At 39.7% G+C, this 62,750-nt stretch overlaps 2 protein-coding genes and 1 non-coding gene across 4 annotated transcripts; all 3 read right to left on the bottom strand.

Annotated features, from left to right (window-relative positions):
* Nucleotides 1-10,264: 10,264 nt before the first annotated feature.
* On the bottom strand, nucleotides 10,265-10,400 carry LOC123829629. Its single transcript, XR_006787632.1, has one exon. It is a non-coding gene; the product is annotated as a small nucleolar RNA SNORA67 (small nucleolar RNA).
* A 3,928-nt stretch (nucleotides 10,401-14,328) lies between these two features.
* On the bottom strand, nucleotides 14,329-17,427 carry CNTF (ciliary neurotrophic factor). The gene is made up of 2 exons (XM_045855291.1): nucleotides 16,586-17,427; nucleotides 14,329-14,960 (listed from the first exon to the last, which is right to left on the bottom strand). Exons 1-2 carry the CDS (start codon nucleotides 16,697-16,699, stop codon nucleotides 14,571-14,573), a joined length of 504 nt encoding a protein of 167 aa, XP_045711247.1. The 5' UTR covers nucleotides 16,700-17,427; the 3' UTR covers nucleotides 14,329-14,570.
* Nucleotides 17,428-18,202: 775 nt separating this feature from the next.
* ZFP91 (ZFP91 zinc finger protein, atypical E3 ubiquitin ligase) lies at nucleotides 18,203-60,342 on the bottom strand. Of its 2 annotated transcripts, none has more exons than XM_045854951.1 (11): nucleotides 59,868-60,342; nucleotides 56,504-56,529; nucleotides 30,735-30,947; nucleotides 30,456-30,492; nucleotides 29,703-29,801; nucleotides 29,102-29,236; nucleotides 27,172-27,222; nucleotides 26,708-26,786; nucleotides 25,743-25,857; nucleotides 22,345-22,444; nucleotides 18,203-21,998 (listed from the first exon to the last, which is right to left on the bottom strand). In XM_045854951.1, exons 1-11 carry the CDS (start codon nucleotides 60,212-60,214, stop codon nucleotides 21,488-21,490), a joined length of 1,713 nt encoding a protein of 570 aa, XP_045710907.1. In that variant the 5' UTR covers nucleotides 60,215-60,342; the 3' UTR covers nucleotides 18,203-21,487. The 2 variants fall into 2 exon arrangements, with proteins under 2 accessions (XP_045710907.1, XP_045710906.1); XM_045854950.1 differs by having other exon boundaries at nucleotides 29,703-29,804.
* Between the last annotated feature and the right edge of the window lie 2,408 nt (nucleotides 60,343-62,750).

Below are 62,750 nucleotides of genomic sequence, written 5' to 3' on the forward strand. Positions count from 1 at the left end.
CGTGGACAATGGTGTGGGGGTTGCCTGAGGGAGTGGATAGGGGCTGGGTGGAAGGACACCAAGTGGGGGGAAATTGGGGCAACTATAATAGCATAAACAATAAAATATTTTAAAAAAATAAATTACCCTTGGAAAAGATTATTCCATTTACATCTTTGAAACACAAGTTTAGTTAGGAACTGAGAATACATACACCTATTTTACCAGAGAGGAAACTGAAGCTCAGGGAGTTTCAATAGCTTTTACAGGAAACTGAAGCTGAGCACAGCAGCAGAGCTACAGGCTTGGCCCTGAGTCATATATTGGCCCCTGGTATTTCTTGTGCCTCAGTTTGGTCCTCTATAAAATGGAGTTGGCATGTTAAACTCCTAGGTTACTTGAGAAGATTACAGGAGCTAATGAATGCACAGTGCTTTGAAACAAGCTGCGCTTCCTAAATTTGAAATCTATCATGCTAACACATGTCTGATTTGCCTCTGTACTTAGAGTGAGACCCCAGAGTCAAATCAGGCAGAGCCGGGCCAAAGTCCCTGAACAGTTGCTTACCAGTCCTGTGTTCCTGGGGAAATTGTTTCACCTTTCTGAGAACTAATTCCATCTACAAAATGGTAATCATGTGACTGGTGTCATAAATTGTTACAAGGATTAAAGGAGATAATACAAGGAAACTCCTTAGTGCGGTGCCTGGCACGTCACAGTGAGCTGTCCTGATGTGGAGGGAGGTCTGGCGGTCAGGTGTGGAGGTGAGCAACAGCCAGGTGCAGGGCGCACAAAGGCGTGTGGGCAGGGCTCACAGCTGAGTGAGTGGGTCAGACACTCACAAGATATAAATGACTCATTGTGAAATGTGATACAGCGCCAAGCAAAACATTATGGGAAAATGAAAGTGGGACAGAAATTCTAACTGGGCACTGGGAAGGCTTCTGCAATGGACAGGACTCCTCTCAGCCAGGCACATTTTCAGATTTGTTCAGTTCTGGCCTGGGACGATCCTTTCAACGGTAACTAAAGGCCCGACTCTGATGGTCTTGGTTCACTTCCTGAAATAAGGCCCCCAAACTGCAAACACTGAGCTCCTCCCACCAAGATGGGTGAGGTGGTGATTGGGGCATAATGAAGGTTTTGACACAAGACAAAAAAAAGAAGGGGTCAGAATGAACTGTCCTACAGTCCAAATCTGAACTCCTGTTGAGACCAAAGGAGGCACTATTAATAATTAGATAGGACATGTTAACTGGAACATGTCACTCCACTTGTACAGGTGACTCGTTTGCCATGGGGCTGGCCCACCTTGTCACCCTGCTCTCCATTAGCCTCTCCCTGTGACACACACCCACTGTGCTGTGCACACTGGTTTGCCATGCCACGTCCATTCCTGGCTGTGCTTTTTCCTGTTAAAATCTTACTCATTAATCTAGACTGGATTAGAATGTCCCTTCTACTGAGAACACCTTTTTATTGGCTCTGTCCCTCCTGACCCTCACAGACTCCTTCTGTCTCCAGGAAGAATGCATGTCTTTTTCCTCTTCAACTCTTAGCAACATGTGACTAGGAGAGTCTTACTTTGTATGAGTTCTTTACCCAATTGGACTGCCAGCTCTTCACATCAGGAGGGATGGTGTCATGCTCATCACCGAGACTTCCAGAGCTCAGCATCAGGCAGAGCACCTGATAGGGACTGCCCAAGAAGTCTTGTGGGGTGCCAGGTGATAAGACCCAGCTACCAAATTCTTTTAGGCTATCTGCCCCTCTTGGATTCTTAAGGTATTATTATCATTTCATTAAAATACCAGTTTTAAGTCCTGTTTTGCCCATTATAAGAGCCTGAGTAAATAAAAAAGATGAATAATACTCAGTTTTCATTGTCTCAAAATATTTTAGGCAGGCAAGCACACAGATAAAAATAAAAGGGGTGGGAAATGAGGAGGTGGTGGAATGGTGTAAGCATCCAGTCCACGCGTTGCTTTTAGAACTGTGAGGAGCAGGGTGGAGAGGCTGCTGAAATTTCATCCCGGCTGATGACAGAACGGGGACTGCTGGTTGACTGTCAGGGCATTCTTCTTTGTGACATTGCCCAGTGTCTTCTCCTGGAACAGGCTTCTCTTAGACAACTGGGCTGTTGCTCTCTTGTGGACCCTGTAAGTGACGTAAAACAAAAAGATCTTTCTCCTTATTTTGACTTCCAGAAAGCTTAGACCCACATTTTGGCCCTTTCTACAACATGTTTGTTGTTAAACTCAATCTCAGTTCCAACTTTTCTGCCTTTATAGTCTCTGTTGATTAACTCATTTTCCAAATGTTTACATTATATGATTTACACAAAACACCATCAATATCTTTTTTAAAATGAAGAGAAATGAATACAGAGCTAAGCAGTCCTGGCAGGTGACTTACAAGGAAGCACCTGGTCCACCTCCGAACCCTGCCTCCAGCGCCCAGTCCTCCACTATCTCCTACCTCAAGGCTTAGGCTTGGTCCCAACCCATCTTGTCTACCGATTGTTCTCTGTACTCCAGTGAGGAAAATTGCTGTAACCCAGATGATCTCTGGTGATCTCAAGGAGTTCCTGAACATTTCATGATGAAAATTACTTTTCATTGTTTAATTGCTTAATTGTGTTTTTTTCTTTTTGCAAAGCAGGTTGGGGTTTGTAAATAAAAGTGGGATGTGTGTATGTTATTAAAAAATGTGTTGCAGCATCAAAAGAGTGGGAACCACTACATTGTAGGCAAACAGATCAGCAAGGTTGGGAGCTCAAAAACCAGACTAGGATTCAAGGAGTCTCTGTTGAGCTTCATGGTTTGGGGAGTCCCATGTGGGGAGGGTAGAAGCTAAGGAAGGTAAAGCATTTAAATCATTTAAATCATTCATTCATTCTTAAGAAGGCTGACCCTTTACTAAGTGCTGAAGATAAATAAATAAATAAATAAAGCACTTAAGGATAAAATATAGGAAAAAATCTTTGTGACCTTGAGTTAGGCAAAGATTTTTAGATATGACACAAAAAGCACAATCCATTAAAAAAAGCCAAGTTAATAAATTAGACCTGAAGGAAACCAGACCATACCATTCTAAAACATGCTCTTTGACATTAAAGTTATTTTGAGCTAAAAGCAATTAAGAAGCAACACACACACACGCACACAAATCCTCCTCCTTTTCAGCCTAAAGGCAGGCTATAAATTATTTTCACTAAAGATAGACTCATCAACCCAGATATGCACCAGAAAATCAGAAACAAAATCACAAACGAACATTATGTCTTCAGTTTACCTACCCGTTGTTGGAAGCCCTCGGAAGGCTAAGCTTGCCTTTGTCCCATCATTTCTCCACAAATCTATTCTTTGTGGAAGATGCTATGTTGCTCTTTTGACCTGTTTTTAGTTCAGGTTTCTCCTGCATAATGTGTGCATCATGCTTTAATAAACTGTTTTCCTCTTGTTCATCTGTCTTTTTGTTAGAGTTCCAGCTGAAAACCTAAGATGAGCAGAGCTAACTTTGGCATCCCTTACAATTTCACCAAAATTTAAAAGAGAAGGACTCAAGGCTCTGAAGCATAGTGTTCATATAAATATGGGGTCAGCAAACATGGCTTAGGGGTAGGGCACCTGCTTTTGTAAATAAAGTTTTATGGGAACACAGCCACACTCATTTGTTTGCATACTGTCTGTAAGTGCTTCCCTGTTGCAATGGCAGAGTCTACAACAGATTTTGTAGCACACAAGTCAAAATATATTTACTATCTGGACCTTTAAGAAATAGTTTGTTAACCCTTATATTAAGCACAGACTGCCCAACAGAAGTCAAGATGTAATCATTCGTTTAATACCATGGTAACTAAATAAAGACTGAGACAGCCAGACATACCATCCCAGCCATGGTCCGGTTCCCTCCAGCCTAGAGCAGCTTGCTCCTACAATCCTGGTCCCTTCCAGTTTCCCCCAGTGTGCCGTGCAAACGTTACCATTTCTGTGAAAAAGGTTGGGAAGCATTGGTCTAAAGCAATAAGCATTCTTCCACAACATAACACCTTCCCGTCCCTTTACCACTGTCCCTCCTCTCACTCGGGTTACATTTGGTGAGTATCTACATCATACCAGGGAAGACACAGCCCTTGCCCCAGGAAGCCCACACATTAGCAGGAGAGAGTTAATATGCGCAAAATGTGCTAAGTCATTTAATCATGACATGAAGAAGTAGGGCTTATACGCCCAAATACCTCAATTTGAATACCAGTCCTGCCAGTTTTGAGCTCTGCAAGGTTGGGTGAGTCATTTAATCTTTCTGAGCTTCAGTTCTCTCTTCTCTTAAGTGTAAATGATCAGAACATCAACTGCAGTGGGGGAGGGGGTTGAGGATTCAGTGAGCTGCTATATGCAGAGCATCTAGTTCAGTGTCAGAACTCAAAGCTGTTTTTGTTCTCAATAGCAGCAGTAGTGATCGTAGTCAGTAGTTAGAAGCCATTGTGATAGTAGACGATGGCTTGGCCAAAAAGTCCATTAAATAAAAGACACATTTTCCATTTTCACCAATTAATTATTGGTTTGGATATTTTGAGTATGTCAGTTATCTCCTGGGTGATATAATGTTCATTGTTCTCAATTAATGTTCTGATTTGATCACTATCAACTTTCATTGGTCTACTTAGCCGTGGAGCACCGTCCTGCAAGAAATCTCCAGCACAAAACGTCGTAAGCCACTTCCGACATGTTCGCTCAGTCACAGCGCCTTCTTCCATGCACTGCACAAATCTTTGTGTGTGTGTTTCAGTTGTCTTTCTTGAAATAATAAAGCATAATATGCCAAAATGTTGCATATTTTCTTCCATCTTCAATATTAAAATGGCTACATAAAAATTCACCAATTTTGATCATTTTTTTTAAAAAATGGAAGCTCAGCCCTGGCTGGCGTAGCTCAGTGGATTGAGCGTGGGCTGGGAACCAAAGTGTCCCAGGTTCGATTCCCAGCCAGGGTACATGCCTGGGTTGCAGGCCATAACCCCCAGCAACCGCACATTGATGTTTCTCTCTCTCTCTCTCTCCCTCCCTTCCCTCTCTAAAAATAAATAAATAAAATCTTTAAAAAAAAGGAATAGTTTAAAAAAAATGGAAGCTCGTATGACAATGCAATCTAACAGAATTGTTTCAAATGGAGTTAAAAACAACCAAGAACTGCTAGAGCCATCTTATGGGAAAAAAAAAAACCCTAACTTTCTGGCCAACCAAACATAAGGTATAAGTCCAGCAAAGAGGAGAGGGCAGTGATATAGGTGTATTGATCAGGGATGTGTTCACAAAGGTGACATATGACCTGAATTTTTTAAAAAGATTTACTTACATATTTATTTTTTAGAGAAAGGTGAAGGGAGGGAGAAAGAGGCGGAAACATCGATGTGTGGTTGCCTCCCACCCACCCCCTACTGGGGACCTGGCCCACAACCCAGGCATGTGCCCTGGCTGGGACTCCAACCCCAGACCCTTTGGTTCACAGGCCGGCACTCAATCCACTGAGCCACACCAGCCACAGAATATTCATTCAGATCTAGGCATATTTAAATTAACATTTGTGGGAAGGATAATTAAGATTTGTGTTTGACCTTGGCAAGGAGCCTTGCAGCCAGAGCAGCAGTTTATGCTAACAAAACAAAACAAACAAAATAAAACTTTGGTTTTTTCCCTCTTTGGTCTAAGGAATTGAGGATGGGGAAGCTTGGTGGGTTTGGAACTGCTTCCAGAGCTGCATTTCTGGTTTTGCAAACATTTGTAAGACAAAGGAAATTGCCCCAGCTCCCCAGAGAATTGGGTTGTGAGATAAGTGACCTCGTAAGTCAATCTACCCGTCCAACCACATCTTAATTTGCTTCTTTCTCTTTGGATTCACAGTTTTATTTGAATTTTGAGGAGGCTTTAGAAAATTTCTATCAGGCTTTGAATTTTCAGTTTCTAGCTTTGCCAGATTCCTGATCAAAAAGTTAACAAATCCTTTCAAATACCTTGTCAGATTTTAGCTGTGAGAAGCAGTAACTATTTCAGGCAGTGCTAAATAATTCCACGGACTCAAGAGAATGCCTAAGTCATTATTTTTCTGAATCATTTCATCTGAGAGCCCAAAGGAAGCGCTCACAGCCTGCCCACCCTGGTGAAACAGAGGGTCCTCATGACTTTGATTAAATTTAGTTTTTAATTCTAGCTCTGGAAACCCTCTCTTTCACTCTCTACAGCCCTCGGAGAACTGGCCTTTCCCCCTGATAATCAGCAACCCCGGAGGCACAAAAGCCAGTGGCCTGTACCTCAGTAATGGTCCCATGGTCAGGACTCCTGGCAGGCTAGAGGTAACATGTGACCTAAGTTATGTTTCATTTCCTGAGCCCTAAGGTGGAACGACCCTCTGCCTACTTCCCAGTGGAGGGACACTGAAACAGACCTTAGAACTGTCCTCAAGGCCCGAAGAAATGATTCACTACCTCTACTCATCTCTGACCAATCAGCTCCCAACAACTCCCAAACCCCTAACCCACGATGTCTTATGATTTTTACCCTATATAATCTATAATCTACATTGCATGGGGGAGTTCAAGCTTGAGCATTAGCTTCCTGTTCTCCTGAATGATGTCATTCACAAATAAATAACCAATATTTCTCCACAGCAATTCTCGGTGTCTAGTGTTGGGTTCTGCTAGTGCTGGGTGGATGAACTCTTTTTGTTTGATAACAGCCGGGCAGGCAAAAAGTCAGGCCAAGCCTTAGGGCACAGGCAAAGCTATCCGTGGGAGAGAAAGTGTAAATAACTCATTGGTCTTACAGTCTTTTGTTTTAGGTACTTCACACACACACACACACACACACACACACACACACATATTATTTTGTTGTTTTGTTTTGTTTTGCTTTTTTGTTTTTTTTGTTAGCTTATTACAGGAGATTCTTGCTTTGCAGGAAATTTTCTGCTCAGGTGATGAAAATTTCTTTTGGGATTCTTTCAGAGCTCTTTTGAAAGTTACTTTGTCTTTTAGAAGCTTATGCAAATCAAAGAATGAATTCCATCACTCCTGTGGTTTAGAATTCCCTAAGGGTGGGGGACTGGCGGTGGACTTAAGACAAAGTTTTACTTCAATGGCCATTAGAATTTTAAATTATTTTGGCTAACCTGGTCCATTTAATTCAAAAGGCAGAAGAGGGGGAATCAAAATGCTTGTACCTGTAACTGGCTAGAGTTCCTGAGGAAGGAGCTTGTGGGGACTTTCAGAGGGTGAAGATCCCAGGTTAAAAGATCGATTCTCCTGAAAGGTGTCACAGCCGGGCAAACAAGACAAAAGAAGTGTCCGTCAGGAACCCTAGGTAGTTTGTTTACCTGCAAGCTAAGTTAGTTTGCGGAAGAGGGTTGGGGTGGGCCTGAAAAACAGGTTTATAGGATTTATGACTATGTCCGCCCTTATGAAATTGTTTTCTTATTTGGCTGAGGAAGTTTCAGAATAAGAAGTGACTTCAGATTCTTCTTTAATTTAGAATTGGCTTTACCTAGTTTCAAAGTTGTTTCTTGAGGGGAGGCTATCTTTGAACCATTGGCTTTTTAGGGCCCTCTAAATGAGAAGTGTTTTCCAACTGTGCATGCAAATATATTAATTTCAGAATCTCAAAAGATACCCCGAGCAGCCACTGTCATTCCAAATTGCCCTCCTTAGCAGAAAAGTCCATCAAGACAAAAATTCTTAGCAGAGGGTAGCCTGTAAATCCCTCTGGCACTGTAGAATGGGGTCGCTCCTCCACAAACAGACTTAGAAAGAGAGCACCCTGTTGCAAAAACTGGTGTCAGAGGACCCAAGAATTAAAGCTCTGAACCGCAGCCGAAGGAGGCAGGCTTGGAGCCAATGGAACTGACCACTGGAACACTGCAGCAGTCAAGCCGTTCCCTTGGTGGAACCCAGTGGCAGCCCCAGAGAGAAAGGGCAGTGTTCTTCAGATGCCACAACACTTCAGATGCCACACAAACAGTGTCAACTGTATGTATCAAAAAAACTTGAGAAGACTTTGGTGGCTTTGGCTAGAAATTAGTGATAAAGATTTATGCAAGGGTCTTACAGTTTGCAAACTTGGAACACAGCTAGGCAAAAACGCAGAAGTTTTCTGAAGAAGAAAAGTTAAAGGTACTTAGGGTAAAAAGTGCCTTCTTGAGAATAACCAGTCCTGCTTTCTTAGTCCCAGGATTGGTCCAGAATGGTAATCCATCAGATGTTGGGCAGTCTGGACAATGGATGCCAGAAGTCTGGATACATGAGTCCTTTAGGAGGTATTCAGGGAGTTATCTGCAGGACTGAAAAATTCAAAAAGTTTAAGTACCCAACCTAGTCAGAACAGGAATCAGTCTTCCCTCATGCCTCAGCCTTCATAATGTTAATAATTCTAGCATCTTGATTAAAGTGAAGTTCAGGTTATCTAAGTTGCTGTGCCCAGAGCTCCCGAAGGCCAACTGGAGGTAAGGGTGCTAGAGAGCACTGGATGAAGAGTAAAAAGAACGTAAACAGAGCTACTCGAAGTTTCCCGAGATGAAGCTGGTCTAACAGAGAAGCGGGGCGATGCAGTGGGGAGGGAACGCCCCAGACTAGTTGTTCTTATTCTTCTATTTTTCAGCTGGGACACTGGGGCAGATTACCGAAGATATCTGGCTCCCCTGTGCTATGTTTTCTTCTTTTCTTTTCCTTTTGTGTGTGTGTGTGTATGTGCACTGTTTAATTATCGGATTGAAATAAATGAAATACGAGTTCCTTCCTGGATTAACAGGAGGGTGCTGCTGTATAGTGGGATGGGTGTATGTCCCAAAACGGGCTTTAACACGTCCTGGGTGGTGCCTTGGTTTGCATGTTTCCTTGGCCCTCTGGGGAGCCTGGCAGGCTGCAGCAGAACACGTCCGACCCGCCTACTGTGAAGGCCGTCTTCTGGGTGTAGTGAACAGCTTGAGTCTCAACCCTCCTGGGAGGCGCCTGATTCCTCAAGGTTGTGTGTGAGACTGGGTCAGCCTCTAGCGGCCAGAGGCCCACAGACGTAGAAGGGCAAAGTCTAGGCTGCGACCAGATACATCCTGGGAAGTGCCTGGCATTTCTCTGAGATACTTACAGAACTCCTCAGAAAAAGTGATTTGTCCCAAAGTTTGGAAACTTAATAGGGTTTGCCACAGAGGAAGACTTGGTACAAGTCTGTACTGACTTGATCAGCCCCCGCCCCGAATGTGAATTTCAGTAGATGATCTCAATTATTTGGTGTCTTGTGCAGTGGGGTGGAATGGAGAACTCCGGTCCTCTCATATAGCACCCGAGGAGGGGACTTGGGCCAGTTAATGTGCATTCTCACTTCCCTTACTTGTGAAAGAGACATTGTATCTCAGAGGATTAGACAACATAAAATAGTATGGAGATGCCTGACCTACATGAATGCAGTATTCCATCCCCTAGTACCTTAAACATGTGGATAAAAATACACGCTTCTGGCAATTTTTCATATTTACCCCGTGTGACTTCCCACAACTCAGATTTTACCCTCAGACCAGAAATGAGCTAGTCAGGGTTCTTCTGTCTTTCAAAGGCTAGACTGGGGTTCAAATACTTGAATTAAACCATAATAGAGGAAATCTTCCCCAGCGGCAAGCCAGCTGATGGGTGTCTAGGGGCAGGCAATCTCCCTTCTCTAGGCTGACAGGCCCGGGAGATTTCCCCAGGGGCCTGGCATCGCCGAGATGCACCGAGCATGCCGGACTAAGCCGGGCCTGGATGGGAAGATTACATTTCACCCCATGCTGGAATCGCTTGAAATTCCCCTTGTTCATCCAAAGATACAAAAATAAAAGCAGCAATTCGTGGTCTTGCTGAGGTGAGATCTTTATTGTGGGCCACTCTCGCATCTTTTGTTTTCTATCTGTGCAAGACATATTGAGCCAAGTAACGTTAAGAATCACATGCATGTCCCCGGCTGGCGTAGCTCAGTGGATTGAGTGCGGGCTGCAAACCAAAGTGTCGCAGGTTTGATTCCCAGTCAGGGCACATGCCTGGGTTGCAGGTCACGGCCCCCAGCAACTGCACATTGATGTTTCTCTCTCTTTCTTCCTCCCTTCCCTCTCTAAAAATAAGTAAATTTTTTTAAAAAATCACATGCATGTCGATTTTATCTTGCACCCTACACATTTCACCTACTAAATTTCATACATATACACACACATATGTGTATATATATTACACACACACACACACACACACACACACACACATACACATTCATCATGTAGGAAAGCAAAGGAAAGTACTCCATTACGTTCTCCCCCGAATACCCATGGCGTGCTGGATTTTATTCCAAGCTGCCACTTTCCTGAAGAGGGACATTCTTAAGCCCCTTGGAGAAGGAATCATCTTGGTTTTACTCTATCTGTAGACCTTAGATCAGCGATTATCAACCGTTTTCATCTCATGGCACACATAAACTAATTACTAAAATCCCGCAGCATACCCCAAAATATATTTTTTGCCAATCTGACAAAAAATAGGTATAATTTTGATTCATTGACACTGATGGCTGTTGTTTTGGCTGCTGTCATTTTTTTATTTGACAATCTAAGGGAAAAGAGGCCAGTGCCCCTGACGAAACAGTCAGGTGCTGCATGGTTTAAAAGTTCTTGTGGCGCACCGGTTGAAGACCGCTGCCTTGGGGCTTTCTAGGAGGAAATTTTCATCCCTTTCATGTTTTGAACGTGCCCACATTCAGAGGGCTCCTTCTTGGGTCTGCTGCTTCAAACGGAGGTGGGAGGAGGCAGGGAGCCCAGCCATTCTTTTCAACGTCTGGCCTAAACCCTGCCGGCCACACACAGGTGTACGTGTGCACAGTAAATCGGTTGAAGTGGTGTCCGCATTGGTTTTTTTCGTTTTCTCTTTACCAATCCCTTTCTCATCACAATGGAAGCTCCCCTCCAACCCCATGCTCAGCTACTTCACGAGGTGAGGGTTCACAAAAGGCATCCTGAACTTTTCAGATAGGTCTCCTCTCACCCCCTCCTGGTGTGACCAGCGGTCACCACAATGAGTCATCCATTGGGCTGTAATCCACAGCAGCCTGAAATAACAGCAATACCAGGGCTATGACTTAACATTTTCCATTTTTATTAAAACTCTCACTTCCGTCAAGCCTATCTTAAAGCTAATTTTATTCCATGCTTGGCCTTCGAGTTTGTGCTAATTTGCAAATCTTTTCCAAATCGCTCTCTTAAATCAATGCAAGAAGAACTGATCAACTCTCACACATTCAACTCCTTGGCAGATTCAGGAAAACAGACTCTTTTTCCCCACAGAAAGAGGGTGTTGGGAGAAAAAGGGATAGAAGGAATCCTCTTTACAAAGTAAGAGTGAGGGGCAAAGTAAATTTATGCATTTATTATAGACACACATATATAATGTAGTTGTGTTTATATAGTTTATATGTATATGAAAATGATTCCCTAGAGAACTTACCCATACACAGGTGTAAGAAACAAAAGAACTACAATTTAAAGATAAAAAATCTCTTCTGGATTGAGGTTGATTAAAAATATATATCCTCCCAGTATATATATGTACCTACAGCACTGGCCTAATGTCAATCCCGTCTTCATTCTGTGTCATGCGTTTTAGATAAGCATGATGCAATGTCTACACAGAGAGCCGTCCATGTTTATGTCTCTATTATTATAACTAAGTGCTCATTTCCCCCTTCCTTTATCTTTTTCTGAGGAGTCTCCCCACACTTCTTTTAAGACATATTACAAGTTTCTTGAAGAACCTGATGCACACAGCTCAGCACAGTGCTGGGCATACACTAACTTATTTCCCAGTCAGTGGTTAGTACTTGTATCCTCTCTGGACCCTCTGCCACTTTAAATGTGCCTCTTATGCATAAACATCCCTTCACACGCAACTAGGCAGCGCTGGCGCCATGCCCCACTGGTCTCTGAAACTTCTGCAGGTGTCTGTGCTGCAACATCTGAATATAAAAACAAAGCATCTGGAGAGGGACCATGGCTTTTAAGATTTAGCAAGTTTGTAATCAGTTATGTATTCTCCATTAAGAAATTTTAGTCATCTTTCTCCATTAAACAAAGAGCCTGAACACTATAAAGAATGCCACATTAATAAACGGAACTTTATTAACTAAAAGTGCTGCTCTTAAACAGATGAAACAATTTAAATAAAAGCTTGAATTAAATAAGCCTGTGTATGCACTCACGGGGGGAACTATGCGCCCACACCAAAATCACAAATGAAATAAAGCCAAACCTTAGGAGCAGCTGGTTTTCTAGGGGTATCATTGCCTTACTCTTTACCCAGGCAACTCATTCCTGTTTCTCTCAGGATTCCTGTTGACTTGGTATTCATCCAGCCACCAGGACACAGCTCACCCCTCCTCCAGAAAGAAGTGCTCTCTGGTCCTCATAGCGCTCCTCCAACTCTGTAACATTTAAAACTGTGCCTGTTATTTCCAGCCTAGTGTGGTCTCATATGCATACAACCTTGTTTCCATACTAGAGAGCTGGGCCTTGCTTCCTCTGTGTTGTCCTAACTTCTACCCAGTCTTCTCTTAATATTGACTTCATGGAGTTTTGGATGTGACCCGCGTGGGAGAGGTCACAAGCTAAGCCACCCATCCCATCTCATGTAACCTGGGGGCTAGCTCCGACTCGTGGCTCATTGAGGAATACAAAAGCCTCAAATAAGTAAACAAAATTGATCTGGGGCCCCCAGTCCAAGGTCTTGAGTCTTAACTAACTGGTGGTATGAAATGATACACCTGAGAACTTCCGGATGCACATTTGTACTAGTTAATAACTGCAAGTGAACTTTTCTGTCAATGCTCTCATTTGTTGGCTGGCGCTTTACATGCCGTTTCTCAAGAACATTAAGCACCGAGCTCTGCCCCTAGTCGTGAAGCATGGAGGCTTTACTGCGTATCGTTTTAGCGCCGGTGGCTTCCTCACTGGGAACAGAGCGGGCCCACTCTCTCCTCATGACTAAGTCCGGAGAATGTGTGTGAGCGAGTTCTGTGACCTTTTCACCTGAGCCGTATTCCATCCACCGTTCGTGAGCGCCTGGGCTACAGGGGCTGTGTCACAGCACGGCTGATTACAACACATACATGGTAACCCCGTATGGGCTCTGCCCAGCCCCAAACTCAGGGACATTAGTGGACACTTTGAAGCACAATGTACCACTGCACACCCACCGCTTCCTGAGTTGAGCAGTTTGGTGGGCCTCATCTTTTCCACAAGCTGACTCTTAAGATCTCCATGGCTCTCTTCCTTGCCAAGCGTCAACAACAAACACTACTTCTGACCCCTAAAACGTTGCCCTGCAGGACATGTGCAGTAGTCCTCCTTTATCCGTGGGGGACACAGTCCAAGACCCCCAGAGGTTGCCTGAAACTGCAGATGGTACATAACCCTGCAAGTAACAATCACTAAGAATAAAACAGTTATGACAACATACTCTAATAAATGTCATACTGCTAGCTGAAAGGGCGAAGTGACCAATGGGTGGGTAGTGGATACAGCACAGCTACTCTGGACAAAGGATACCTGTCCTGGGTGGGATGGAGCAGGACTGCCTGAGATTTCATTCCAGTACTCAGGATAGTAAGCAATTTAAAACTTACCAATTGCTTATTTCTAGCACTTTTCCTTTACTATTTTTGTGCCATGGTTGACCACGGGCAACTGAAAACGGTGGAACGTGAAACCGCGGATAAGCGAGACCACTGTCAGGTTTTCTTCCTCCTCGGCGCCAGGGACAGACTGCAGGGTCCATTCCCCAGCCCCCTGCGGCAAGGAGCTGCGGTGGGGGATTCTCGGGCAGGCCTCCGGAGTAGAGGGCACCTAGGCTGTAAAACAAGAACGGCCTGGGTTCACACCCAGTGTGCCATTTGCTAGGTGGGTAATCTTGAACAAGTTATGTTTCTGTGAGCCTGTCATGTCATCTGCCAAATGGAAATAGCGCCACCTTCCGTGAACAGGGTTGTGAAAATTGTAACAGACACAAAGGCCCTGGCGTACTGCTCCAACATGGTAGATAATCAACGTTAGTTACTGTTTTTAATTACCCAAGAGTTTAAACTGAATAGAGTCCATGGTTTTTAATTCCCTGTTATAGTCCTCTCAGAAGAAACTTCCGGGACTAGAGTTAAAAACATACTTATCCCGTGAGGCTGTTAAGTGTCTGCAGAGGTTACTTAGAGGGTAGAAAACGTACAAGCACTGAGGCAGAACAGTGTTGCCCCTGCCCCCACCCCCTTACGGCCCCAACAACCCCCGTCCCCGCCTCACCAACTAACCCTGTATGCCCATTCGTCCTCCTCTCCAACCCTACTTGATGACAATGCCTGTGGTTTTAAAGACTGTCAAAACCTTAAGAATGGAAAAGTGAGAGCTCAGAGAACCACATAGATTCCACTGAAAGAGATGGGTAACTGCTACAGTTTCTTGTCCTTAGCAATATAGTGGCTTCCGTGTGCTGAGATCCCGGTCTGACGAAAAGAAATGACGCGAAGGTCATGGATGGACCTCACTGTTCACTTTGAAAGCTCCTGCAGCACCTTCAGGCCCCACAGCTTCTTTTCAAATAGACCACCATCTCCAGCAATAACGGGCACCCCGTCAGCCTCACTGGCGGGGATCTTGTGCTCCAGGAGTGCCATTAATTCCTCCAGCTGGTAAGCAAAGGCAGCAACTTGGAGTAGAAGCGTATGTATTGCTTGATGGAAGTCACCTTCAGCTGGAGTAAAATGCACCCGTTGGTCTTCTAAAAGCCTGGTCAACATGGCGTGGAAGGTACGATAAGCTTGGAGGTTCTCCTGGAGTCGCTCGGCCTCAGTCAGCTCACTCCACTGATCAGTGCTTGCCACTGGCACACCGCTCACGGAATCCAGGCTTATGTTCTCGTTCAGGCCCTGATGCTTCACCTGGCCGAGAACACAGAAAAACATCACACCTTCTGCCATCACCCCAACATTCTAAATAACACCTAAATCTCACTTAAAAATCTTATTCACCTCTCTGGTTATGGATCCAAGTTATAAATAAAATGAAGTCTAGAGCAGAAACTTTTTTTTAAAAAAAGATTTTGATTATTTATTTTTGGAGAGACAGGAAGGAGAAACATCAATGTGTGGTTGCCTCTCACATGCCCCCTACTGGGGACCTAGCCCACAACCCTGCATGTGCCTGACTGGGAATCGAGCTGGTGACTCTTTGGTTTGTAAGCCAGCACTCAATTCACTGAGCCACACCAGCCAGGGCTAGAGCAGAAATTCTTGATTTGGGGTCTATGATTGGACTTTAGGAAGACCCTACTGTCCCTGTACACAAGGCTTTGACTACTGTTCATGTTTCTTGGGACCATCTGCAGCTTTCATTAAGTTCTAAAGGTTCAAAACTACTGGTCTGGGATAACTTCTTCCCACTTCAAACTCCCTCCTAAAGTATTTTAATCATACTGAAGTTTTAAGTATTTTTTGAAACATACTTGAAGATCCTGGCCATACCTAGAAGCCCTAGAAGGTAGCCATTGTATAATTTTTCTAATCATCCTTGCCTCCATTGCCCATTCTCAGTAGTGAGGACAATCCTTTAGAGGGGTCCCCAACCCCGCAACAGATCCCTGGCCTGTTAGGAACCAGGGGGCACAGCAGGAGGTGAGTGGAAGCCAGGAGCGTAGCTTCACCCCGCTCCCCATCACTCACATTACTGCCTGAGCTCCATACCCTTCCACCACAACCCCCTCCACCCCTGTAAGCGGGAAAATTGTCTTCCATGAAACTGGTCCCCGGTGCTAAAAAGGTTAGGGAGTGCTACTTTAGAGAATTCAGTGGAAAATACTTTTAAAAAACTGGCACTTCAGAGTCTGATTTCTGACTGGTGGGGCTGTGCAAACATACTCTCCACCGGGTCTGGAGTGTTTCCATAGCAGATATTATATAGACACTCATGAGAATCTTCCACTATGAGAAAACCAATCTGGACCCAAAGGTTAACTTTCCCTAGTCCTCAGTGAATCTTCTAGGGAATCCTTTTGATAGAGGTGACCTTTCCATTTAGACCCAGAAATACTTTTGATGTATTTAATTAAAAATTGGGTGGCTAATCCCATACAGGAGAAATTGGTTTATAACTACACTGCTCCTTCGCAATCCTATAAACCTTACTCTGCCTTTCATTTACATAGTTAAAAAATTCAGAACAATGTATATAAAGAACCCAAACTTAGAGGGCTCGTGGTTAATCTATTCGGGTAGAATTCAGATTGTAGGCTATCAAATTAGAAACAGCCTCCAAGACAAACAGCCAACCCTACCTAGCACCCCATGTGTATTTTCTTACTCAAGAAACATGTCTCCTAAAAAACTTCGAGAAAAAAAGCTCATGAGTTTCCTGAAGGGAAGGGGTCATGTCAAGTAACATGTGCCCAATATACAACTGACTGTATGATTAGGGCTTTCATAGTTAATAATGGGCTGGAGTATGATGGTGAGGGGTTGGATCAGAAGAGATGAAGAGAAAACAGACATCAGCAAAATAGGCAACTTACATAAGATTCCGTAAGGGCGGTCAGGTCTGAACGAATCTTCCTTGCTAGCCAGATAGAATGGCTACAGAGGTCCCGGCGGTGAGGGGTCAGCGGTGAATGCTCTGCAAAAGCCATCCCCTAACTCAACTGTCCCAAGAAACAAGTGAGCGGAGTTTGTTTCTGTCTACACTGGTCCTAATAAGAAATGTGACTCTCAGAAAAAATCCACTGGGAATTCTCTACTAATGGAATGGTGTACCCCACCCCCACACCCCGCCTGACTCAGAGGTTGCAGCAAATTCCTGGCTGTGGACTTTTGTGCCCATGGAATCAAAGGCCCCTTTTACTCAGTTTTTTTCCCCTGCAGCGTCTGCCTCCATCTCTCTTCTCCACCGAGTGCCTGATGTACTTGTTTTTAAGTCAGTGTTTTGCTTCTGCACTTAGCAACAAGGTCACTATCACACCAATCCTCATGACACCCCTGCCTATGTAATGTACTTTATATACACATATAATCACTCTATCTAATCGCCCTCCCCTGTGCTCCCCATGTCCTTTCCTCTTGCGGCCCTGCAAAGTAGTCAGTATTACATTTCTATTATTGATACACCTGCCCTTTATTAAGCACCTAACCTGAGCCAGACACTGCTCAAGGCTTTAAAGCCTTTACTTGATCTTCAGAAAAACTGTGAGGTATTATTTCTCATGTCTTACATAAAAAATTAAATGTGTACAAAACCCAATAACAAGGCTCAAAATTTAATTCTACAGCTGTTTCTCCCACTGACTTCCCAATTTTATTGTCTAAATCACATTTTGTTCAAGAAACAAAGTTTATGTGAAAAACCTCCTTTAAAAATATAGCTTCCTTTTACTCCCATCCTTTTGCTATGTATTTAATTTACATTTCATTAAAAATCAGCTAAGGAAGCATCTCTAATTTCAATCATCATGCCTTCCTTGCACCTAGAGGATGAGGAAGGTACTGTTTAGGCCTTTCTTTTCCAAAGGACAGGAAACACCCAGCCCTGACTTGGTAACATTTCTGAGGCAGTCTTCCTCAAGTGACAATATGCTCTTCAGCAAATTAAGAGGATGAGTTGGGCTTTGAAATGAGGGCAGAAGAGTTTAAAACCACTTGGAGAGTTGCTACTCCAGCATATTTTCACTTATTCCATAGGTTAAAGGATGGTGCTAATTGGGAAGGAGTTGCAAGTTTCAAGTTCAAATGAATCAATTAACTTTACTATTTCATATCAGACACTGCCTCTAAATTGAAATACATGTCTTCTCAAGGGCAAATTTCCACAGGTAAACAATGAAGGAGGAATGTAAGGGAGAAAGAAGTGAGGCCTGGGTGGATGCCACAGTAGGCCTTTCAAGAAGGTAGAAGGATTCTATTTTTTTTCTTTTAAGTTAGTACTTTGCCAACTGATCCCAGGATCATACAGCATCTCAGCACTGGAAGTCAAGAACTGAACAGTCCAAAGTTACTACCTGATTCTGAACAAGAACGAACACCAGTACCTGCCACACAAAACCTGCGCTGAGGGCACTTGGTTTTCTTATTTAGCAGCAGCATCAATTCATTGTTTAACCTTAGGACAACCATAACTCAGTACAACCAAGGAAGGCCAGTTGCTTCCATGAAGACAACTTTTATTTTTCTTCTTTACATATTCATTTTGGATATGCCTTACCTAGATTAAGAGAAAACAAGAATTTGAAAAGCAGAGTATCCCTTTTATTATAATTTCTTTTTACATAACTTTTTTCAACCTAGATTCAGGTAACTACCTGTCTCTCCCATCAAAGGAGAAGGGTCCTGCACATTACAATAGGCAAAAAGGCTTTTAGGAAATAAAATATTTTAAATTGATCCATTACAATTTTTTAATTTTTTTGAGTACATTGGAAAGTGGGAAAAAGACAGGAGAGAAAAATGGTATTTCAAACAACCAGACTGTAATAACCTCAGGTTTAATACATTCTTTATATTTTTTTCTCCAAATAGGTACAAAGGAGGTTCAAGTGCTCTATGTGGATGCTTTTCCATACCGTAATATATATATATTTTTTACTCCCAGTCATCCTGGCCAGTGTTTATCTAAATTCTCTGAAGCATATTACGTCTCAATTACGTAAAATAACCCTGGTCAATCAAACAAGGGGGAAGCACAGAAATAATGCTTGTATCTCTACCTTTTCAGAATCTAGAATTGCCAATTCACAATGGAGAACATGTAGTAGGAAAAAGTGGTAACAGAATTTGATTAAGAGTAGGAAATGCAGTGTTAAGATTAAGAGCTCCTTGGAAGGACAATGAAATAACAGCATGAGGAGCAGGAAGGAAAAAGGGAAGAAGGCCCAGAATAAGTCATTTTACTTACACCAGCTCTTTCATACGCTAGCATCCCTTTCTCAAAAGGAAAAACAAAAAGTTCATAGAAAATATTTAAAATTTATCACAAACTGCAATAATTTATTGGAGTAAATTGTAGGTAAAAGGTAGCTATTAAGGGGACAAAAGGGGGGAGAAATAACAATTTTATTTATTAGAACTAACTAGTTGTCTTTGGCGGGGAAAGGAGTGTGACAGGGAAGAACATATTTCCCTCTATCTTATAGTTTTTTATGCAGTTTGCTTTTGAGTACGTGGCTAAAATATCTCATAACTAACTTCCAAAACTGTAATTTATGGACACAAAGGATAAAATAAGTGTGCCAAACACAAAGGTAAATTTCGGGAACAGATGCTAGCTAGTGAAACAGTACAGAAGGGACTTACATGGGGCGGGAAACCAACTTTGTTGTAGACCCGTCCAATCAGTCATGGAGTATTTTCAGATCTAATCAACATACCAAAGTCAACTCCAAATCCTTACTGTGGGCAGGAGAGCATATTCTACATCCCTTCTATCTTTATTCCATTTTCTACCCCTACATTGGAGGGACGGCAAATCTGCAACACTCTGAAAAGAAACAATAGGGCATTGAAGACCGTTCACTGTAGGTGTTGCAATCCCGATTCCTGGCATCCCAACCACTGACACTAGTGGGTGTAAAGTACGCCTCTTTCAGAGATGACATTTTGTTACCCCTCTTCTTGGGGAAAAAAACAAAACCAGAGAAAATTAACACACTTTGTAGTTTTAGTGTTTGTGAAAAACAAGCTGTTCCTTATTTTGTTCTCAGCAGAACATCATTCTTTCCAACAGCCGTCGTGCATTTCTGACAAACAATGCATAGGGCAAGCCACGAATTCCAGCTTCTGAGGTACGCAGGGCAGAAACTCCCTAAAAATGAGCCGAAATAGGCTTTTTGTCTTCTGGGAGTTATGAACTTATACCAGTCTCTTTCATGGACAGTAAGAAGCGATCCATCCCATGAAAATCCCTATCGCAAGGGAAGAGGTAAATCCCAAGATTTCAGGTGGAAGCCAAAGCAATTATTTTATTATTAATGTTGTCTATTGAAGGCTTTCCTCTTCCCAGGTGTTACTGAAAGGGAAACATAACAGAGCAGTTTTCTTTGAATTAAAACTGTACGACTCCTAGACTATTCCTTCACTAATGGCAGTGTCCTTCACTAATCGGGAGCTGGAATGAACCAATGATTAAGCAAAGCAAAAACAAAAACACAGCAAGGGGCCAGAGTTGGGCCAACAGGGAGGCGTGTGTAAAGAAATGATGGGAACAAAATAAAAACAAAAACAAATTTGCAAGAGAAAATCTTTTATCTGTAATTCAGACCCTGAACCATCTTCATCCCCTCAAAATTCTTAAATCTCAATGCTTTAAAAATTCACAGAGCACTAATTACCATAAATCTAACATTCTTCCCTAAAAAGCCTTCCAAAAAAGCACTAAGCTACTGTAGTGATTTTATTAGTGCTGAGGACCAGCTTAAAGGCCACTGGAGAGCTATGATTTTAGAGGCTGGCTGTGCTTCTTCAACCCTATATCTATCTTACCTTCAAAAGTACCTCTTATGGAAAAGGACCCCATGTCAGAATAATCTAATCTCTCCCAGCCCCACAAAATATAGCAACAAAGACAAAAAAAAAAAAAAAAAAAAAATCAGACTTTCCGTTAATAAATAAGGAATCTCAGGTTCCACAACACAAAAACACACATGTTCAAAGTGCAAATTTCTGCCATTAGACTGGGACTTTTTTGTCTTACTGATACACAGCCCTGTGCTATGGTCAGAGACCATGTAGAGGGCAGCCCCCTCCCTGCTGGGAGCCTGCTTCCAAGCAAGTGAGCACCACTGAGAACCATATGGAGGTGTTGGGAGGAGGACTGAGGTGCTGGGGTCGAAGTGGTCCCCATGTATCCTTCCTTTCAAAAACCCAGTGAGGAACGGAGGAAAGGGGGGTGAGAGGTGTGTGCTGTTTTAACAGCTCACCCTGCTAAGGGGCTCTAAAGTGCCAAGTCAAGCTGCCAGCCTCCAGAGATTAGAAGTAGATGATACTTTGAGGATAAGTGTGCTGCAATGGGTAGAAGCCAGACCATAGGGCAGCAGTAAAGGAGGAGAAGGGACTTATAGGACAGTATATACTACTCAGAGTTAAAAGCTGATCCAAAGCATGTAAGAATTATAGGTTGGAAAAGGGGATCTGCTAATGAGCAGGAAGTCTGCCTGGCTGGAACTGAGCATGAGGATCACCCTCACTTTAAGAGCTTATTTTTTGTCTACTTTTCTGATAAAGGCAACATCAATTTTATAAAGGGGTCAGGAGAGGGGGGAGGGAGGGAGGGTGTGTGTGTGTATGTGTGTGTGTGCTGTGATCCACATTGGAAAGAGCAGGCCCTTCAGTTATTTCACTAGATCTTAAATGCTTTAAATTTTTTTTTTTGTCCTTTTTATCTTTTAAGTACAAAGTCTGAGCTGTCCCAGTGCCTAAAGTCTTCCCTTCTACTAAGGTCCAGTAGAGTCTGAATCTTCAATCAGAACCTCTGTGGTAGCACCGAGTATATCTGAGTTCATGACCAGCCCTTCAGTGCCCCCACTGCTGCTGTTTCCCACAAAGATCTTCCCATCAGCCATCAGGCTCACCCGTTCTGTCCCACTACAGTATGACTTTGACATCCCTTCGGCCTCTAGCAGGAGGCACTCTCCAGAGGTGGAGTTTCCCAAGGGCTCAGGAAGAAGAGGAAGACCCTGACCATCTGCAGGTTGTGTCAGGGACTCTGGGTTAGTGCCCAGGATATCTGTGCTGGTGATGAGGGCGCCTGCGTTGGCAGCCAGAGCTTCGGCAATCAGCACCTCAGGGTGGCTTTTTGCTTTGTGTGCCACTACGCTGTCCTTCTTCTCAAATTTTTTGCCACAGATATTGCAAGAGAACTGGTAGAAGGAGTCTGCGTCATGCTTCTTCATGTGCCAATTAAGGGATGCTTTTTGCCGACAAGTGAATCCACAGATCTCGCATCTAAGGAGAGTAGAAGAGGAAATGGCTGATCAGATAGAGAAAGAATTCTCATTCAGAGTCAGGGTGAGAACTTAAGAGGTCACAAACAGACAATGGTCAGTAGCATATACTTGTGAAAGACTAGGAAAAGTTACCAGATGAACACTAATCTGATTTTTTTCTTCTGTTTGTTTAGAAGACAGAAGAAACAAGAAAAAGTCCACTAATTGGCTCCCTTAAACAATACCCACTCTAATTTGGTAAAAGTAAAGAATAGTGGCAGCTGAGATTTTTGTAAAGGGATTAACTCTCAAGAGGGATAGATGGTCCTTTGCACCTAGATGTTCACCAATAAATAAATACTCACTGTAACGGCTTCTCGCCTGTATGAATCATCCGGTGCACTGCCAGATTGTGAGAACTCTTGAAGGCCCGAGCACAGTATTCACAAATATAATCCCTTTGATCTAAGAAAAAAAATAATATGGTTAGTGTTCCACTCAGAATCCCTCTCAGTATTTTTTTCCCTACTTTACAATAAACAGATTAGGTAGGTCTATTCAGAGTAAAAGCAATACTGTTTTCAATGTATAAACACTGGATAAACAAAAAAATCAAGAATATACAGGATTTTTTTTTCATTTTTGCTACTAACATTCAGTAGCATAAAGATCTATTTTTTAAAAAACTGGATAGAAATAGACAAGAACTAAAATCCTAATCTTATCAGTAATCCAGATTTTGCATAAATTGCTTGGCAAGCAAACTACATTTCCCATGGATTTTATTCTTTAAAAATGTGACCCAAGATAAACAATTCACACCTCTCTCAAAACATTCAAGTTGCTGCTATCAAATACACTGCACAGTACCTGTAATTTACCTTGTTCTCCCCTACCCTGCATCTTCTATACCATTCAACTACCTCCCCTCTTTCATTTCACAACCCCCAAATTTCACAGGAATTTTGAAGAATTTGGTAACATAGTGTGGAATCTATGTGGCAAAGGAGCACTGTACTTAATTATTCCTTATCACTTGGTTCACAAGAGTGGACAAAAAGATGCTTAATATCATTTGTTGAATGAAGGAACACTACATTTTCTATGCCTTTCCCTTAAAATTATTACAAACACAGTGAAAGTTAAAAGGCAAATAAATTAATTCCATACTCAAACCCAAACACTTTTAAAACTAAGTATGGGAGAACAGCCAAGTTTTTCTCAAGCTTAAATGTACTTAGAACTATCACCTGGGCATCCTGTTAAACGCAGATGCTGATTCAGCAGGTTTGAAGCAGGGCATGAGATTCTGTATCTCCAACAAGAGCTCAAGTGATGCCACTAATACTTACCAGGCTATTTTCTATACAATGAGTAGTAATATAAAAAAACACAGTTCTAACCCAGAGACAACTCAGTATCTCCCAGGTCTCCACTTGTCCAGCTCCACTGTAGTATCACAAACAAGAACGGAGTATCCATTTGTATAAATTAATTATATTTTCAAAGAGAGCCTGTATATACTAATTTGGAAAAGGAAAACCCTACACTGACATCACAGAATTGTATTAACCAAATATAAGTATTTGAAATATACTGAATTTCTAAAACAGTTAGTCACAGCAGGCTTGTAATATTTAGCTTAAACAGTCTAAACTGGTTATCAGAAAGTAGTTTTCTTTTGGACAAGACAGTCTCACAGGATGAAGAGTGGGGAAATGGCAGCACCTAGCAAGAAACAGAGTACAGATAACATTCTTCTGAAGAAACATAGCACAATGCAAAGACTGTAGACTTTGGAATGAAAGAGACCTAAATTCAAATCCTGATGTTTCTCGAAAATCTACCATTATGGCAGGCCCTATGTGATAAGACATTATGTATTATTTCATCCTTGTAATACTGGTGTCATTAATATTCTTATTTTACAGATGAGGAAAGTAAGAAGGGAAAAAGTTAAGAAACTTGCTTAAGTTGCACATATGGTAAATGATGCAAAGGGTACATGTATCAATCAGTATGACCCTGGGCAGGAGACGTGGCATTTCTGTCACTGCAATTCCTAGTCTTAGGGCTACAACTATTGAGAAGGTAGCACGGAACAATCAAGTGTCTGGCACATACTAGATTAGCTCTAATATCCAGCCCAAATTGTTCCTATTAGCTACACTGCCCTGAAATTGTCAATGGCTAAAAATGAACAGAATTTGAATTCATTCTGTAATTTGAATTACTAAGACATCTGGTTTCTCTTTTTGCGTCAATTTCTCCTGCAGGAGCTTACATGTGAGTTTAATAGCTAGCGCTTACGACTTCGACAGCAGCAGATGTCCCAGGAGCCATTTAGTGGTTACCATAAACTACAAGCTAACCTCTTCACCATTTAGGCTTCTTCTTCCTACTTCTCACTCCTAATCTATAACCTTCTGTTTCTAGTTCTGAAGCAGAACTAGAAAATCTTGGTTTTGCCAAAAATTAGCTGTGTGAACATAAGTAAGTTACTTAATGTTGCTAAACTTCTGGTTTCTTGGCTGCAAAATAAAACCAACACAGCAAACTTAGTTATGCTGAATGGATGGATATGCAACAATATACAAAATGTCTGTCGGAAAAAAGTCCAGCCATTGTTAATACAACGAGAATAGTTTGCTCAACATAGATGCAACCTGGCAGCCAAGGAGAGTGGACTGGAATGTACATGGGTGAAGAACAATGACTTCATTGTACTAGTCAGTGGGGACAGTAGATGCCACGAAGTGAGCATGTGTAGTGTGTGGCCGTTGCATTCAAAATGACTGACCAAGTAGAGCAACAAATCTACATCACATTTTGTATGAAGCTTGAATATTCCTCCATGAAAACTATTCAGACGCAGAAGGCCACAGCTATGGGCAACTGGTGATTGGCAGCTTTATTACAATAATATGCCCACTCATGTATCACATCTCGTGCAGGATTTTTGTAAAACATCAAATCACCCAGGTGACTCAGCCCCCCTACAGCCCTGATTTGGTGCCCTGTGACTTCTGGCTTTTCCCAAACTAAAATCACCTTTCAAAGGGAAGAAGAAATTTCAGACTGCTGGCAACGGGGAGAACTGTGTGAAGTCCCAAGTTGCCTACTTTGAAGGGGACTGAAGTGTCATTGTCCTACATACAATGTTTCTTGTGTTTTTTATCTTTTTCTTCTTTTTTTTTTAAACATGTATTTCTAAATTTTTTTTTAAATTGTATTTATTTATTTTTAGAGAGGGAAGGGAGGGAGATAGAGAGAGAGAGAGAGAGAGAAACATCAATGTGCGGTTGCTGGGGGTTATGGCCTGCAACCCAGGCATGTACCCTGGCTGGGAATCAAACCTGGGACACTTTGGTTCGCAGCCCACGCTCAATCCACTGAGCTAAGCCAGCCAGGGTTTTTTATCTTTTTCAATAAATGCCTGTACTTTTCATATTATATGGCTGGACACCTTCTGGGACAAACCTCATATGTAAAGTGTTTGGTCCACAGTTGACACACAATATTCGCTCAACAAAAGATCATCATCCAGGTCATAAAAGTTCTCACAGATATAAAGGAAAAAGAATCAAAAGCCCTGGTTTGTTCATCCCTTGTAAAATTTATGTCATACATTTTACTTTTCTGTGTTTCACACTTGACTGTAGACTCTGAAGATTTATGTTAGAAAAAAATGTATCATTACCAACCTACACCTAAAAGTATAATGCATTTATCTATTTGATAAAATATTTTATTTTGAAAGTACCGGTATGATGTTTGGCATGTCGCAGAAGTTGCTTCTGGAGCCTGAAGAGTCGCCCGCAAGAGGGATGGGGACATACGTATTTCTTCTTCAGCAAATGCTGATATTTAATGTGGTGCTGAAACAGTTGAAGAAAGCAAAGAGGGTTAAAATTTAAGGCCTCCTAGATATGTTCCTCTGCTAAGTCAAAAGCACTGAGGGAAAATCAAATACTTTGTATATGGATAGAGAGGCAATATAATCCACTAGTTAAGTAAGAACACAAGCTATGGAAATAACCTTGGATTCCAATCTGGGCCTGTCATTTACAAGCAGTGTGATCTCAGGAGATATGAATTGAAATACTGTAAGCTCCAGTTCTCATTTGTAAAATGGAGATCACCTGTCTCTTAATATTGTGGGAAATCTAGAGATCATACTGTATGGTGCTTAGTGCAGCAAATGGTATATAGCACAGGAACACTAGCTATTACTATTATAACACAGCCAGAATCAGAAAGTAAGGCCTGCATCTCATGTTACACTTGCTGCTAAATATCAGTCAGCTTTAGTTATTAATGTTTCACTTTCATGTTTTCTGTGAGACCTAAACATAAGCTGTATCTTCACTCACATTAAAAAAATCTACTCATTTTAAAGTTTTAAAATTTATTTTAAACAGTATTCAAGAAATCCCTGGTTTGAGTTACTAATTTTATTTTTTTTTAAATACACACTTTAAAAACCTATTCATCTGTGTCTTCGTGTGTTGTTACAATCATCTCATAGCAGAAGTATTATTATACCACAATAGGAAACACTGGAATTTTCCAATATTCCAAGGAAATCCTGTTTGGCCTTGGGTTCTTGGATACTTTTATTTCTTTTCTTAACCCACACAAATTCACATATTATAAAGTCTCATGAAGCTTGAGAACTAGTAATGGTACACAACCTGAAAAACTGCCTTACATAACAATTTTACTGACCTGCAAATAGCGAGGGTGAGCAAGAACAGTTCCACATCCTTCCATTTCACAACGCACATACTGGATTGGAGGCTTTTTCCTATTATCAGCATGCAGGAAAAAAGTCAGCAACAGAAAAGAAGCAGTCTGCCCAGTGACCTTTAACTGAAACTGCACTATTAGCGAATAGTAACTTCACACTATTATATAGTTTGCACATTAAGTTGTTAGAAGTTAACCGGAATTTGCAAAATGTTTAATAATGTTTATAAAAAATAATACAAAGTAAACTAGTAACTCTCAAAAGGTAAAGTAGTACTAAGATTTTTTAGAAACATTTAGATCCTGCCAAAGAAATAAACACAGTAACTTTGCATCAAGGACATTGACAAAGTTACTTTTGTCCCTTCCTGCAGTATTATTATTACTACATATTTAAGTAAAGTGCCTACCACCTGAAACAACATAGAAGTATAAATTCTTACCTCCTTTTGGGTAATCGTGGACTTTTGTCATCTTTTCGCCTTCTTCCTCTCCTATAATTAAAAAAGAGTAAATTTTTCAAATATTCTGGATTGAAGCTTATTGAGTAAAGGATGGCAGAAGACATACAAGGCCTGTCTGGAAAAAGTCCAGCCAGTTAATATAATGCAAACAGTTTGCTGGATATGGATGGAACCTGGCAGCCAAGGAGAGTGGACTGGGATGTACATGTGTGAACAATGATGACTTCACTGTACTAGTTAGTGGGGGTAGCAGATACCACTGAGTGAATAGGTGTACTGTGTGGCCGTTGCATTCAAAATGACTGAATGAGTAGAGTAACGAATCCCTATCACATTTTGTGTTAAGCTTGAATATTCCCTGGTGAAAACTATTCAGATGCAGAAGGCCAGCTATGGGCAACTGGTGATTGGTAGCTTTATCACAACAATGCGCCCACTCATGCATCACTTCTTATGCAGGGTTTTTGGCAAAATATCAAATCACCCAGGTGACTCAGCCCCCCTAAAACCCAGATTTGGCGCCTTGTGACTTCTGGCTTTTCCCAAAACTAAAATCACCTTTCAAAGGGAAGAGATTTCAGACTGTCAATGAGAATCAGGAAAATATGACAAGGCAGCTGCTGGAGATTGAGAGAACTGTGTGAGGTCCCAAGGTGCCTACTTTGAAGGGGACTGAGGCGTGATTGTCCTATGTACAGTGTTTCATGTGTTTTTTTATCTTCTTCAATAAATGTCTCTATTTTTCATATTATATGGCTGCATACCTCTGGACAGACCTCGTATATACTCAAGACCAAAGAGCAGGTGGCAGAAACAAAGGATAACCCAGAATACATGAAGTCACATACATAACTGGCAAACTAAAGATTTCACTCTGAACTAATTTTACTTTCAAGTAAGTCTATATCACAAATCAAATATATACCATTCATAAACTATACAGTACTATGGAAGATTTAGATAAACCTCAGTTACTACATGAAGAGTTGTTTCAGTGAAAAGTCTACTGCTTAAATCTCAATTTAAAAAGTAGAATGAAAGGCTATTATCTAAGACCCCTAAAATATAAACTATAATCTAGGTGTAATAGAACCAAAAAACCTTAACCTTAAAAAAATATGAGAAATGGTTTCTAGACAGAAAGTTTTTTCACCTGGTCAAGGTCATTACCATATTTTGCCATGTATAATGTGCAATTTTTTTTGCCCAAATTTTTGAAAGAAAAATAAGGATGCATATTATACATGGGTAGTACTAATTCCATACCTATATAAATGTTTTTAATTATTTTACTTATGCTTATGAATTAAAAGTATAACTCTAGAAAGCTGTAACAATATCTATATGTTCAGAAATAAATGCTAGAACTCCAAAATAATACAAAAAACAAGTATCTAAATATAAATAAATAAAAAATCACATTAAAAAATTAAAATGGAAGATTTTTTCCTTTTAAGTTTGAACAAAAATGTGGGTGCGCATTATACATGGCAAAATATAGTACATTTGCCTTATCTGCCCTTTTTTGACAATCCACACTTGCCATATTCTTTGCTTGCTGTTCTATCCCTTCTTCATCCCTTTACCTACCTACTGCCTTACCCATTCATTTATGTGTCTCTAATACTGCCTTGAATTAAACTTTTCAAGCATTTGAGGAGTGCCTGCAATACAAATGTCAGCTACTTGAGACACAAAGACAGGGAGGGGCAAAAATAGGTGTACAGCTATATGTGAAAGTTTATTATTGTATTATTACTTATTAATTATTGTAGTATTTTCAGAGCAAATGTAAACCTACTCTGCCCCACTGTGTATGTATACATCAAATCCCAGTTCACACTCCCACACTTTTTTCCACTAATGGCTTCAAAATGTTAACTTTCCATTTTTAGTAATGCCCACTTACTTCCTAGGAGGTTCTTCATCTTCCCTAATTTCATTTTCTTCTTCTTTCACCTCTACCTCTACTTCCACTTTAATCTCTTTCTTCTCTTTCTCTTCTTTCACCTTCCCGGATTTTCTCCGGGGCTTTGGAGTTTCCCTGAAAACACAAATACATTTCAACACTGGTATCTAGCAAAGTATCCTTTTCAAGGAAAACTTGACAACAAGGTAAAGCCTGGGGTTAACATCAATTTATTGATATTTCAAGCCTATGAGATGACTCGAGGCTAATGATGCCTTAAAATGAATTCTCTCTATAGTTGTAAAGAGAAACCAGATAAAAATAGAAAATTCCAAGCATTCAGGCAATTCCTATCTTATTATGATAAAACATGCAGATATAATGATAATATGGGTATGATCAAAATAAAGTTCATAATGGAGGAGAGGGCTGTACCAGGGATAATAAGATGTTAAATTTGCAAAATAAGCGTGTAAGTAATTATCCACTTAAAATTAAGTCTATACCCACTAGTAGTTTGGCAACAAGGGGAAATAAAAACATGCAACAGTGCTTTCCAAACTGGTTTTCACTGACATGTCTAGAGTAAAATGAGACATACCTTTCTAAGTGGGGTTTGTAGGTCTCATCTCTTGGGTCATCTTTAAATGGTATTTCCTCTTCACTGATTAACATCTCTTCTTCCTCCTCCTCCTCATCACTACTAAAAAGCAAATGAAGATTAGAAATTCTAGTGTAACAATTATATCTGAGGGAATTTTCTAATTTTAGTATATGTGCTGCCAAAACATGTATTGCATATTATTAGGTAATTTTCTGGGGGGTACACAAAGATTCACAGTAAGTCATCAAAAATTTTTATATTTGTAATCCAGTTGAATTGCAATCTAGCTCCTTTTCCTAAAGAATAACTGGAACTCAAAATCCAATGTCACCACTTTGTTAAATAAAGGCAAGGTGATGACAGCTCAATGGCGTGAATAATTAAAAATCAACTGACTTTATAATACAGTATGTAATAACCTGATGTATCAAAAAAGACCTATCAACAGATCCAAAATAATCATGTGACTTATCATAAAAGATGTTGATAAAATTTCAAAAACCTGGTCTAAATACCTACATTTCCTATTAATGCCTAGCATGAAATTGACCAAAACACAGAATATGCTTAAGACATGACTAAGGATTACACGGTTAATGCTCTAATGAAGTACAATTTGGAATGTAAACTAAATATCAAACTGAAGTTAATTTCTGTTACAGCTAAATTTTCTTTAAAGTAGAAAAAAACTGTAATTCAATGTGATTGTGCTCTATGTCCCCAAGAGTTTAAATATGAAATGTTCCTTACCTAATGCCACCTGTAGATTGATGTTCTTCTACAACTTCTGGAAAAAATAAAGCCAAACAAAACATTACCTATGTAGCTATATTTTCTCTGTGCACCTAAGAGACCAAATTATCGCCCAAGGTAATCACACAAAAGGTTGTCTACAAATTGTCAAAAAAAGAGCCCTTCCTATTTATTTCAGCACACCTACCCAAACAGTTAAGCTTTTTTCGTAAATGTTCAACATTATGTTTAAAAGCAACAGGCAACTGGTTCTTAACTGTTCTGTTTTCACCATACCATAATCAAGCTGATCTGTATTTGGCTCTGACTTGCAGATGAGCTGCAGTGAACCAGTCTTGGACCTGGAGCTTCGGGTGTTCTCTGTGTCACGATGCCGCGAGACAGATGTCCTGCTGCTACTGCGCCAGCCCCGGCTAGGCCTGGTTGTAGCAATGGAAACTTCCTGAGGGAGGATCGAATCGTCTTCTTCCTCTTTCTCTTCCTTGGGATCTACATGAAAACATATACCATTCTTTTTTAAGTTTACAGTATATCTAAAACCATCTTTGTATATCTACTACTGTAAATTCAGTCAAGGAGAGATACACCTTTTTTTCCCATGGAAAAAACCCCTCATCTTTTAAAACAAAAAATAGAAACAGAATTAGAGAAAAATCAGAGAAAACTTATCTTATTGCCATCTCTAAAGAAACACCTTCATTTTGCAAAATAGTAATTTTATATTGTTTATCTACTAAAATGTGGAATGCTAAAAAAAAGTATGTAAAACATAACAAAGTAATTCAATTCATGAAATTCTAATCTTTAGATCTAAGACAAAAGAACCTAAACTAAAAGAGTGGTCCCAGAAAAATGACTACAAGTACAGAGGAATGAGAAAGCCATAGATCTAAATGTTTTAATAACCAAGAAAGTCCATAATGGGAATGCCTTCTCTTGATTCTTGTTACCTATTTTTTCCCATACTTTAAAGGGAGAATGAGGTAAGGTAGGGGTCACCCCTATCTGCAAAAGAGATAATAAAAACTTAGGAATTTGCTTTCAAACCTAGAGTAGCTTATTAATTGCATCTATATAAGTCAGTGTTTTAAAAGTGAGCCTATTTTATTATACAAGATTCTTTTAATAATCTCAGAATGGAAAAGGCCTTTCTAAGAATAGCACAAAATTTCACATCTTAAGACTTATACATCTGACTACATAAACATAAAATAATTTTCTGCATGGCAAGTTGCATTATAATTGAAGTCTAACAACCCAAATAGAAAAATGAAAGCTCAGTAAAAACACATGACTTTCAAAAATATGGACAATAGCAAAGCTCAATCTATTCTTAACAAGAGAAATGAAAATGGTAGTGTGATACTACTGTTACCCTATCATTCTGGCAACGATCCAAATGCTTGAAAACACACTGTATATTAGCAAGGCCGTAGGAAAACAGACTCTAATACACATGGCCACATGTGCAACGGGAAAACCTCTAACAAGGGCAATTTGGTAATATCAAAAATTTAAATGTACACACCTTTTCACATTTATTTCAACTACTAGGAATATATCCTATAAAACTACAATCACACATATGAAAACATCCACATCTATTTAATACCCAAATATCTCACATGTGGCTTTATCCTAAAGACTATCTAGTTCTAAGTACAATCCAATGAGCTTTACTTATAAAGTAACTTAAAGGCAAAGAAGATAACTTGCTCAAGATCACAAAGCTAGCTAAGCAGACCTAGATCTAAAAACCATGTCTTAAGACTAGTCAAGGGCTTTGAAATATAGATTGTGGCTGCATTACAGAATTTTTTTCAAAGGGAAACACTGAACACCCACTATCAAGTATTACAACATTAAATTAGTGGGAGAAAATTCTTTTACTCAACCCAACTACTTGGGACTTTTACATCCACTCCATAACCTTCCTGTATTCAATATAGCTCTTTTCTTCTTCATGATGAAAGGACTGTATGCCAATCCCTTCTTATACTGTGGATCTTATCCACTGGACAAATGATAGCAATCTGATGAGAACTGCTTATCCTCATAAATAAAGCATAACAGTCCATCTTATTAAATACCATTTAATACCCATTCTCCAAAACTCCAGTCTTAAAAAAAAGAAGCACAGGCAGAGAGTGCCATCAGCAAAAATGTTCTTTAACAGAAACACACACACACACACACACACACACACACACACACACACACACACACAAATCCTGGCCAGAATCAACTTTGTAAAAACTCTGGGAAATCGACCTAGCAGGTGTGGCTCAGTGGATTGAGCACCAGCCTGCAAACTCAAAGGTGGGTTGCTGGTTTGATTCCCAGCCAGGGCACGTGCCTGGGTTGCGGGCCAGGTCCCCAATTGGAGGAGTATGAGAGGCAACCACACACTGTTGTTTCCCTCTTTCACTTTCCCCTCCCTTTCCCTAAAACTAAATAAATAAAATCTTTTTAAAAACTGGGGGAAAGAAAAAAAGCCCAACTGGGAAATAGTCAAAGGTTTGTAGCAACCAAGTAAACAATGAATCAAGAAAGAGGCAAGTTAATCAAGACATTTGAACTGAAGGAAACAGAGACCATATAAGACAAAGAATATGGTCTTTAAAAATATGCTCAAAGAGCTATAGAAAACCAATGACAAAGAATTAAATGAAGTAAGGAGGAAGATGTTTCTTTAAAAAAAACCACAAACAAACAAACAATAAAAACAGGGCCAACATGGAGGTGTAGGTAGACATTGTGCCTCCTTGCACAACCAAAATAAGGACAACAATTTAGAAACAAAAAACAGCCAGTACTGACAGAAAACTGAGCTGTATGGAAGTCTGACAACCAAGGAGTTAAAGTAGACACACTCATCCAGACTGGTAGGAGGGGTGGCGTTAGGAGCCAGGAGGAGAGGGGTTTGCAGCAAAAAAAGCGGAGGCTTGCAGACCCCAGGCGTGCAAGGGGATCCCAGGCATGCAAGGCTGGAGTGGGTAGACCCAGCAAGGTGGCAGACTGTGGAGGGACACAGCACAGCTGGCAGACCAGATGGCACCATATTCACAGGCAGATAAACCAGGCAAAACCAGGGAGCGAGACAGACTACACAACCCAGGGTCCCGGGGCCAGGAAATAAAGCCTCAAAACACCAACTGAAAACACCTGTGGGGGTTGAGGTGCCAGGAGAAACTCCCAACCTCAGAGGAGAGTTCGTTGGAAAGATCCACAGGGTCCTAGAATGTACACAAACCCACCCACTGGGGAAACTGGCGCTAGAAGGGCCCAATTTGCTTGGAGGGAAGCGAGGGAAATGACTGAAATCTGGCAGAGAGCGGAGCCAGCGCCACTGTTCTCTCTCAGACCCCTGCCCCACACAACCCAGCAACATGGGTGGCCCTACCCTGGTGAACACCTAAGGCTCCGCCCCTCACTACATAACAGGCACACCAAGACGACAAAATGGTCCAAAGGAAAAGAACAGATCAAAGCTCCAGAAAAAATACAACTAAGCGATGAAGAGATGGCCAACCTATCAGATGTACAGTTCAAAACACTGGTAATCAGGATGCTCACACAATTGGTTGAATTTGGTCACAAATTAGATGAAAAAAAAAAAAAATGAAGGCTACGTTAAGTGAAATAAAGGAAAAATGTACAGGGAACCGATAGTGTTGGGAAGGAAACTGGGACTCAAATCAATGGAGTGGACCAGAAGGAAGAAACATCCAACCAGAAAAGAAGAAACAAGAATTCAAAAAACTGAGAGGCTTAGGAACCTCCAGGATATCTTTAAACATCCCAACATCCAAATTATAGGGGTACCAGAAGGAGAAAAGGAAGAGTAACAAGTGGAAAAGTTATTTGAACAAATAATAAAGGAGAACTTCCCCAATCTGCCAAAGGAAATAGACTTCCAGGAAGTTCAGGAAGCTCAGAGAGTCCCAAAGTTGTTGTACCCAACGAGGAACACACCAAGGCATACCATAATTACATTAGCCAAGATTAAAATGAAGGAGAGAATCCTAGAAACAGCATGAGATACAGAGGCAGTTACCTACAAAGGAGTTCCCATAAGACTGTCAGCTAATTTCTCAAAAGAGACCTTACAGGCAAGAAGGGACTGGAAAGAAGTATTCTAAGTCATGAAAAGCAAGGACCTACATCCAAGATTGCTCTATCCAGCAAAGTTTTCATTTAGAATGGAAGGGCAGATAAAGTGCTTCTCAAGTAAGGTCAAGTTAAAGGAGTTCATCATCACCAAGCCCTTATTATGTGAGAAATGTTAAAGGGACTTATCTAAGAAAAAGAAGATAAAAAACATGTACTATAAAATGACAGAAAACTCATAATTATTAACCACACCTAAAACAAAAACAAAAACAAACTAAGCAAACGAGAACAGGAACACAACCACAGAAATGGAGATCACATGGAGAGTTAGCAACAGGACAGGGGGAAGGGGGGAGAAGGGGAAAAGGTATAGGGAATAAGTAGTATAGAAGGCAGGTAGAAAATAGGAGGAGGGCAAGAAAATATGGGAAATACAGAAGCTAAAGAACTTGTAAGTGTGACACATGGACATGAACTAAAAGGGGGGAATGTGGGTGGGAGGGGGTATGCAGGGTAGAGGGGAGTGAAGAAGGGAAAATGGGACAACTGTAATAGCATAATCAGTAAGATATATTTAAAAAACATTACACTTTTTATTGATTGATTTGAGAAAAAGAGAGGGACATTGATATATTCCACTTATTTATGCATTTATTAGTTGTTTTTGTTTTATGTGCCCTGCCCAGGGATGGAACTCTCAATTCTTGGCATATGAGGACAATGCTCTAAACAACAACTGAGCTGCTGGGTTGGCCAAAACACCCATTTAGTTTCTTCCATAAATGAAAAACACATTTTTCATTTTCACCAGCAACTTTACTGATATGGATATTTTGAGTTGTGCCAGCTATCTCCCGCTACTGCCTTCTAGTGGGCAGAGGCCAGGGTGCTGCTAAACATCTTCCAGTGCATATGACAGCCCCACAGCAAAAAATTATTTGGTCAAAATGTCAATAGTACCAAGAAACTTCACAAGCTACTTTTGACATGTTTGATCAGTCATAGCAGCTTCTCCATGTACTACATAAATCTTTTTGCATTTCAGTTGCATTTTTACCTTTCTTAAAATAATACAGCATAATATGCCAATAATGTGTATTTTCTTCCATCTTCAATATTAAAAATGGCTGCACAAAAATTCATTAATTTTGATGTTTCCCAAGATGAAAAGTAGGTGGAAGCTATACTCACCTCCTCACATGTCCACATCAAAATTACAAGTGAATTATGGACAGTCAACCTGGAAAACCATCTGAAGACTAGTCTTTTTAACCAAGGATATAGAGAAGCCACATTGAAACTGGAAGAGTAGAGACACAGAACAGCTGGCCCTGCACCCACATGTGGTTGAGAATCCAGTAGCAAAGGGTCTCAATCACAAGCTGGGCTCCCCAGCCTAAAGTACCAATGCCAGGAAGAGGAGCCCACATAACATATGGTTGTGAAAATCAGCCTGGATCCCATCAGCCTGGGTGAAGTAGAAGGCTTCTGGAAACCCAGCCGTATTGTTAAAAGGACAGAGAACAAACTTTTGTTTGCAGGCATTCACCCTGGGGTCTGGCAGCAGGAGGGCAGCTCAGAGGGTATCAGAGTCATACATGGAGAGACTGAGTTGGAAGAGCTGGAAGATAGCTTCCAATGTCCCTGCGCTGAATCCCTTACCAGCACAGCCCACCAATGCCATCTTTCCTGGGTTGGGCATTCCCCACAAATGGCATTAGGCAGGGGAGCTACACTAGCTCCAGCCTGACAGCTCCAAGGCCCTGACTTACCCAACTTGTGCATGGCTGTAGGTGTTACTAGTGGCAATCGGCCTGGGCCTACATTACAGTTTTTCTTAAAAAATTCTCAAGGAATTCTGGGCAAGTTCATGGGGATACCAGAGACACATGGAGAGATTGAGTTGTGTGTGGCTTTAGGGTGAGGGCTGTTTCCCCCTTGTGCCTGATCAGCATCACTGACCCCAGATGGGACCCGGCTGGTATGCAGTGTTAAGCTGGGGAGCTGCACTTGTTCCACCCTGCCCAGCTTACCCACAGCTGTGAGATTTGCCAGTAGCAACGAGCCTAGGGCTGCATTGTACACTTTCTTTAAAAACTCTTTAGGGAGATCTGGGTGGGGTCAAGGGATGATGGAGACACACAGGGAGAATCTGAGTAGTGCAGAAGTAGGGTAAAAGCCACCTTCCTGCAGTGAGCCTTCCCTCCCTACTGCCAAGTGTTAACCTGCTTTATAATCTGATGAACTCTACTGGTCCACCCTGATGACTTCCTGAGACCCCAAAGCTAAGGTCCACAGGTTTCAGGCAGGTAGAGGCTGGCTTTGATATACTTTGAGACTTCTGCTGAGGGGCCTCAAACCCAACACTGACACCGAGTCTGAATCTTTATTAACTGGGTGAACACTACTTTCCTGGTGACTCCCTAAGAACTTGCCTCACACAACTCATCATGTACTGCCTCAGGCTCTTTCAATGTCCAGTGAGCCTTTGGCTCACCTTTCCCAGACCTGGTACTGATGGCAGCCAGCCTCATACAAAGCTAGGAGCCTTCAATTCACATGCAGGCATAGCAGAGGCAGCTACCAACCAAGGATCACTTTGCAGCTGCTAGTATGCAGCCTAGGGACGATCACAGGTAGCATCTGATGACAACCTGCACAGGAGTTCCTCCCAAGAGGTCCTAGAACAAACATACCGGGGGACTGGCTTCAGACTACAACAGAACACCATCTAATTAGCACCACAAGCTGCACGCCCAGATGGAGGTCTCGGCAGGCTCCTGACTGCGCTGGGGCAAATTCTGCTTTGTGGAATCGGCTCTCTCACAGCATCTCGTACACTGTAGTCATGACCAATCCTCACAGCCAGCCAGCCTGAGAGTCTCTCTACCCAAGGACATGCTAATAGCAACCAAAGCTCAAATATCACAGGGGGGCACACATAATGCACACTAAGGACACACAAAGCACCAGCTCAGGTAATCAGGGAGACTTGTACCACTGGGCCCCACAGGACACCTACTGTGTAAGACCACCCCACAAAGACTAAGGGTTACAGCTGATCTAATACATAGAAACAAACACAAAGGGGCAGCCACAACTGGGGAGACAAACATGCCACAAATGAAAGAACAGGAGAAATCTTCAGAAAAGGGATGAATGAAATGGAGGCAAGCAATGTTCCAGATACAGAGTTCACAAAAATGGTGATAAAGATGATCAAAGAAACTTAGTGAGAACTTCAATAACATAAAAAAGGACAGACACCATAAAAAAAAAAAAACAGTGAGAAACAGAGAATATAATAACTGAAATGAAAAATACACTAGAAAGAATGAACAGCACAGAAAATCATATCAGTGACTTAGAAGACAAGGTAGCAGAAAACACTCAATCACCGAAGCAAAAAGAAAAATTTAAACATGAGGATGGTTAAGGGACCTCTGGGACAATGCCAAGCATAACAACACCCATATCACAGGAATACTGCAAGGAGAGAATGAAGGATTGAAAACCTAACTGAAGAAGAAATAATGACTGAAAACTTCCTTAACCTGGTGAAGGAAAAAGACATCTAGTCCATGAAGAGCAGATGAACCCAAAGAGGCTCACACCAAGACACATCATAATTAAAATGGCAAAGGTTAAGACAAAGAGAGGATCTTTAAAACAGCAAGGAAAAAAAAGTTAGTTGCCTACAAGGGAGCTCCCATAAGGCTGATAGCTGATCTGTCAACAGAAAGGCCAAAAGAAATTGACAAAAAATATTCAAAATGATGAAAAGCAAGAACCTACAACCCAAACTACTCTACCCAGGCAAGGCTATCATTTCAAATTGAAGAAAAAATAAAGAGCTTCCCAGACAAGAACAAGCTAGAAGGAGGTCATCACCACCAAACCCGTATTATAAGAAATGTAGAGAGACTATTTAGGATGGGGGGGGGGGGAGGAGAAGAAATATGAATAAAATGGCAACAAATACATATCTATCAACAATCACTTCAAATGTAAATAGATTAAATAAATGTTCCAATCAAAAGATATAAGTTAGCTGAATGAATAAGAAAAAAGACTCATATAAATGCTTTCTACAAGAGACCCACTTGTAGAAAAGACACACAGACTAAAACTAAAGGGATGGAAAAAGATATTTCATGCAAATGGAAACAAACAAAGAAAAGTGTAGGCAACAATACTTATATCTGACAAAATAGACTTTAAAATAAAAGCCAAATAATAATAGACAAAGGACATTCCATAACAATGATGGAATCAATCCAACAAGAGGATATATAACCCTTGTAAACATTTATGCACCCAACACTGGAGTACCTAAATATATAAAGTAAATCTTGATGGACATAACTAAAAGAGATCAAAAAGTAATACAGCCATAATATAAAATTTTGATACCCCATTGACATCAATGGATAGAGCTCACAGACACAAAATCAACAAGGAATCAACAGCCTTAAATTACACATTAGACCAGATAGGTTTAATTGATATTTTTAGAGCATATCACCACAAAGCAAGATACACATTCAAGTGCACGTGGAACATTTCCCGAGACAGACCTCATGTTAGGCTACTAAACAAGTCTCACATTTAAAAAGATCAAAATCATATACAACATCTTCTCCGACCACAATGGTATGAAACTAGAAATCATTATAAGAAAAAAAAAAAAAAAGTGAAAACCACACATACACACAGAGGCTAAGTAACATGTCACTACACAGTGAATTGGTTAACAATGAGATCAAGGGCAAAAAAATCACAAAAGAAACCTTGAGACAAATTAAAACACAACAACTTCAAATCTATGGGACATAGCAAAAGAAATTCTAAGAGGGAAATTTATAGCAATACAGACCTACCTCAAGAAATAGGAAAAATCTCAAACAATCTAAATTTATACCTAAAGGAACTAGGAAAAAATAGCAAAGCCCAAAGTGAGCAGAAAAAAGTAAATAATAAAGATCAGAGAAAATACACGAGTCTTAAAAAAAAAAAAAAAAAAAGGATCAATGAAACCAAGAGCTGGTTCTTTGAAAAGATAAAGGTTGATAAACATTTAACCAGACTCATCAAGAAAAAAATGAGAGAAGATCCAAATAAATAAAGCCAGAAATGAAAGAAAAGTGACAACTGACACCACAGAAATTCAAAACATCGTAAGAAAATACTACAAATAATATGCCAACAAACTGGACAATCTACAAGAAATGGATTAATTCCTAGAAACATATACTCTTTCAAGACTGAATCAGGAAGAAACAGAAAATCTGAACACACTGATTACAACCACTGAAACTGAAGCAGTAATCAAAAAACTCCCATCAAACAAAAGTCCTCTACTGTACGGCTTCACAGGTGACTTTTATCAAACATTCAGAAAAGAATCAACACCAATCCTCAAACCATTACAAAGTTTTATGGAAGAGAAGACTTCCAAGCTTGTTTTATTATAAGGCGAGCATTATCCTGATTCTGAAACCAAATAAAGGCATCACAAATAAAGAAAATTAGACCAATATCCCTGATGAGCATAGATGCTAAAAATCCTTAACTAAATATTAGCAAACCAAATCCAGCAATTCATTAAAAAAATTCACACAGCATGATCAAGTGGGATTTATTCCTGGGATGCAAAGTTGGTTCAATACCTGCAAATCAATTAAAGTGACACACCACATAAACCAAATGGAAGAATAAAAACCAAATGATTGTATCAACAGATGTCAAAAAAGCATTTTACAAAAACCCAGCACCCATTTATGATAAAAAAAAAACCTCTCAAGCAAAGTGGGAACAGAGGGAACATACCTCCATATACTACAGGCCATAAACGACAAACCCTCAGCTGATATGATACTCAAGGTAGAAAAACTAAAAGTGTTTCCCTTATCAGGAACAAGGCAGGGAGGGATGTCCACTTTCACCTTTTATTAAACATAGTACTGGGAAGTCCTAGTCAGACAGACAAGAAGAAGAAATAAAAGGCATCCAAATTGGAAAAGAAGTAAAACTGTCATTTGCACAAGACATGATACTATATTGAGGGAATCCTGATGATTCAACCAAAAAAAAATTACTAGAACTGATAAGTGAATTCAGTAAACTATCAGGATATAAAATAAATATTCAGAAATCATTTACGTTTGTATATAATAATAAAATATCAGAAAGAAATTAAGAAAATAATCCTATTTGTGATTGTATCAAAAACATAATACCTAGGAATAAATTGAACCAAGAAGGTAAAAGGAGACCCGTAACTTGGAAAATTGTTAAGACACTGAAGAAATAAACTGAACAAGTCACAAATAAATGGAAGTATATATATTATGCTCATGGATAGGAAAAATTAACACTGTTAAAATGTCCACACTACTCTAAGCAACCTACACCTTCAACATAATTGCTATCAGAATACCAACAGCATTTTGGGTAGAACTAGAACAAATAATCCAAAAATTTATATGGAACCACAAAAGACCCCAAATAGCAACAATCTTGAGAAACAAGAATAAAGTTGAAGGTATCATGCTACCTGTTATCAAACTACACTACAAGGTTATACTAATAAAAAATGCATGGTACAGTGTACTGGCATAAAAACAGACACAGTTCAGTGGAACTGAATAGATAGCCCAGAAGTAAACTCATTCCTACATAGTCAATTAATAGGAGACAATGGAGGCAAGAACATACAATGGGATAAAGACCATCTATTCAATAAATGGTATTAGGAAAATTGGACAGATACATATAAAAAAATAAATCTAGACAACCTTCTTATATCATGTACAACAATTCAAAATGGATTAAAGACTTAAATGTAAGGTTTGAAACCATAAATCTCCTAGAAGAAAAAACAGGCAGTAAAATCTCTGACATTTCCCTTAGCTGTATTTTTCTGATGTATTTCCTCAGGTTAGGGAAACAAAAGAAAAACAAATGGGCCTACGTCAAACTAAAATGTTTTCGCACAACAAAGGAAATCATCAACAAAATGAAAAGACAACCTATTGAAAGAAATAAAATATTCGCCAATGACAGAGGGTTAATACCCAAAATTTATGAAGAACTCATACAGCTCAACATCCCCCCAAAATAAATCCAATTAAATAATGTACAGAGGACCTGAACAGACACTTCTCCTAACACATACAGATGGCCAACAGACATATAAATAGATGCTCAGTGTCACAAATCATCATAGAAATGCAAATGAAAAACACCCTAAGATATTTCACACCCGTCAGAATGGCCATCATAAACAAATGAACAACCAAGTGTCAGGAGAGGATGTGGAGAAAAGGGAACCCTAGTGCACTGTTGGTGGGAATGCATCATTGGTGTAGGCACTATGGAGTATAAAGTTTCCTCAACTATGGCATTACCTCATAAGCCAACAATTCCACTTCTGGGTGTATCTCAAGAAACCCGAAACACTAATTTGAAAGAATATATACACTCGTGTGTTCACTGCAGTATTATTTACAACAACAGCCAAGGGATGGAAGCAACCTAAGTGCCCACCAACAGACAAGTGGATAAAAAATGGTGGTACATATATACAATGAAATCTTACTTGGGAATAAAAAGAATAAAAGTTTACCATTTGTGACAGCATGGATGGACCCAGAGGTTACTATGCTACATGAAATAGAATGATAGGAAAAGACAAAAACCTTATGACTACACTTATATGTGGAATCTAGAGAACAAAAACTACACAAAAACAGACTCACAGATATAGAGAACAAACTGATGATTGCCAGGTAAAGGACTAAACTTTAAAAATGAGAAATTAAAACATTCCCAGATAAAAGTGGAGTTTGTTGCTAGTAAACCTGCCCTACAAGAACTGCTATCAGGAGTCCTCCAGGCTGAAATAAAAGGACACGAGACAGTAACTCAAAGCCTTATGAGGAAATACAGCTGTAAAGGTAATTACACAGGTAAACATGAAACAGTATTATTGTACATTTGGCATTTAACTCCTCTCTTTTCCCCCTACATGACTTAAAAGACAAATACATAAAACATGTAACAATATATGTTAATGGGCCCACAATACTATATAGAAAGATACCAAAAGCTGATTCATTTTTACTTAACAGTTTGTTTTTGAGTTTATCTCTTCCCTCTCAAATTTTAGTATAACCAGGCTGCACTCTCCACACTTTGCTTGGAAATTTTCTCAGGTAAATGCAAGTTTACCACTTAGAATTCTACTATGCTCCGAACAGAACATAGTTCTTGCGGCTCTGTAATAAGGATCCCCTTTCTTTCCCCCATTTTCCAACAACATGTTCATCATTTTCCTCTATGGCCTCCCCAAATCACCTTTAACACCCATTATTTCTGCCAACTGTCTCCTAAGGCAATCTAGGTTGTTTTTTATTGACTAAGTGCCTCAGAATTCCCCCAGACACTACTGGCCATTAACCAAAACCATTTCCACATTTTTAGGTACTTTGTTATAGCAACACTCCACCTCTGGTACCAACATTTGTGTTCGTTTACTAGGGCTGCATATGAAATTACAACAAAGACTTATTTACTGCAAAGATACTATTTTCAAATAATGTCATATTCACAGGTACTCAACATTTCTTTTTTGGGGGGTGAGGGGGATGAAGGGGGAAAATTCTACCCACTGCAAAAAGCTCTACTGGTATCAGACAAAGTAGAGTTCAAGTCAAGAACTGGTGTAGGATGCCCTGGCCAGGTGGCTCAGTTGGTTGGAGTGTCATCCTGTACACCAAAAGGTTGTGGGTTCGATCCTGGGGTGGTGGGTGCGAGTATGGGAAGCAATCCATCAGTGTTTCTCTCTGCCCCTCCACCCACTTCCTCTCTCTAAAATCACTTAAAAACATATCCTTGGGTGAAGATTTAAAAAACTGTTATAAGGGCCAATAAATCAGGATATAAGAATTATAAACCCATACAGACCTAATAAATGAAATAAAAAATGACAGAATTGAATGGAGAAACAGGCAGTACTAAAATTTAGTTGGACACTTCAATACCTTACTTTAGCGAACAGAATAATCAGAAATTCCATTAGGAAACAGAGGACTCGAGCAAATCTGCAGAAAACTTAGGCCAGACATATAAAGAATACTTCATGCCCCCAAAAAGCAGGAAACAATCTTCTCAAGTTCACACAGAAGATTCTCCAGACCATGTGTTAGTACAAAACAAGCCTCAAATTTTAAAAGACTGATATATAAAGTCTGTTCTCTGATCACAATGAAATGAAACTAGAAATCAGTACCATAAAGAAAACTAGAAAATTAACAAGTATGTGGAAATTAACACACTCTTAAACAATCAATGAGTTAAAGAAGAAATCAGAAGGGAAATTAGAAAATACTTAAAGGTGAATGAATGAAAATAAAAACACAACATACTCTAACTATGTACTGCAGTGAAAGGAGTGCTCAGAGGCAAATTTAGACATAATGCCTACATTAAAATAGAAAAAAAATCATGTTTAACAATAAGCTAACTTTACACCTTAAAATGGGAAGGAGCCAACTAAACCCAAAGCTACTAGAAGAAAGGACAGAAAGCAGAGATAAATGAAATTAAGAAAATAGAAAACCAATAGGGAAAAATCAATAGAACCAAAAGCTGGTTCTTTAAAAAGATCAATGAAATTGACAAAACTTTAGCTAGACTAAGGGAAAATAAAAAATTCTAATTACTAAAATTAGAAATAAAACTGGGGACATTATCACTGACCTTACAGAAATAAAAAAGATTATAACAGAACACAATGAAAAATTGCATACCAACAAATTAGATAGCCTACACAAAGTAAACGAATTCCTACACATACTGACTCAAGAAATAGAGGATCTATATTTACTTATAACAAGTGAAGACACTGACTTTAGTATTAATCAAATACCTCCCAAAGGATATAAAAGTCCAGAAGCAGATGGTTTCACTAGTGAATACTAAATATTTAAAAAAGAATTAACAATAATCCTTCTAAAACTCTTAAAAAAAAAAAAAACCCGAACAGGAAGAGGGAATACTTTCCACCTCATTTTATAAGGCCACTATTACTCTGATACCAAAGCCAGACAAAGGTACCATAAGTAAGCTATATGTTCCTTGGAAACTGAATCCAGAATCAAATTAAGATTATGTAGCATGTTAAACACTATGACCAAGCATGATGCATCCCAGGATTTGGAGGGTGGTACAACATACGAAAAATCAATAAATGTAATGTACCACATATTAATAAATTGAAGATGGTTCTTTCCCGGGTTTCGGTACCAGAAAACAAAACAAAAAACAAAAAATAAATAAGTTGAAGAAAGAAGTCCACAACCACCTCAAATGATGTAGAAAAGCATATGACAAATGTACAAACTTTCATGGTGAGAATACATAATAAGTTAGGAACAGAATGGAACTTCCTTACTTGATAAAGGGCATTTAACAAAAACCCAGACCTAACACACTCAATGGCAAAATACAGAAAGCTCTCACCCTAAGATGAGGAACAAGACAAGGATGCCCTCATTGCACTGGAAGTTTTAGCCAGAGCAATAAGGAAAAAAAAAAACAAAAACAAAAACAAGAACAACCCAACAACAACGAAAACCCTATTAAAGGTAACACACTTCAAAGTTGCATAAAAATTAGTTGTTTTTTTTTATTTTAATTTACTTATTATGGTGACATTGGTTAATAAGATTATTTAAGTCTCAGGAGTACACTTCTAAATACATTATCTTCTGTATACTGTATCGTATGTTCACCACCCCAAATCAAGTCTCCTTCTATCACCATTTGCTTCCCCTTTACCCTTTCCTACCTCTTCCCACCCCACTTTCCCTCTGGTAATCACCACACAAGAAAACAAAACAAAAAATAAAACAAAAAAATCTAAATGGTTCTGAGACAACTGGATATTCACATGCAAAGAATGAAGTTGGGATAGCTTGGACAGTGGAAGAAGTGGCAGCTACCAGGCAGCCAAGGTTTGTGAAGCTCTAGGTGCCCCATGCCTTGATGCCCAAGAAGGTCAGTTTCACTGAGAGGGTGGGGAAGGAGAAGCCCAGGAGGAAATCTGAGGATATCAGCTAAACCTATTCCTGCAAAAGTGGAAACAAAGCCAAAAAAGGTGACAGAAAAGAGTCTTCAAACACCTAAAAATTATACATTTAAAACTGATCCTTAGCTACCCATTGCACACAGTATATGATAGCCAACCTGACCATACAACATGGCACTTTTCTCAGGATAAATCTGCAGATAAAAAAAAAAAAAAGCAAACAAAAGGGAAAAGAGGCAAACACAGGACAAAGAGGCCAACCCAGAACCTACAAAGTTTTACATGCAGAAAATGGAGAAACCAAAAACAAGGTGAGTCCTCTTAGATGAAGCAAGAGAAAAAAGAAGCCAAGTCTGGTTAGTACCATACACCGTGTCCTATTAGTGGTCCCTGTCTCCCTTCTTGTACAGTCCAGGAGTATTTTTATCAATTATTTTGTCAATCCAAGTTTTTTAAATAACTCTAAAACCATTTTGAAAAAGGAGATAATTTCACCTCATCCCCCCTTTTTTTAGTGTAATTTTTTTTTTTTTAAAGAGGTGAAGTCAGTTGCTGGTTATTTTTTGGCACAACCAGAAAATAGTGAGATATTGAATATGGGAGGCTTTGGTCATCTTGGGCATCAGCTTAACATTCCATACATGGGGGTAGTTTTTATATGGTATAATACAAAGCGTACTAAATGGTAAAAAAAATTTAGAAAGATGCTGGACCTTTTACCATATACAAAAATTAACTCAAAATGGAACAAAGACCTAAATGTAAGAGCTAACACTTGAAAACTCTGGAAGTGTTAAAAAACCTATAGAATGGGAGATAATATTTGCAGGTCATAAAAGTCTAAATATCAAGAATATATGAAGAACTCTCTCAACAACATAAAGAATTCACCTAAAAAAATGACCAAAGGACTTAGATATTTCTCCAGAGATAGTACAGATAGCCAAAAAGTACAGAAAAAGATGTTCAATGTAAGTCACTAGTGAAATGCAAATCAAAACCACAATGAGATTAGTACTTCACACTCATTAAGATGACTACAGTAATTTTAAAAATAAGTTTTAGAGACGATGTGGGAAAACTGAAATTCTTGTACACTGATGGTTGGAATGTAAAATGGTGCAGTCACTGTGGAAAACAGGTGGCTGTTTCTCAAAGACATGAACAGAATTACCATAGCAATTCCACTCCTAAGTATACACCCCTCAAAATGAAAACAGGTATCCAAACAAATACGTATACATGAATTCAAGCAGTACAATTTGCAAGAGCCAAAATGTGGGAACTAATATGCCTATCAAACAATAGATAAATAAACATACTGTATCCATACAATGGAGTATTACTCATAAAAACAAATGAAGTACTAATCCATGCTAAAACAGGAATGACTCTTGACAGTAAGCACCAAGTTTCCTCTATGTGGTACACTTCAAGAAGGCCATTTCTAGCTCTGGCTGGTATGGCTCAGTGGATTGAGCACCAGAGGGTTGCCAGTTCGATTCCCAGCCATGGCATATGCCTGGACTGCAGGCCAGGTCCCCAATAGGGTGTGTGTGAGAGGCAATCACATGTTGATGTGTCTCTCCCTTTTTCTCCCTTCCTTCCCCTCTCTTTAAAAATGAATAAATATAATATTTTAATAAGGCCATTTCTAGTTGTTTCTCATAATACCAGTTGATCTGAAGAGACTTCCTGACATATAATAAGAAAAGAGAAAAGCCACAGTGGTCTAGGTAGAAAAGGTACCAGGTAGCCACTGTCTGAACAACATGTAGGCATAGTGAATACAACCATGTTTCTTGGAAGAGGAAGAAGGGGCAAATTAAGAGTGGCTGACAGTATGAATTGAGACAAAAAGATATTAGTTAGCACTACTGGCAGGTAATATTTATCCTAATTCTTCTAGGTAGCAAAAGATGAAACGTAAGAGTCATTTATCGCAATCCTACAGCAAAAGATACTTTTTTCAAAGCAACCTAACTCATTAAATCCCAAAAAATCATAGCCACTTCACCATGATAAAATACTCGAAGGCAGAAGGGTCATCCTAATATGATCTGGTCCTCCTTCAGGTTGCCCTACTTTTCTAATTGACGCTTAGAGAAACTGAATGACTTGTTCAAGATTACAAAGCCAACACAGAATGTTGGATGAAACAGGGAGTGGTTGGTTGATTGGCTGGTAAGCAGCTAGAGTAAAGGTCTTCTTACCTCTATTTAAATATTTTCATTTCCACTGAGAAACTGACAAATGTTAAATACTGGATGTTTGGCAGTATATTTTTCATCTTTCTAAATTTAGTCTTCATAACCCTGTCAAGTAATATTATTATCTTCATAGATGAGAACAAGTAGTAACTGACTCCCCCAGGCTCACCACATATAAGTTGTAGAGCTGCAATTTGCACCCAGATATATCTAAGTCCAAAGTCTATATTCTTTCTATATGCCACACCTAACCATACAAAAGAGACCCAGGGCTTCATTCAGATTTGGCTCATTTCCATCCAGGCTTAGGTTCAAGTGCCAAGAGAGGGAGCCCCATTTCTGTAATATACTGACCTAAAAGACCACAAGAATTACTCCATAAAAGTGAATTTTTAAATCTAAGACTGCACGTAGTATTTTCTTGTATTTCAAAACAGAGAACTGGAGGAGTATTATTTTTTTTTAAATTAGAGACCAGCATAAGCTGATTTTTTATATATTCCAATCTGGTTTATTCATTTTTAAATCAACGAGACAGTTTGTATGTATATGTGTGTTAGTACTCAAATTCAATTTTTTTTTGTTCTCGTCATCTGCTTCTGTTTACTACGTTTATGTTTTCATTTTATTTCCAGCAGACACCAGCTACAGGGACACTGAAAGTAAAGGATAAAAAATATTAATAAGCATTTACAAATTTCTACAGATATTAAAGGTTTAGGGGAAGAAATTAGAATCGCAAATTAATGCCATTTATTTTCACAGTGAAGGCATTTGGTGAGTAAATTCTGTTTCTAATACATTCAAAGACTGCTCAGACATAAGTTTGAGAGAGTGAAAGGATGTTTTCTTTGAAACTCTCTATAGCTAACAATTAGCTCAAAATTTAACATTTAAGTTTGAATAAATATAAATATGGCTGGACTCTTTAGTAGATGGGTGGGTGGCAGAGGAGAAAGGAAGCGTAGTGCATGGAATTACCTTTAGATGACAAATGAAAGAAGACCAATATGACTGGAGCAGAGAGAACATGACAGAAACTGTCATTTACAAGGTTGCTGAAGAGGCAGGAAAAATTCTTTAAAAAAGGGTAGCCACAGAAAGCCAGGGAAGAGTTTAAGTAGAAGGCATGATCAGATTTAGTTTTAATGTTCACTCTGGTTGCAGGGGAGAGAATGACTTAGGTAGGAAAAGTAGATTCAAGGACACCTGCTTAAAGTCTACTTCAACAGATGAGGCAATGAGTAACAGCTGATTGAGAATAAGTAGTATGAGAGATGAAAAGAATTGGAAATAATGGGAAATACTTAGGAGAAAAACCAGATAGGACTAAAGAATGACTTAAATAAAGGAATGGAAGGAGACAAAAAGGTGTCACAGATTTAGCTGGTTTCTAGATTTATGACCTGAACAATCGGATGGATAGTGGGAGAGCATTCACAGAAAAAGATCAGGTGATTTTGTTGTTTGTTTTAAGAGGATAGTAGAGAATGTGTGTCCCATTTTGGACATGTAAGCTAGAGATGTCTACTCAGTAGAATATCTGTGTATACACAGACCTCCCAATCAGCATTTTAGTACTTTACTCTAAAAAAGTTAGAGAACACCCGAAACTGGAGGAAAATCTCTAAGAGGCTAAACAAACAGATGGGGAAAACAAGTGGAAAGAAATGGGCAATTCAGGAAACAGAAAACGTACGAGCTTTTTATATTCCCTAGAATGGGAGGCAAGTACATCACCAAATAAACAACAGTATACTAGAGGGCTGGGCAAAAGTAGGTTTACAGTTTTGAGTACACAAAACAGAATTTATCCTTGTATTACTTTTATTCAGTATTGTATTATTTTCCACATGAACTCTAAATCTCCTTTTGCTTTAAAAAAAATCTGCAATCCCAGAGTACTGAAATATCAAATGTCCTTCAATCAGGTATGATTAAATAAATTATGGAATACACACGTGTAGTAGTCGTGATGGCCATCAAGTATCTATTCATCTCTTCCTCTTTCCTTAAAGAATCAACACTCTTAGAAAGAGGTGGAATTCCTGATTAGTGTAAGCTAATGGTTTTCAAAGTGTAGTATGTATACTCCAAAGGGTCCCCAAGAACTTTTCAAGTTTTCAAAGTCAAAACTCTCCACAAAAAATCTTGTTGGGATTTTAATTGCATTTATAGACCAATATAGGGAAAAATTACATTTTTAAATTACATTTTAATTTAAAAAGAAATTTAATTAAAAAATTTAAATTTAAGTATAGTTGGTATATAATCATATTGGTTATATTAGTTTCAGATGTATAATAAAGTGACTCGATGTTTTTATACCTTACAATGTAATCACCCCACTAATTCTGGGAACCATCTGTCACTGTATAAACTCATCACAATATTATTGATTATATCCCTCTACCTCTTTTCACCCACCTCCAACCCCTCCATTCTGATAAAGTCTCTTTGGTCTTTGTTTCTCTGAGTCTGTTTTTTTTGGTCATTTTTTAGATTCCACATATAAGTGAAACCATGTAACATTTGCTTTTCTCTGCCTCATTTCATTTAGCATATCCTCTAGATCTATGTTGTTGCAAATGGAAAGATTTCATTCTTTTTTTATGCTGCAGAGCATTCCATGGTATGCAGGAATGCACGTGTATCACATCTTCTGTTTTTATTCATCTGTCAATGAACACCTAGATTGCTTCCATATCTTGCCTATTGTAAATGATGCTGAAATGAACACAAGGGTGCATTTATCTTTTTTAATTAGTGTTTTAATTTTCTTTGAGTAAATACCCAGAGATAGAATTGCTGGTCAGATGGTATATCTATTTTTATCGATGAAGCTCCATACTTTTTTCTCTAGGGACTACACCAGTTTGCAGTTCTACTGATAGTGCACAAGAGGTCCCTTTTCTCCACATCCTTGCCAATGTTCTTTGTTGACTTTCTGATAGCAGCCATTCTGACTGGTGTGAGGTAGTATCTCATTGTGGTTTGACTTGCATTTCTCTGATGATCAGAGATGTTGAACATCTTTTCATGTCTGTTGGACGTTTGAATATGTTATTTGGGAAAATGTTTTTTCATGTTCTCTGACCATTTTTTGACCAGATTATTTTTTGTTACTGAGTCGTATAAATTTCTTACATATTTTGGGTATCAATCCTTTAGACATGTCATTTGCAAACATATTCTTCCCTTCAATCAGTTGTCTTTTTGTTTTGTTGGTTTCCTTTGCTGTGTAGAAGCTTTGTAGTTTGATGAAGTCTCATTTGCTTGCTTTTGTTTCCCTTGCTTGAGGGGATGTATCCAAAAAGATATTACTCAGATCGATGTCACTTACTTCCTATGTTTTCTTCTAGGAGCTTTATGGTTTCAGGCCTTACATTTCCATCTTTAACCCACTTTGAGTTTATTTTTGTAAATTGTGTATGAGAGTAGTCCAACTTTCCTAACACACATTTAACAATATTGAATCTTCAAACCCATGAACAAGGTACATGGCTCTGTTTACTTAGGTCTTTAATTTTACTCAGCAGTGTTCTATCTTTTTCCATGTGTCTTACTCATGTTTATCAGATTCAGCCCTAAGCAGTATTTTTGATACTGTTTTAATGTTATTATTTTTTAATTTTATACTTCCAGTCTTTTGTTGCTAATATATAGACACAACTGATTTTTTATGTTGCTCTTGCATTATGTGGGTGGGGGCTTCCAGATGCCTTGCAGCTTTTGGCTTCAGCCCTTGGAGCCCTGCCCTGAGACCATTATGACATGAAAAGGTCTGGACTAAAAGACCAACAAGGTTATAATAGCTCAACTAGAAAATAACAAATTGCTGTATTTTAAACCACTAAATTTTTGAATGGTTCGTTATACAACAATAGATAACTGACACGAGTTTAGGTAGAATTACAGTAAAGAATATAGTTTAGAAATTCTCACAGAGGCAAAATTACAAGCAGAAACAGACAATAATAAGTTAGGACATGAGTTGGGCATTTAATTAGGATCAAAGAAGCAAGCGAGGTTTAATGAGATGGGCAGGCAGAAGGCTAAAACCACAGTTACCTGCAAGGAATTAACTGCACTGAAGCTAAAGGGGACTCTGCCTGGATGCAGTTAGATCAATCTGGCTAGTTTTAATTCAGAGGAGCTTGATCTTTCTTGGACTTAAAAGGTCAGGGAATATTAAATCAAAGCCAATTTCTTTTTGTCAGAGGTTCTGGTCCACCCAGGATCATATGAGTGTGAAAATAATGTCAGGGCCTCATGTAGAGGTGGATGTCTCTTAAGGGTTTTGGATTCTTATCAGCTAAATATAGGTTTCCCCACTCAGGACACCTTAGATTTCTTCTGCTTTAATTTTCTTATACCAGGGCATTCTGCTACAACTTTCAAGTGATTCTAGCATGGAAAAGGATTTCAATATAAAATAATTATTATATATAACAATAAACTTACAACTGTGTCAGAGATGGTTTTACAATGTAATTGACAAACTATTATAAAGTTATCTCTTTGTAGGTAAAAGAGAGAAGCACTCATTTATCTGATTTACAAAATGCCCCACAACTGAAATGAGCTGATAATCAAGGTTTTCTAAGGCTGTTTGTCAATCCAGATATGCCATATATGAGATATATCTGTACTTCCGGATGTCTGAACTAGAAAAATGATTTAAAGGATATGGGGTATTACTAAGAAAGAACAAGATGCCCAAGTAGATCATTCTCACACTGATAGAAATAATATGGTTCCTGCTACCTTAAGATAATGGGCTAGGAAGGAAATAGGATAAATAAAATGCCTATCTAATGTATTGTCAGCCATTTGAGACATAAGCATTATTATGACAGTCAGAATCCTGAGTTTCTGAAACTTGATCAGACTACTCTGTGTATTTCTATATCTAGCTCTACTTTGTTTTCCATAAATAGTTAGTAAAGTCCATATTGAAATATTAGCTAATCTTAGCAGTATTGAGAAGTCAGGGAAAGTGAGATTTTTTAACTTACATTTAAGCCAACTTCAGAAGAGTATAATTTAGTTTATGAAAGAGAGTTGTTTCAGCTAAAACTGATAGCATATCCAAGGGTTAAAACTGAAATTATATGTGCCTTGGTTAAAAACAAAAAGAACAGAATAAAAACAAAGCCAAGGTAAAAAGGAACTAGCCAGGCTCCATCCCTTGAAATTTCTGTTAACATCCTTGAAAGTTTCACAGTGATGATGGAATCCTCTGGCAGTGGGCAAACTAAGCTTTTGTGTTGTAAGTTTTTGCTTTTTGCTTCTTTGTGGAATGTTCTTCATCCAGATATCTATCTGTATATTCAGGCCTGAGCTCAAGTGTTACCTTTTCAAGATCGTCCCTTGCCATCTTATGGAAACTTAACTTCTCTACCCCCAACTTCATCAAACATTATTACATTGTTTTAATGTCTTCATTGCACTTAATTGAATACCAGTACAACTCAGTACCTAGAATGGTGCTGGACTGTAGTGGATACTCAATAATTACTTGTTGAATGAATAAGCACTATTTTTCAAAGCAACTTCCCACTTGTGTTATATATATCCATAGGGTTACATAAATGTAGTAGGAACAGGAAACTATATTAATATATTATTTCAGTTTGGTTGGAGAGTATCTATTTCTTCAAAATTTTATAAACTTAACACCTACCATTTACTGAGTAATCACTAGATGCTAAGTATTAGAATTACTTGCAATAAAAGATTGAACTTGAATTCAAACCCTGAACTCTAACTGTAGATCCAGAGCATTTAACTGGTGGATTAGAGTGGGACTGATACTGAAATAGAATTACCCATAATGCAGTTTTAATCTCTTCAGAGCTGCACAACTGCTGTTCAAGTAGTATCCAACTTTTGGCTTACACAAAGAACAATTACTTCACCTCCCAACAGGGGTTCAAAATTTCAACCACATTCTACAAATTATCCTCAAGGCAATCCAAAATATTTCTTTAGAAATACTCTTTAGACACGCACACACACACAAATTTTTTAGCTCTAATGATAAAGGCAGGTTGGGATTTATGTTTTAATAAGAACTGCCTTGGTATTTGATTGCCAGCTATCTCTACATTTTCTCCACATAATTTTCCAAAGGGAACACAAGCCTTTTTATTTTTGGCAGACATACCCTATTTTCCATGTAACAACAGCAACAAATTAAAAAACCTGCTATACAAAATACCCACATAAAGCTTTCTATACAAAAATCTGCCTAGTACACAACACTTCTGCCTGTTATACTATGAAAATACTAGCTTCATATTCTAAAATTCAGAGAAAAAAGAAACCTGAGCATCGACATCTAATTGTTTACAAAACAGCCACCACTTCGAGTTACTGGTTCCTAGTCACACTGTCATTATTTCAACAGGTTTTAAACTTGCCTGTATATATACACACCACACACATATATACACATATGTGTATATGAAACTATTTTTCATGAAGAGGAAAACCTTTATTAAAAATTATGTATTTATGTATGTATGTATATATAGGGGGGAGGGAATGAGAATATGAGAATAAATTAATCAGTCCCCCCTCAGATATTAAGTAGATTCCTGTCAGGCACAACATACAAAATATGCTTTAAAATGCTTAAAAGTGCCCTGGCTAGTGTGCTCAGTGGATTGAGCTCCAGTCTGTTAACCGAAGGGTCACTGGTTCGATTCCTGATCAGACCACATGCCTGGATTGTGGGCTGGGTCCCTGGTGGGGGGTGCACAAGAGGCAACCACACATTGATGTTTCTCTCCCTCTCTCCTCTAAAAATAAATAAAAAATTTTAAAACAATTAAAGAGGGGGAGGCATTTAAAAAAATGCTTAAAAGAGTAATTTTAAGAAGAATGCTATATATTTCAACTTAGCATCAAGGAACACAGCCAATAACTAGAAAAAATAATGAAACAAGCAACTGGACCAACATGATAAGGTTAATTTTAGTAATCCAATTGGCAAAGGAAGAATAAAGCTTTTTTTAAAAAAGTGTTTAAAATGGTACTACATCAAATTAAAAAGTTTTTGCACAGCAAAGGAAATCAACAAAATAAAAAGACAACCCACAGAATGGGAGAACATACTCACTGATACATCTGATAAGGGGTTAATATCCAAAGTCTACAAAACTCAACACCAAAAAAACCAAACAACCCAATTAAAAAATGGGCAAAGGACCTGAACAGACACCTCTCCAAAGCAGACATACAGATGGCTAACAAACACATGAAAAGATACTCAACATCACTCATCATCAGAGAAATGCAAATCAAAATGACAATGAGATACCATCTCACACCTGGCAGAATGGCTACCATCAATAAATCAACAAACAACAAGTGCTGGTGAGGTTGTGGAGAAAGGGGACCCTAGTGCACTGTAGGTGGGAATGCAGACTGGTGCAGCCACTATGGAAAGCAGTATGGAGATACCTAAAAATATTAAAATGCATCTGTCTTTTAACCCAGAAATTGCACTTCTGGGAATATATGTGAAGGAATCCAAGACACTAATTCAAAAGAACATAAGCGTCCCTGTGTTCATTGCGTTATTTACAGTCACCAAGATATGGAAGCAGCCTGAGTGTCCATTACCAGATGAGTGGATAAACCAACCATTGGGCATTTACACAATGGAAAACTACTAAGCCTTAAAAAGAAGAAAATTTTACCCTTTTGCAATAGCACGGATGGACCTGGAAAACAGTATGCTAGGTGAAATAAGCCAGTAAGAGAAAGACAAATACCATATGATTTCACTCATATGTGGAATCTAATGAACAAACTGAACAAGCAAGCAAAACAGAGACAGATTCATAGATGGAGAGCAGATGACAGCTACTGGGGTGGGTGGGTGGTGGTGGTGGTGGTGGTGGTGGTGGTGGTGGTGGTGGTGGGGGTGGTGGAGGTGGTGTTGTTAGGGGGTGGAGGAACTGAGTGAAAAGGTAAAGAACTCATGGACATGGACAGTGTGGTAAATGCTGAGGGGAGGAGAATATAAGGGGACTAAATGGTAATGGGGAAAATACAATAAAGTTTAAATTTAAAAAGTTAAAGTGTTTAAAAAGAGAAAGTGAACATTAGCTTTCTTTCATAAACTCAGATAAGCAGAAGACTATATTCAATATTGCTAAAACCCTTTAAAGAGAAACGACCTCATGACCTCATTTAATTATTCACCAGGCCGAAATCATAGAACCCTTTCTTTCCACATTCTTCAAACTGCATTTATAATTTGAGTCTCTGTCAGCATCAGGATTTTGTCTACACTTTACTCTGTATATTGTGTATCATTCTTCTCTTTGTAACTTTACCTCCTCCACAAAAGAGACAGCACTTATAGAAAACTGCAATAAAGTGATGTCAAGTAATCTGCTTTTCCATCACTGTTTCTAAATGTTAAAATGTTCCACCTGCCCAAACCTGCCTGGATTCTATCTACCTATTCCAATAATTCTTTACTAAACAACAGTCATCTTTAAATAGGAACAACTTGAATTACCAGGCTGAAGTTCATTCATTCTATCTTTTACCAGATTGTAAGATAATAATCAGTAAAACATACATGAGAGGTAAGAATGACCAAGTCTTACCTTTATCTGTTAATTTTTCTACACATCTGAAAGAAATAAAAATAAAACATTAAATGAACAATCTTGCACACTTTCTTAAAGCATAAACACTTACACAAATTCATCTATAGCGATGAAGATAGCACCTTGTAGAATGGTGTCCAACAGAACTTTCTGCAGTGATGAAAATATTCTCTATCTGCACATACTAATACAAAGAAAATATTACTAATTTTGTTATATTAAGTGGTTCTATAATATGTTATTTTACACAAATGCAGTAGGAAGAGGTGAAATAAAATGTTTGAGATTTCCTATAAAATGCCCCTTGCCAAAAGAAAAAAAGGGAAAGGGATAGAGGTAGCAAGCATGGCAAAATCTAAATAACGGTTAAATTCAGCTAATAAACACTGGAGTTTCATTATACTATCTTGCCAATATTGCTTATATTTAAAAATCTTCATAATAAAAATTTAATGAACCTAAAAGAAAACCCTAAAACCATTCATCTGTTACACCTGTCAAAAAGTTCGTAAAAACCGTAACCTAGTTGTGATCTACCTATGAATCTAATTTCACAAATCATAAATTATCAGTTATAGATGAAAATGCAGATTTAAAGAGGTTAAGTGCCTTGCCCAAGGTCACTTAGTGAGTGGCAGAAGGCTGGGACCTGAGACAGAAGTCCTATGATTGTGCCACTGTATTATTTTGCCTTCTAATAAGAGGTTTCAGTCAATTCAATTTGCTATATTTACTGACCTTTTAAGCCACTGTACATTTTGCTGTCTCTTCAATCAAAAAGAAACTGGGAGTTTATAAGGGACAATGTTGAAATATGAAAAAAGGGCCTGAATAAGACAATTAATTAATATAGAAATTAAATTATACTTTTTTCTTCTTTAGGTTTTTTTAAAAAATTTTTATCTTATTCATTTAAAAAAATTGTACAACGTTATTAGAAAGACAGAGATGAATCAAGGTCAGAAGGTACTTGACCAGGGTTCTGAAAAACTGATACTCAAACCTCTTGAGACTTCTTAAAAGATTAACCCTTCCTACTTAGTTTTAAAATTTACTTCATCACTGTGACAATCTGTAAAGCAGGCACATGTGTTTGATCAACTTGCACTAACACTGCAAGGTCCCTGACGATAAGATCCATGATTCATTTATCTTTATACACCCTAGACCAGCACAGCACCAGGCTCAGTTACTGCTCAATCAAGGTCTACCAAGCTGAAATGCTTTAGGATTCCTTTCATTTCCAGGAGATGCAGTAAATTGAAAATGTGTAACAAAAAAAGTCATGGTGAAAATTTATTTTAAACCATCCAAACTGGCATAATTTAAAATAATCAAAAGGTAGTTCAGAGGCTAACAGAAGGTCTAAGAACAGTAATATCTTTTATGTTATTTGATGAAGTGAGGAAGAGATGCTAAGAAGCAAAACTATTCCTCCCCACAGAAATATTGTGGAGAAAAAAAATTTAAGCCCTCTTTATTCAAGTTTGATCATCCTAATATTTACATTGTAGAATTAAAAAAGTTTAGTAATTTTTGGTCAAGTCAGGGGGAAAAAATAAACCACGACAGAGGGTAAAGCTACTAGTGTAGCTATAATCATCTTAAAAGATCATTTCTGTAAGTAAAACTGTTGCAACTGAGGGAGGGAAAGGTGTCAAGTAGATAGATATATTTAACTCTCAAATGGGTAGGTATGAATAAAAGGGAATTTTGAAAACGAGACTAAGTTATTAACCTTCCTACATATGGTGATAGGACAAAAAAGTCCAGTTTTGCAGAATTTACACAAAAACACACCATTTATACCTCTTTCATGACACCACTACTCAAAAACAATAGCTTTTAATAAATATTTGGGGGTGGATGGAGGTGGAGGAGGGTATATAAAGGGGATAAATGGTAATGGGAAAAATACAATAAAAAAAAAACTATGAAAAGAATTCACTATGTACCAGGCCTTGTGCTAAGTCAGCGATTTTCAACTGGTGTGCAGCAAGCATTTTTAAAGCTTGCAATCCCTGACGAGTCAGGGGCACTGACCTCTTTTCCCTTAGGCTGTCAAATAAAAAAATGACAACAGCAACTGGTGTGAATGAATCAAAATCACACATTTTTTTACCAGATAATGAAAAAATATGCTTCTTGGTGTGTCGAAGGATATTATTAATTTTTGTGCTATGAGGTGCAAAAAGGTTGAAAATCCCTGTGCCAAGTGCTTCACACGCTGTATTTAATTGTCATAAACTAATCTCACAGGGATTAACATTGCCCTATAGATGAGGAAGCTGAGGAACAGGCTGCTTAAGAAATTCATGCAAGGAAGTTATATCCAAATAAGGCTCATATTAACTTCACTCTCAATTTTAGAACAAATGTATTATAGGTCTACTGGGACAGGTATAAACCAAATCTTGCCACACTTTAGTAGGAAAGTGGGTGACTTAAAATTCTAATTTCCCACCCCTCCTCGATTCTCTCTGCTTTTACTAGTTTTTTTTTTCACTTGAAAGTCACGAATTCAGTGGCTAACATGACTAATTTCTAGGATTTACAAATATGTGTGCTTTACAATTCTCAACATTGGAACATTATTTTAATAAACAATTTAAAGTATTTATGTTCCTATATCTTCTATTATCTCCAGGAAATAAAGAAATTCTATTCAGACTAGTCTAGTTCTTAGGGATGAAGTTCCTACGTTAAAACGGGCTATACGAAAATACACAAAAAACGTGTTACCTGGCAAAAACAAGAAAAATGAATACCCATTTAAGCTTGTTATATGAAAGACTACACTTAGCAAAATTGGCAAAGTCACGTTTTTATCCTAGTAGCAAGCGCCAGACTTCTAAAACGAGTGAAAAGTAACACAAAAAACTGGTAGCGAAAAAAGCTCCACAGAGCTATTACGGCAACTGGCTCTTAAGCAAATTAAAGTGAAGGAGGTGCGGGGAGCGACCCACTTCTGAAGGCAAAGGTCCCGTTGTTGATTTCTTAAGGGGGATGTGATGTAATACGGGAGAGCCGCCGCAGGAGGGGAAGGGATAGGCTGACAAAGGGAGTGCAGAAGCCCTAGTGCGCGATCAGCCTGCGACGGCAGGGGACCGGCGAGCCGCTAGGGAGGAGAGGTGTGCGCTACAAAGAACGATTTCACGGAGTGGGGAAGTAGCCCAACACACACAGAAACGGAGAGTAGCGATAAGACAGCAACCAGAGAAGCGCCGTGACATCAGTGGTGAGAGCCGGCAGGGGGCAGAGCAGGCAGGATGTCACGTGGAGTGGGCACTACGGCAGCCGAGAGGGTTGCGTGCGGACAGAGGGGGGTCTTTCCCACCGCCTGAAAGACTGCATTACTCACAGGAGTCGCGGACTCTTCTTGCCCTGAGCTGGAGACGGAGGCTTCGCGGCCTGGGACTGCAGCCCTGTGGCATCCGGAGGCCTGGCGCTGGGACTGCTCCTCCGCCGGCGGGGATACTCGGCCTTCCTCCGACGGGACACAGCGGCGGCGGCCGCCGCAGCGGCCCGGCCCCGGTCCCGTCCTCCCCTCAGCACGCGGCTGCTAGTGGCCCCCGCAGGCGGCGTCGCCGCCGCCCCCTCAGGGGGCTGTTGTTGGGGCTCCTCTGGAGCCGCCTTGGCCGCCGCCGCCTCTACCCCGTCCTGGTCCTGCTGTTCCGGGGGTCTCGGCTCTTCTGTCTCCCCCGGCATCGGGGCTCGTCCGTCCCCCACCCCTTCGTCCCAGGCGGTGGAGGCGGCGGCGGCGGCCGCGGCGCTGCTCCCCCCGCCCCCCTCCTCCCGGAGCGTCCTGCACACTCTCACTCGGCGCTCCACTCTCCCCCCCCCAACCCCTCCGCCCGGCTCCGAGGGCAGCCCCCGCCCCCCGCCACTCAAGGCCCCCTAGCGCGCGCGCGCGCGCCCAAGACGCTCGGCGGACCAATCCAAGAGGAGGAATGGCTCCTTCGCACCGCCCTCACGCTCTCTCACGCAGCAACGTACCCGGTTTCCTCCCCCACCCCTTCCTTCAACCAATCAGGGAACGGATCCAAGGGAGCGCGCGAGGTTTCCTTCCCCGCGTACCCGTGCTCACCGTTTAACGGCTGCGTCTCGCGACAATCCTAAAGTGACCTTTCCCCTCCCTCCGGAGTTCCACGCACACTAGGGACAGTGGGAGGGGCAGGTCTCGCGAGGTTGTTGGAGGGAGAAAAACGCACCTCTTTCCCGCCTCGCGCGCTCCCCGGTGTGGCTGCGCGCGCACCTGCCTCCCTGAGGAGCAGCTAATGCCACAAGGGCTCTTTCTTTTCTTAAGCCAGCGAAGTAGCCCCGGCGTTTTACTTCCTCCACCCCGATCCCACTTTCCTGTATGTAGCCTTTCTGTCCCCAGCGTTGCCAGGTCTTGCAGGCAGAAGGGGATATTTTTTTTTGAGCTGTCGCTTCTCCTTTAAGAAAAAAAGCCCGTCGCTTGCCGGATGAAAGTCTCTGAAAAAATGGCGGCTGTAGAACAGAGGCGGGGTCGTGAAGGCAGAGGACCCGCCTCTTCAGTGCATGCGCATGGTTAACTTGCCCAAAGGCATCCTGGGATATGAAGTCCTACTTATCCTATGGCTTTGGAAAAAAAAAAAAAAAACGAAACCAGAGGCGAGGAGGTTGCTGGGAGTTCTTGACTGATGATGAATGGGAAAAGTAGTTTAGTGTTACCACAGTCCGAGTGTGCTTTTCCCTGGAGACAGTGTTTCCGGGTTAAGACGAGACGCCCGAGCACATCCCGGCGTAAATTTTGAGCCAGTTCCCCGTCAGGATTTCCTGAGCTTTTTCTTACTTCATTTCTTGGCGTTGGGGAGCATTTCTAGGATGGTTACGTAATAACCCTTGCCTTGGTTTTGTTTAGATGGCATCTCCTTTAAACAAGCTGGAATTCGTGTCTGCAATATTCATCTCGTCACCCTGTGTCTGACCTATCAACCTGTGAGCCCCTGGAGATCAGGGACTGAATCTGGCTCTATCGGGTCCTCGGCGGCCTACCCACCAATTATTTGATTCTTAATAAAAGTTGGTGGAAGGAATTGTGGAGTTGCGTTTCTACTAGACATTCTCGAGACCAAGGTGCTGACGTAGTCTGCCTAAATTGGCTGTGATCCTTGGGCTGGAGGGAAGTTGTTAGCGTGACTAGAGTCTCCAATCCGTAGAAACTGAAGCCCTCCCTCAGGCTCCCCGCTCTGAAGTCACTTGCTTCTGCGGTTTTTAAATGTTTGTGCTGTTTCTGCTGCACAGGAAGCACAGTCAGATCAGCAGCTTTGTCAAAATTTCTTTTCTGCCCAATAGCATATGCAGCTAAATTGTCCTAATGCGATAAACGGGAGTTTCCGTTGGCTTATCTACGAGTTGCATTTGGTGATGCGAGTGGGCCTCTAGCATTCCTTCCTCCCTGTCTTTGATCCATTGTAATCAAGGAGGGATTTTTAGGACTACTTTCTCACTCCTGGAAAATAAAGTATCCGGGGGTAAAATGCCCAAAGAAAGCTGATGGAAACAAGATCTGGGAAATCCAAATTTCACATTAACCATTCAGTTAAAGCTGATCATACAGTCCAGTATTTGGATACCAAGTGCCGAAGTGCATTTTCCATTACAGCACTTTGGCTCAGTTACCACTTTATATTAGGCAAATGTTTTCTATTTTCCATTGAGTGTTTTTGCACTTTTATGGGACTAATGGCATTTCAGTAGTAAAAAATGGCACAGTGCGGATTGGAATTTTTTCAAACCCATGTTTACAGTATGCAGGCTTTTGGGACAGCACTGACATCCAATGGCTGCTCAAAGTAATGCAAAGTGGGAATCTCCATTAAAAAGTCTTCACTCACTAGGGAATGGAGAATGAATTATTTCTTTAGACCATCTTAAAAAAAAAAAAAAAAGACCACTCTGTTATACAGGAAAGTTCACAGGCTTTGAAGTTAAATGTGGATTATATTACTGTAGAAAAGTTATCTATTAATTATATCAGTTTAGCAAGTTACTATTCCTTGAATCTATTTCACCACTGGTAAAAGTGGGGTAATATCAATTTCACAGAACCATAATTATAGTTCTGTACGTACTGCCTTCCCATAGTAGGCCTTTGTAAGTGTTTTATTTTGTTCGAAGTGAATGAAACCACTGGTTCAGAAAACTGCTGTAAAGCAATGTAACTAAGCAGGAATTATGTTTAATTCAGATGTCTGCAGCTTAGCACCTGGTGTCTTAA

Source organism: Phyllostomus hastatus, unplaced genomic scaffold (assembly GCF_019186645.2).
Source record: "Phyllostomus hastatus isolate PE091 unplaced genomic scaffold, TTU_PhHast_1.1 phas_scaffold_11, whole genome shotgun sequence".
Classification (NCBI taxonomy): Eukaryota; Metazoa; Chordata; class Mammalia; order Chiroptera; family Phyllostomidae; genus Phyllostomus; species Phyllostomus hastatus.

Bases quoted from the DNA above. Each gene is read 5' to 3' on its own strand.
- CNTF (XM_045855291.1), bottom strand. From the start codon at position 16,699: ATGGCTTTTGCAGAGCATTCACCGCTGACCCCTCACCGCCGGGACCTC. The intron at 14,961-16,585 runs GTAAGTTGCCTA...GTTCTCGGCCAG, and splicing joins CCGCCCTTACGGAATCTTAT to GTGAAGCATCAGGGCCTGAA.
- ZFP91 (XM_045854950.1), bottom strand. From the start codon at position 60,214: ATGCCGGGGGAGACAGAAGAGCCGAGACCCCCGGAACAGCAGGACCAG. The intron at 27,223-29,101 runs GTAAGTGGGCAT...TTTTAATTATAG, and splicing joins GATGAAGAACCTCCTAGGAA to GAGAGGAAGAAGGCGAAAAG. The intron at 21,999-22,344 runs GTGAGTATTTAT...TACTCTCCTTAG, and splicing joins ACAGGCGAGAAGCCGTTACA to ATGCGAGATCTGTGGATTCA.